General features: G+C 47.1%; 1 protein-coding gene across 1 annotated transcript; it reads right to left on the minus strand.

The window, feature by feature from the left end:
* Positions 1-24,759: 24,759 nt before the first annotated feature.
* On the minus strand, positions 24,760-43,040 carry LOC146817662 (uncharacterized). The gene is made up of 2 exons (XM_085609655.1): positions 41,732-43,040; positions 24,760-24,926 (listed from the first exon to the last, which is right to left on the minus strand). Exons 1-2 carry the CDS (start codon positions 43,038-43,040, stop codon positions 24,760-24,762), a joined length of 1,476 nt encoding a protein of 491 aa, XP_085465781.1.
* Positions 43,041-72,089: the final 29,049 nt, after the last annotated feature.

Raw genomic sequence — 72,089 nt, forward strand, 5'->3', positions numbered from 1 at the left:
AATGTATATGGGCCCCCCTTGCAAATATTATTAGAGATCATGGATGCATTCCCTTTTCGTATGTGGATGATACCCAACTCCTTCTTTCGTTTGACAATAGTTCGGTTGTGACAAAAAAATTCCTTTGCTGAGGGTATGCGATCAATTTCCGACTGGATGATGAAGAAGTTTCTCCAGCTCAATGCTGATAAAACAGAAATACTACTGTTCGGTAAAACACAAATTCTGTGGTCCCTCGACTGGTGGGCGTCAGAATTAGGCCCTGCTCCCACATCTACAATGAAGGCAAAAAACTTGGGAGTTTATCTGGACCACTCCCAAGTGAGAGATCAAGTGGCAACTACCTCAGGCACCTGATTTTATATGCTTAATGTTAAAACTGGCATAGCTTGGCGTGATTATCCCTAACTTTTTGCCTTTGCCTCCTGTGAAGTTAGATGCTGTAGGTACTTGCCACTGCTAATCAGTGTGCACGTACAGATGTTCCCTGTATAAATTGTAGTGGTGATTGGTTGTCTCTGATTGGTATGTTTGCCTTACTAGCAAGATCCCTAAGTGATGTGCACTGTGTGTGCCAGGGCTAGTACTAAAGAAATGCGCAGACAGGGAACATCGGTCTTCATGGAGGGCCTGCGCCCATTATGCTAAATTAGCATGTTGTCCTGAAAAGTGCTACCACTTGTAAGGCCTTACTTTCCCTTTTGCATACACATGGGGCACCCCTGTAGGACATCCTGGGTAACCCCTAGGCAGGGTGCAGTGTATGTAAAAGGCAGGACCTGTGCCCTTGTGGGTGCTAGGCCCTGACAGTGGAAAATAATCCATTTCATTTTCCCTGGTGAAAAGGCATCTTGCCCATAGGACAGAATGGGGGAGGCTGGGTGTAGTATTGTTAGCCTAGTTTCCCAAGAATTGGAAATGGAACAGTGAAGTTTGGTATGTCTAAACTTACAGCGTCATAACGCATCTTTTGGGGTAGATGGTTTTGTCGCTGTGTGTCCAAAAGCCGCTGTTTGAGAAAATGGCCGAGTTTGTGCTTTAGACCTTTTTGTGTGTCTCAGCAGAATATGAATTGCCTGCCTGGATCTGGGAGAGGCGAGAAAGGCTGAGGGAGGTCGTGCCCCAGGGAAGCGGGGAGAAGGAGAGGCTCTGCGAGGTGAAGAGGCCTGGTTTAGAGCCATAAAACAATAGACCTGTCTCCCTCTGAGTGATTAAAGATCCAGCCCCCCAGTATCAAAGGGAGAACCGTGACACTGGGGGGGTGAGATGCAAGACTGATTTGTTGAGGAGTCAGGGACCCCGTAGCACAAGGAAACTTCAAAGACAATGAGGGGTATAACTAGAAGAACTGTAACGCCAAGACTTTGGTTATGTTGATGATGTCGAGAACGGTCTCGGTATCGTTCAGAGAAGTGCTGGGAGCGCTTTGAAGATGCCGTGGACGGGTCGAGTCTCTGGCGGCTTTAACCTGTCTGCGATCGGGAAGAAAACCTCTGCCTCAGGAAGAGTTGCTGAATAGGTTGCAGGAGACACTTGACCCTTGCTTCATGATCTGGGGCTTGTGGGCAGTTTGTAGCTCTTGACCGAGAAGAGACTGAAGGGGCGCTGTAGTGGGTCATGCCCCCCTTCTTCCTGATTAGGACTTTGCTGTGTGCTGTGTTCTGTATCCCAAGGCCCCGAGGTGATCTGGCTCCCTGTTCGGAAACACAGAAACATAAAAATGTCTACGAAGTCTCAAGTGGCGCAGTGGTGGGACCGTGTCGTGGCAGCCTGAGACCTCTGAGGGGTGCCTAAGGTGATCGAGGGCACCCGGAGTGAATCAAGACTCTGACGCGCAGGGTGCGTGTCTTGGTGCGGCTACAAGTGTTGGAGCGCCTGTGGATTGTGGGCATCGTAGAAGAGAGCTGAGATTCAGGACGCGCAGGGGGTGCATGTCGCAGTCAAGGCGCTAGTGAAGACCGCCGGGATATCGTGGGCACTAGGAAGGAGTGAGTCTCTGACACGCGGGTCGGCATGTGGTGGTGCAGCCAGGGCGTTATTGGAGAGCGCCTGGTACCTCGTGTGCACCAGGAGGAGAGGTGAGACTCAGACGCGCAGTGTGCGTGTTGTGGTGCGACTAGGGTGTTAGTGGAGAGCACCTGGGTCATGGTGTGCACCAAGAAAGGAGGAGGGTCATCAGCAGGCAGGGTGCTTGTGGGGGTGCAGTTGCGAGACTTGGATGCGCAGGGTGCGCGTCAAGGTGCCAGCCGAGGCGTAGTGAGGTGCGCCTGGTTATCGGAGGCCAGAGGAGGAGTGAGTCTCGGACACGCTGGGGGTACATGTCGAAGGTGCTACCGGAGGTGCAGGTGAGGAGTACCGGGGAGAGGTGAGCACCGGGGAGCGAAGAAGTCCTAATAGCACTAGAGAGGAGGGCCAAGTGATCGGGCCCTCGAAGGCAATGTGGGGTGGCACCAGGGTTGTGTGGTGGCTTTGTGGAAGGAGTTTGTACTGAACGTTGGCGGCCCAGACCGGCAGCCCCACAGGAGCTGATCTACCGGTCCGAGCACGCCTTGCCTGTGGTGACAAGGTTCTGGAGTGAGGCCAAGCCGCTGCTGCAGGAGAGGAGAGTGGGGTCGCGCCCCCCCAGGTAAAGTGGATCATTGCCTAGGGCGGGGTGCGGGCTCAGAGGGACACTCTCTCAGCCTCTCGCTGCTGGCAGCTGTGTGCACCGGTTGCTTCGGCCTAGATCTTGGTCCGTGCTGGTCCCAGACGGGGCAGTACAGGGGCCAAGGCCCAGAGTGGAACTTGGGTGTCATCATTGATCCCTGTTGGGAAAACCGGTCGCACAACTTCTGAAAACAGTTGTTTAACACTTTGCATATTTGCTGCTAATTAACAATCGAACTATTGACAACGCCTGACACTAGTGGTGCTTAACGAACTTAGGGGTTAGTGTTCACCGCACTACGTTATGCTTCTCTAGCAGGATACAGGATCATAGCGTGGCACACTGCATTGGTTATTTACTGCACTGTACTGAATTGCACTGTGACACATTGCCTTATTCCTTCCTGGCACAGGGCATGCTGGTTGTGATACGCATTGCATTGTCTTCCTATCGCACTGTACGTAATTGCAGCATGACGCATTGCTGTATTTCTTCCTTGAACAGGGCATGCTGGTAGCGATCTGAGTTGCATTATCTTGTGTTGACTCAGTAAATGATCGTGACGCTACGTGTTGCACTGTTTCACTGTGGCATTGTACAGGAACCCATCGTTAAGTAGGGCAGTATTTCTTTTATTTTGCAACGTGTGTGATTCTAGTGATACGACGTACCTAACATGTTGAGAACGGTTAAAAGTCAGCGTAACTGTTGGGTAGAAGTGGTGGTTGGGGATTAGGACTGCCCAACCCATTAAAAGTCAGCGTAACTGTTGGGTAGAAGTGGTGGTTGGGGATTAGGACTGCCCAACCCACCGGAAACAATATTACCCATTGTGTATATGTTGGATTTGTATTGTGTGGTCATTTCGTATATCTTTCTATATAAAGTATACTTGTTCAATACAAACTCGTGTGGAGTCTATTTGTGGTGACATCATTTGGATTGCTGTGGGCGTGGTTGCACAAACTGAACACTCGTGCCTTAGAGATAAGTCTGGCTGCTCGTGTCAAGCTAGTAAGGGGGTGAGCAGGGCTGTCTCGGACGGTGTCCTTTCTTGGCCTTACGTGGAGGCGGGGGGTCCGGGTCGCGCACTTGACAACAACGGTGCGAGCTGGATCTCCGGCTTCTAACACTTAAGCTTCTACAGAGAGTGTTCCACTTCCTCCCCTTATCAGTACGGAAGACCCTGATTCAAGCCCTGGTAGTCAGTCGACTCGACTACTGTAATGCCCTACTGACAGCAGCTAACGACACCGTGCTGAACAGGTTGCAAGTGGTTCAGAACACGGAGCGCGTCTGGCCCTCAATATGCCTCCTAGAACTGCATCTCTTCCATTACTGAGGCGCTTCCACTGGGTCCCCATTCGTAAAAGAATTACGTTTAAAATCTGCTGCTTGGTCTACAAAACAATCAATGATAGAGGTCCCAGGTACCTTGCAGGAAAAACTTGTTCATTACCTACCAAGCAAATCTCTGCGCTCTGGAGAGAAATCTCTGCTGGTTATCCCTCTGTTTAACAAACTACGTGCCGGTGGGAAAACTTTCTTCTACCTGGCCAGTCAATACTGGAACTCGCTCCCTGTCCACTTACGTAAACTTCTGTAAACAGAACTCTTTGACAACTGACTGCCTGTTCCATCCTCTGGACCTCCGTTTACGGGGTGATTCCTACGCTGTATAAATCATTCATTTATTCATTCATTTATCCGTCATTCCTCCGTAAACAAAGGAATATGAAAATGCTTTACACTTTTAAAGTGAATTTCTTATTTGAATCTATAAGTAAATATCAAGAGCTTAGGTAAATATTTCAATTTGAACATGTGCAGAGGATGCAGTCATGCAGCATCGGCCTGGGAGAAACAAATATGAGCTCAGAAAGTCTCCATCTACCACATAACAACAGTTTTTACTGTGAGTCAACAAATGAAAACAATGATTCTAATGGCACTAGGTTAACTTTGGCTGACACTCAAAAATGGGTTATATTGTGGACACTGTATAGTGGGCAGTGCTTGGTTTGTGCCAAGCTCAACCTGCTAAGTCCTGGATGTTTTATGAAGTAGAAGAAAACAAACTTTTGTTGCTCATACCCTCTCCTCCTCTACAAAGGCCCTAGGGGCTCATTAGGATGGCGGTCCATCAATTCGGAAACAGCACCGCCTGACTACAAGTCAGCAGTCACGCAAGATGAATTAGGATGGGACCGCCACCACGGTGGCCGCAATGTAGATATTACGCATATCTCTGCACTACGTGGCAGGCACCGTGGGGTGCCTGCCACATGGTGCAGGGATGGGTGCCCCCCGGGGTCCATGTCAGAGGCCCAGATGGGAAGGAGGGCATGCTATGGGCCCCCAGTGTCCCTTTCCGACTGCCTTTTCATGGCGGTTTCCCCGCCATAAAAGGGCCGGCGGAAAGGAACATTGTAATACCTATGGCAGTGCCTTTGCAGGCACTGCCACCATTGTAGGTATTACTTCACCTCCAACCATGGCGGTAGGTCTCTCTGACCGCCAAAGAACCGCCCTCCATCATAATGTGGCGGGCGGTAAAGCAGTCACCGATGGCAGTGGGAACAACGGAGTGACAGTGGCGGTCCCACCAATATTGTAATGAGGCCCCTAGTTCTTGCTACCCCTAAAATGGCTTCCTCTGGATTCTTGCTGAATCTGGAAGAATGCTTGGGTTACCTAAAGGCCTCTTCGCCTATTCACCCAGATTTCTGTGCTCACAAACTCAAGGTCTCTTGAGGAACCAGAAATCAGAAGCTCCATTCTGAGCACATGGGGTGAACTGATGTGAGTAGCATTCTGCAAAACTAGAGGGAGAACAGTGAACCAACATTTCAAGAACAATTTCGAGACTCATATTATGCAGCAGAGAACTTTTGGGGGATAATTGTTTTACCCTGAGTTGTCTTGTGTGCTGAGTCAGTGTACATGGAGTGTACCAGCGCTGATTGGCCATATGTCACTCATGGCTGATCACGAGAGGCATTAACAGGTCATGCATTATGTAAATGCACATATTCCAAATAGGGTTGCCACCTGGCCAGTATTTTACATGGACATCGATTTGCCAAAGTTGGTAGCGGAAGTGACATTGTACTCTCTTTGGTGCCCCATGGCATACCAAAGAGTGACAATCAGTGAATTCTGATCCTCCTGACATCCTAGAAAGTGGTGACACATGACAGTTGGCTTAATATCATAACAGGAAGTGACGTAAATAAAGTTAAAAATCCTAAATAAGTGCCAGAAAAAAACCAATAAATACAAAATCATTAAAACAAACCAAAAGCTTGCAAATGACGTTCATTAAAGTTATAATTACGTTAACACCCATATTTTAACTAAAGCCGCCAGGATATACTGTGAATGCTGCCATGCTATGCAATTTCCTACCCCTATGGAGCCATCATATTCCAGTCATCAAATACTAAAGCATAGCATCAAATGCCCAAATGCCGCATCCCATTCGTAAGCACCGTTCCACATGTCTAGGCATAGACATAGATACATACCAGGGCACGGTTCCCAAAGCTTCTGCTCATCTCCATGAGATCAGGCATTGCCCAGATAGGTAGATAGATAGATAGATATTTTTATTATTTGTGATTAACAACAATCTTTGCAGATGCAGTCACAACATTAATATTAATAAAAACACAAAATAATACAACGTTAAAATGTTGGCTAACAACAGTAGCCTCAGGACCTCATTATTATGTTAGTCTAGCTTTACAAGCTGAGGTGGAGGCTAAGAAATGTTTAATGTAGGGCACTTTACCTTTGGGGCAAAGACTCTGAGGTGGTATGCCCCTTAAGGGATTCAAAACATGCTCTGTAGCACCATGCTGTACTTAGTCCTCGAGTTCTTCCCTTGAGTATGTTAAGTGGGCTAGAGTGCCTGGATTGACCCTCTAAGGTGCAGAGAGCAGAGGGCTTATGATGGGGGAAAGTGTGAGAGAGAAAGTTAAACTGCAAGGTTAAAACCCTTGAAGAGTGAGTAGGTTATTTAATCTGGTTATCTAGATCTGGGCACCAGTGTGTCCTCCAACTCCTTATCATGGTGGGGTTTTAGTGCGCTTTCCCCAGGCATCGCTTCTGTGACTGTTACAAAAGTAAAGACCAATATATTAAATTTGAGTGGGTATTTTGTCCTTTGTGGTCAGTTTTGCAAGTTATCTTTGCAATTCTTGTACTCAACATTCTGTTCATGTTTGGAAAGGTAAAAGTTGTTGGCAGCTAATTCTGGCCACATCAGTCGGTATGCAGACAGAATATCGAGTTGGAAATGTCGACATACTCAAATATCGAATTGGAAATATCGTGACACAGAAATACCGACAGCAAGAATATCGTGGTCAAGAATAACGTTTTAAGGCAAGAAATATCGTTTTTTTAAAATATCGAAGCCATTAATATCGTTTGCAAGAATATAGTTGTTTAAAATATTGATTTTTTAATTAGTGTTATGCATTTTAGTATGTATTTGATCTATGTCATCTATTTTTTTGTATAAGTATTGTTTTTATTTTTTAATATATGTGTTACATTTTTAGAAGTTATTTTTATTTTTATTACATTTTGCGTTTTTTAGTTCTGTAGCAGGCTGTGGGTTTGTTGGGGAATAGTGTGGGAAGTATTTAATTATCATAAATTTTATAGTATTTTTGATGTATTAATATTTATTTAATTTTGATTTTATAGTGTTAATTGTGGGAAGTAATTTATTATTAATTAATTATTAATTGGTTGTTAATTATTATTAATTGGTTGTTAATTATTATTAATTAATTGGTAATTAATTATGTTAATTTTGTAATTTGTTAGGAGTCGTGGTGGGGTTTATAGGGATAAAGAGTGGGAAGTAATTTAATTATAATAGAATAATTATTTTTTATTTATTAATATTTATTTAAATTTGATTGTATAGTGTTAATGGTGGGAAGTGATTTATTATTAATTAATTATTAATTGGTTGTTAATTGTTATTAATTAATTAATTACGTTTTGCCTTCCTCTTGTATTTTTTCTGACCTTTTTTTTTGCTTTTCTGACTCTGGTCAATACACCACTGCTGATCAGTGCTAAAGTGCACATGCTCTCTCCTGTAAACTTAAAAGATTGGTCTACACCTGTTTGGCATTTTTAATTTACCTGTAAGTCCCTTGTATAATGGTATCTCACTTACCCAGGGCCCGTAAATTAAATGCTACTAGTGGGACTTCAGTGCTGTTTATGCTATCCACAAAAGTAGCCTTTTAATTTAAACCTGACTCAGGCCTTTGCCACTGCAGGGCCTGCGTGCGCAGTTTACTGCCACAGTGACGTGGCATTTAAAGTGTTTGAGGAGTCCGAAACTCCACTTTTACTACATATAGGTCACCCCTAAGTTAGGCCTAGGTAGCCCTATGGGCAGGGTGCTGTGTAGGTAAAAGGTAGAACATGTGCCTTTGTGTTGTGGCATGTCCTGGTAGTGACAAACAGCCTATTTGGTTTCTCATTGCTGTGAGGCTGCCCTCGCATTGGGAATTCCCTGATATGTGTTTCAGTGGTAATTTCTCATAAGAAAGGGGTGCGTGAGCATGTTTGGTATGTTTGGAATGGTAGTGATAAATCCTGCTTATAGGTGAAAGCAGATTTGTTATTACTATTTTAGAAATGCCACCTTTAGAAGCTGGTGTTTCTGTGGTTTTTCTATGGTCCATGGGCAAATGCCATCTAGTTTTTTCAAGCTCACCTGCTACAACCACACTCCTGATCATAAGAGAGACTATTTCCAACTGGGTACCAAAGGCATGGCCCACTGGGCTGGGCCAATCTCCACAATTCCTACTCAGTCCGCAACCTTGCCATCTATATAGAATCCAATCTGTCCTAGCAGACCCAGTCACTAGAGTCATCAGAAACTGTTTTCATCAAACAAAACTAACACTAGATAAACTGTTATGGTCTATGCCAACTACGTTTACTTGGGGATCCAGGTAAACATTTCAACCATCTGCAACTGTTGCAAAAGCAGCAACATACCTCCTCATTGGTTTACGACTCAGAGAACATGCCTTCCACATTATTCAATCCTTCCATTGTTTGCCTGTGACCTCTTCATGTTGAGATCTATCAGTCCTCTCCAGACTTCATGGCTGTGAAATGTCATTTGTATGCTATTTCTCTATACTTGGCCAACATATGCTTTAATCTGCAGTGGCCACCTTTGAAGACATAGCCCTCTCAGTAGTGGCTAGCAGTAGCTGTCAGCCTGGCACCTTACTCCTCGCAAACCCGCAAACACATCTACAGAGCCCCTCAAGGTTCATCGCTCAGCCCCACTCTATTCAATGCATACATGAGTCCTCTGCCAATGTAATCTGCGCACGTGACATTAACATCCTATCCTGTCCAGACTACGCTCCCAAGCAACACATGATAAACTGTCACTCGTGCCCTAGTCACCAGCAAGTTGAACATATGGGAACACCCTCAATGCCAGCATCACCAAGCAACTTACTAGAGGACTACAGACCAGACTCTTCAGCCAGACACATCCCCACCCTTTTACACAGAACTCACATTACACCACACCTCAGGGAACTACACTAGCTTCCAATACACAAATGCACTCAATTCAAACTCCTCACTCACACATTTAAGGCATTCCACAACTTAGGCATCACCTATCTGAACAGTCGCATCTCCTTCCACCAACCATCCAGACACCAATGCTCTGCAGGACTCCTACTTGCCAACATCCCACGCTAAAGCGTGGAACAACCTCCCTCTCCACATCAGAGACTCCTCCTCTCTTCTTGAATACCCCAGGAAGCCAAAGACCTGACTTTTCAATCAATCAACCTCCATAGGTAGGGCTAGGCACACTCACCTACTCAGTGCTAGGATACCCTCACAGGTGATAGTCAGCTTTACAAATACACATAACATAATATACTAAGAGTTAAAATACTTTGCCATAGATTCTGGGCTCAGAGTCAAATTTTGTAAGGTTTCAAAAATAACTCCCATTTTCCCCAGTCCTTCAGAGGCCTTTTTTCATCATTTTGTCCCATTCTTCCTCCCAATTTCTTTCCCCATCGATCAGGTTAGGTGATATTATAGTTTTCTAACCCCAAGAAGCTAATGCAATAGAACACTATGCAAAGAATTTTACCATAACACGATACTGGAGTGTATTTCGTTGTAACAGAACAACAACATTAGTACACTTTTGGATTTACCTGATCGTAGAAAGAGGCTTTGGCATCATTAGTGACTAATAGGAGTTAATATTGGCAGTTTTCACAATACAGATCACCATAATTATTTTAACATGTAAGGAGTGAAATACTCTATTTATTTCAGCAACAGTGCTATCCAGCGCTAGTTGCTGCTGCAGTGGATTGCTTTCAGTTTGATAGAGAGGGTGAGAGGCTGACCTTTAAAATACCAGCATCCTGCCTACCTTCATTTTTAACATGACTACCTCCAAGTTTCAATTAGGCAGATAGGTTAGTTTGTATTATCCGAGTTTTAAATTCCACTAACAAAATGTGGGTAAGAAAGTGGGCCCCAGATTAAGAGGTAGGAAACAGCCCTCAGAGCCTGGTGGGTTTGGGAGGGTGAAAGAGCACAGAGTGATACGGGTGGCTGTGCAGCCGCTGAATCACTACCCTCCCTGGTGCAGGGCTGGAATGAAAAACTCTAGGAACGAGATAAGTGATATTGCCTGAGTTGCTTACCAGTAATCTTCATTACCCTTAGTCCATCTCGTCCTCGTCACAGTCATTAAAAGTGAGGGGATGTCACCTCGCCAGAAAAACAAAGAGCAGGGGGGTCCTTGAAGGCTCGCCTCACCCACCCAACCAGAGTGCCATAAAAGGAGCTGCCACCCCTGGCTCCTCCTGTCTACATCCAAGCCCTTGTCAAAGGACTGACAGGAGAGTGGGTGGGCAGGATGTAATAACTTTACCAAGGATGAGATGGACTAAGGGTAATGAAGAATACTGTAAGTAACCAGGCATTACCCCTATGTTCCTCGTCCTCGTCTCAGACATTACAAAGTGAGGTATACCAAAAAGTCCTTTCATGAACTGGAAGAAAAGAACAGAATGAAACATAGAATGTATACAGCACCCCGGGATTAATGCATACAAATACCAGAAACGAAACAAAATTAGAACAAAGCAATTATAATGCAGAGTTCAAAACAACTGTACCCAAATTCAAATTTAAACTTAAAACATTATTAAGGCGATATTGCTTGACAAATGTGTGTTCTGAGGACCAAGCAGTTTTCCTACAGATTTCCTGGATTGATACTCCCTGGAACTCTACCCAGGAGATGGCCATCCCTCTCTGGGCCTTCCTAAACTTGAAGAGCTCGTGAAACATCCTGCAAAGCCAATAGAATTGTAGACTTAATCCATCTACTAAAAGTCATAGAAGTCGCCTTCTTGCCTTTTTCAGACTGCCCAAAAGTCCCAAACATGGAGTAATCTTTCCTGAACTGCTGAGACCTGGTAACATAAATCAAAATAACTCTTTTAACATTAAAAGTGCATTCAACAATTGTTCTTCCACAGAGGAGGGAGAAGGAAAGAAAGAAGGAAGAATTATTTCATGGGATCTATGAAAACCACGGTTAACCTTTGAAACACAGGTAGGGTTATGTCTTAAAATGTTCTCATCCTCCAAAAATCTAATGAAGAGAGGGTAGCAATTTAAGGCTCCCAGCTCCCCAATCCTTCCAGTCGAGGTGATAGCAACTAGGAAAAGAACCTGATAGGAAAAAAACGTCACATTTACAGCATCTAGAGGCTCAAAAGGATGGAATTGCAGAGCCCGTAAAACAGTAGGAAGATCCCAAGCCAGATAAAGGGTATTTTTCATTAGTCTTACCACCAAAAAGCTAACCGAAGAAGGCTCAGAAAAGTCTCTAAAGGCCTTAATTGCATACCATTCATTGAGCTGTCAGAGCTGAGGGAGAGAGATTTAAGTGAAACCCATCTAGAAGAAAGTGCAAGACATTAGACAAACTACAGGTAGGTGCAGAAAAATCATGAGCAGAATATTATGGGTCAAAAGACTTGCAATGCTTTGAGTAAGGCTTCAAAGTGGAAGGCCAACTATTGTGCTGTAATATCTCCACCAAGTAAGGTGAAAGACCCTTTGCCAGAAGTCCAGACTTCTCAATCTCCAAACAGATAGAGTGAGTTGGAGCCAGAAGCCCAGAGCCAAATTTGTGAGAGGAGACGGTGACTTCGGCAGTACCCAAGAAGGTAGAAGAGCCAGGGACTTCAGAAGTGGAAACCATGACCGCCATGACCAATAAGAGACTGCAAGCAAGAGAAAGGGGATTTTCATTTGTCTTACCACTGAATAGCTCCTAAACAGCCTAGACTGATCAGTAGCCAATAAGGAACTACAAGAATCAGGTGCCCCTCCCTCCTGCTGGAAGTTGGAGAGAACCTTCTGGATCAATGGGAAGGAAGGGAATGTATGTAGGAGACTTCTCGGCCCCTTCATCACCAAAGCAGCCACTCCCCAAGCTCCCTGTTCTGGAAACCTAGAGCAGAACCTGTGAAGATGAGCATTGTCCTAGGTTGCAAAGAGATCCAGAAAGGGTTTCTCAAACCATCTGCCTATCTCTCGAAACGTCAACCTGGAAAATGTCAACCCCTGTGAATTTGGAAACCTCATGCTGAGATTGTCTGCTGCCATGTAGTCGGGGTCCTTGATGTGCACGGGTGACAGATGCAACAGCTTGATCTCTGCCCAGGAGCCTAATTGTGCTGCTATTGCTTTGAGGGATTTTGATGGTGTGCTTCCCTGGTGGTTGATGTAACAAACTGCTACAGTGTTGTCTGCCTTTATTAACACATTGCTCTGAGCGAGATGGTGATTGATAAACTTCAGTGCTCTGAAGATTCCCATTAACTCCCTCCAATTCGATGATCTGAGACTCTCCAGGAAGGACCTCTTGAATGGACAGGACCTGTCCAACAGAGTAGCTCCCCAGCCCAGTTTGCTGTTGTCTGTTACGATGACTAATGGAGGATACAGGTGCACATGCACCCCCTTGGACAGAGTCTTTGATTCCAACCACCAAAGAAGACTGAGCCTGACCACTTGAGACATAGGAATTACCGTGGCCAGGGAATGAATTTTCCATGACTAATGACTGATCAAATGCCACAGAAGAGGATGTAGATGAAACGTCACCCACTGGATTCTATGTACTGTAGCCACCAAGTACCCCTGAATTTCCAACCAAAGCTTTGCCAAATCATGATCCCTGGAGAGAAGATCCCCCACTGCCAACTGCAAAAGGAAAAATCCTTTTCTCTAGCAGAAAAACTCTCCCTAGATACATTCAGAAGCAGGCTCTTATGATAATTTGATCCTTGGGGGACACAACTGGCATTGAGGAAGAATCAGGAAGAGGTCTAAGCTGGATATAACCCCTTTTGTTTTTTTTCCTGAAGAGATTAATCTGTTTTAGACTTGGTACATGCAAGAGCCAATCGTCTAGTTAGGGAAAGACCGGAATCCCCAGAGGATGCAAATGAGCCACCACTGGTACCATCATCTCGGTGAAAATCCTCAGGGATGTCTCTTTGACTTGCCAATGGAGATCCATCACTGCAGACCTCAAGAATTTGTGATGTTGGGTGGCAATAGGCATGTGCAGGTAAGCATACATAAGATCCTGTGGTTGAGCGTGATCAGGGGAATTATCTTCTGTAGGGTTTTTATTTTGAATCAGATATCCTGAATGAAGGAATTGAGATTCTTCAAATCGATGACCAGATGAAAGTCCCCCGAAGACTTCGGAACAAGGAAGTCAATTTAGTAAATCCCTTGAACCCCACTCCTCTCTGGGGGCGAGAACATTTGCACCCTTCTTTTGAAGCAATGAAACTCCCTCCATCAATCCCCTTTTCTTGATTGGATCTTGAGCCAACGGAGTATGAATGATCCTTATAGAGGCTGGAAGGTATAGGAAGTCTATCAGATAACCCTTCTTTACCACTTGAAGCACCCAATCATCTGTTGTCAACAGTAGCCACTGAGACGCGAACTGTTAAAACCTCCCATGACCCTTAATACAAAGACCTGTGTCTCAGCATAGTCAGGAGTGATGCCCTTTAATGTTCTGATCTGGTTTGTTCTTATAAGACTTGAAGGTGGACCTAGCCTGAAACTTAGTCAACTGGTCCGGATGCTGTTGCCTTTGTTAAGGCTGCCAAAACAAGGATCTGAATTTTGAAGTACTTGTCTCCCCTCAGATGAATGGCATTGGAACAAGTAAGAATGTTTTCTTTCCTTAAAGAGACTGTGCAGTCGATCCTCCAGCTCCATACCAAAGAGATGAGAGTCCTCAAACGGCATTTTGAGTGCAACACCTCTTTGTGCTGCATCAGTATTCAATCATTCAAATAAATGTTTCTTCTTGCAGCAACGGATGCACCTGCTGCGAGAGTCACTGATATAACAACATCAAAGGAAATGCCAGGTAGGAGATCAATCTGATGCGCTATGTCTTCCAGCCAGGGGAAGCACTCTACCTTGTTCTGAATGGCAGTGAACAAATCCTTGAAATACGTGATGAGAAATTGTGCTGTGTAGGCCCCATAAATCCCTGCTCTCATTGCCACATGGGAACCAGAAAATACTTCTTGTCTGAATAGTCTCCTAAAATGTTCTCCTCTGCCATTGAGGGACAGCCCACAAGACTCGCTACCACAGAGTTGACGTGGACACTGTATGGTAAAATAGTGTCCATATCCTTGAGGGGATATAATTTCGATATAAATCGGGGCAAAATAATTTTATCAGGATCTTTCCACTCCTGATTGATGACATCCTTTGTGAACTGATAGATAGGCAATCCAGAACTAAATAGCCTTTGGAATTTCCTCACACGTTTCATCCTTATCAACAGGAGGAAACCCCATATTTTCTGTTATATGGGCCAATAAATGGCCAAGTATCTCTTTGGCAATATGCTTTCCCTTGAAACCAGCAGCAATATGGGCTTTATCAGAAGAATCCAAGCCCCCAGACACAGGCAGAGCCTCTGTACCATTCTTTCCTCCTCCTCCCCATGCTTTTTCCTATGTTTGGGGACAGGAGACTGACCAGAAGAGGAAGAAATGTAGTTGGAGAGGGAGAAGCATGCCTCTTCTTTGCCAAATGCTTCCCCATAACGCCCATGGAACAACAGAAAACAATCCAGGAAAACAGAAAGCCACTTACATTGGGCTTTATATGCTGGTTTGACCATGCTTCCCCCCACATGTCCTAACAGAAAGGACGTGCATGCACACACTAGGGCTTCCTCTAATGTGCATTCATGAATTCTGACACACCACGCATGTGCTGGCCAAAGAAGCTCCCTCCCATCACCCAGTGTACCGGAAGGAGTGTGAAGATAAACAAAAGATGGCCATGACCCCGCATTCCCCGCCAAACAAGTAAGGACACATCCTGGGCTGAGGATAGCAGGAGAGACCACCACATCCTCCTCTCTACTGTCGGTTGCTCCCCCGATGGAGGCTTGCCACCTTTCAAACCCAGCAAGAAAGGTGAACCAACCCCCAAAAGCATAGCCCTAACCCTGCTGAACATCTTCATTCTTGTCCAGTCACAGGAACAAAAAACAGGAGGAACCAGGAGTACCAGCCCCCCTTTATGGCACCCAGGCTGGGTAGGTGGGGCTAGCCTTCAAGAATCCTCCTATTCTTTGTTCTGTCGCAAGGCGACACTACCTCACTTTGTAATGAATGGGATGAGGACAAGGGACATGAGGGCAATGTGTTGGTTTGGTGCGAGGGAGAAGAAGAAGTGAAAGTGCAAACAACGGACAGAGTAATCAACAAAGGGACAGAGGAAGTAGGAGAAGAATGATGGAGCAAGAAATCAATAAGATTGGCCTGGTTCACGGGGCCGTGGGGCCAGACATTCAAGAAAATAGTGCAGGGACAGATGTGAGAATTAGAAAAGATACATCTGACGTGATGTCAGTGTCCAAGAGAGAAGGGGGTGGAAAGTGTTTAGGGGGGTGGAAGGGTTAAAAATAAATGTTAGATTATTGTGCAGAGCATATTAGAATGTGTAGCTCAGTCGATAGAGGTGTTACCCAGCTTGCTCCCCAATAAACCAGTCGTTTGCAGATACAACAAACAGATTAGCAAAGCGATTCCCCTCCCCAAAACAAAACTATTTGCGATTGAAATAAACATTAAATGCTGAGAGAGCTATGTTAAGAACTCAGGCAGGAGAGAGTAACTTTTTGGAAGAGCATTCCATCCTGCCTTTTTGTAGCACTCTTACTTTTTAGGTTTGAATCTTTATTTTTTTTTTAAACAAAGGACATAGCAAGATGCATTAAGCAATACATAGTCCCACTTGTGGGCCGAAGGCATTTGCAGTGCTAAATAGTGCATCATAAACGGAACAAGGAACAACAACCCAACCTCCCTCCCCCCAACCCCGGTTACCCTCCCCCCCACTATTTCGACAGCCCCAAGTGAAGAGGAACATATATGGCGCAGGGTATATCAGTGTGTTGGAGGTTGGGCTAGGTCCTGTAACAGCGCGTGAAGTCGGAGCAGTCGCATGTACTTGGGGCAGGTTAACTCATGGAATTCAAAGCATAACAGGGTTATAAAAGGATGCCACAGTTCAGCAAAAGAGGCCCCTTCCCCTTGGAGTGAAAAGGAGATGCGCTCCATGCCTAACACATACCACAGCCTGTGCAACCACCTTGTAGCGTGGGAATTCTGTCTATCCCCAGTGGGACAATATATATAATGTCGCCCCAGAGCTATTACCATCTGTCTACCCTTACGAGACATGAGACTGAATGTGAGCCTGTCGGAGATGCCCAGGATGACATACTCCGGGAATCGTAATATTTTGGTATCGAAGTATTTATCAATCTCGTCTAAAATCTGTTCCCAGTATAATGTAAGAGTGGGACATTCCCATAGAAGGTGGAGCTGTGTGCCCTCGGCCCTGCATCCCCTCCAGCATCCCAGGGAGCGGCTGGGGTCGCTCCTATGAGGTCTGGGGGGAGTGAGATACCAATACATTGTTATCTTAGTAGCAGACTCTATACTGGAGATATTGCGCGCCGAATGTTGAGCCCTATCATAGATATCGCCCCATTTTTTTGGAGATAGTGTCCCCCCCAGTTCCTTCTCCCATCTCTTCTGACCCGCAGATTTGGTCCGCTGATCGGGGGGGGGTGTGTAATTTGTGATAGAGCTCCGTAAAAAGCCATTTGTTTGACTGTTTAGAGAGCAGCCACCTCACATAAGCGGCGAGCCTTCCCTCTGCTCCCTGGCATGTCTGGGGCTGCATTAACCAGTGGCGTATCTGCTGGTAATGATATCGCTCGGTTTCGGGCATTGCAAAATCAGATTGAAAGTCTTCGAAAGACAGGGGGCTCTCGGAGTCAAAGAAGTGACCTATTGATCTGTGTCCCTCCCCATCCCATTGACTAAAAGCTACCATGTTGAGGCCCGGGGTGAAGTCAGGTTTATTGGTTATGGGGGTGAGTGGTGATGGGAAGGTGGAAAGGCCAATACGTATAGCAGTTGCTTCCCAAGCTTTTAGGGTATCCCATACGATTGGCCCTCCTTATAGTCCTGGGGGCCTGAAAGCTCTGGGGAGGAAAGGAATCTTCCACAAGGACTGGCCAGCCAGTGCCCGCTGCATGAAAAGCCAATGTTTCTCGGATTCCTTTTGAGACCACTCTAGCAAGGGTCTTATCTGAGTAGCCTTATAGTAGCGGTCTAGATTAGGGATCCCTAGGCCCCCCTCCCAAGGGGGTCTGAAACTCATGTCTTTGCTCATCCTTGGTTTCTTGTCCACCCAGACAAAGGAAAAGAACTCATTTTGAAGCTGTTTTAGCAAGCCTGGGGGGGGGGGGGGGGTTCTGCGGGCATTGTCTGAAAGAGGTATAGGATTTTAAGGAGTAGACTCATCTTAAGGGCTGCCACCCGGCCCAATTAGAGAGGCCAAATGAATGCCAGCGGTGCAAGTCCCGTCGGATCTGTGCCAACAGATGGGTGTAATTTAAAGAAACTGTTTCTGGAGTGGATACCGTCAGTTTGATGCCTAGGTAATATATAACTTTCTGATCCCACCGGATAGGGCAAGCTTGGGACTCCCTAGCGTGGCAATTACATTGTATATAAGCTGATGGTATGCCGCTCTCCTCCAAAGAGAACCCCTATAATCTGTTGGTTATCCCACACCCTCTGTGCTAATGGCTCCATGTATAGGGTGAACAACAGTGGGGAGAGCGGACAGCCCTGCCGCGCTCCTCTTGTTATTGAGAATTGGTCCGACGTAAAGCCAATAACCCAGACAGTGGCTGAGGGATGGCTATAGCTGCTAAACACCCACCTTCGGAAGCGGCTCCCTACCCCAAACTGCTCCAGGGTGGCCTCCAGGAAGGGCCAGTGCACCCTGTTAGATGCCTTTTCGCCGTCAACAGATAGCACCACTCGCTCCACTGACTGGCAATGTGCCTTGTCCAGAAGGTGGAGCAGCGCACTCTTCCTTTTTAACTACTATGTACTGTATTTTTTCATTTTCCCCTTGGGAATGTTTTTGGGTCCTTGACAACACAGAATTCATCTTCATTCTGCAGAGGGAGAAGAGCCACAAACACTTACAGTGCTACGCTGTGCCCGCATGTCTGTGCATCGGGTCTTCTTTGACTTACAACTACAACTCTTCAAAGCTATGTACTACAAGCCATATGAAGGCGTTGCTGCTACTTGGTGGTGGGTTTATGAAGTCTGACTTTGCTTTCTCTTTGCCTAACTCTCCCACATGCATTGTGACTGGCTGGGGGATAAAAGATTCCCACCCCTTGACATTCCCTGTCATCTGCAGCAAATAGGAAGCTACTGAGGGCCAGGAGAGGATCAAAGGGTGGAAACCATAGACAGCAAACTGGACTCATTGCAAGGGACATTTACACAGTTTCCAGTTTTGCCTTGTGGTCCCCAAGTCAGAGGTAGCAAGTATGGAAACATGGGCCCCAAAGGAGAACATTGTTGACCCTTTGGGATCCCTAAATTAACTCCGTTGAATTTTACAGGACTGGATAGTATTTTCTTGTCATGCATGGTAAAAAACAGAATGGGAACATCATCAAAAGCCAGTATGTGTTCCCCATGAGATGTCAATTTAAAAAAAATCTGACAAAGAAGAAATGCCTTCAAAAATATTTTATAAAAATATTCAAGATAACTGTTACAAAATGATCATTAAAACAAGCACAGGGGGTATATACTTGATCAAAGGAAATACAAAGGTTTTTGCACAAATTCCTGTTCAAGTACCAGCAGGGGTGGCTGGCTACCTTTGAAAGGTGTAGGGAGAACAAAGTGCCCCACCGCTTCCAAAAAAACAAAAAAAAAATCCCCTCCTTCCAAAAGCCCATAATAAAACACTCCCTCCCTCCAAAACCCACAAATAAAACACTCCCTCCAAAAGCCCATAATAAAACAACCCCTCCCGCCCCCCCCAAATAAAACTACACTGACATTTTAAATAAATAACAAATGGTACTTACCTACTGCCACACGTCCTCCTCGGTGAAACTGCAGTCTGCCATGGAGCTCAACTAACCAATCGAGACGCTGCTCTCATGCTGTTAACCATCATGAGAGTAGCGCCTGGGTTGGATGGATTAGGTTGGCCGAACACTCCTTCAAGCCCTGGTGGCCTGAGGTTGCTCTCCTCCTAGCTGTTGGATTGGGGAGCTGCAAAGTAAGCGTGTCAGGCTGGCCGTCGTAAAACAGTTGGCCAAACTGAAATGCGCACCATGGAGAGTCCAGCCAACCACTGCTCCTGTTCTCTGCTGCCAAACAACAGCAGAGGACATGGCCCATAGCACCATCATGGCAAAAGGTACCCCCCCTTAGCATGAATGCCCACACATAAATACACACCACACAAGTTTATACTTGGGGATAAAACTGCTGCAGGTTTATTACATACAACGCTATGTAATCTGGTGGGTTAGCTTACGGGTGACTTTGGTGCAGGAAACCAGGGTTCGAGCCTCGAGGTCGCGTCCACATCCTGTGATTCTGGGCAAATCACTTAATCTCCCCGTGCCTGAATGGTGAATGTAAATACGGTGCTCATGTAAAGCGCTCCAATACCTTCGGGTCGAGTTCGCGCTGTATAAATATGCAAAAAAAAAAAGAAACCTTCTCGCCACCTGCCCGCCTGATGAGCCTAGCAGCACCGTGGCGAACCACTTTGTACTGCACCTTCTGGTGATCCCCTTCCCGGATCACCTGACCCATGGTCCATTATACTCACGTCCCTTTCAGGGCGGAGCGTAGCTAGGCAAGCCCCCGGTTGCACAGGCCCTCAACCGCCTGAAGGACTAACGAGGCGCCAACATAGATTTCATGAACCTCCCATGAGGCTCCTGGGGTTTGGCTCTGGCACCCCTATGTGCCGCGCAGAGGTACCATTCTGTACCGATTTGCTTCCAGATCACTCTGTAACTCCGCCACAGCCCTGGAGGCGGCCAACCATCGCCGCCAGGGCCCCCCACCAACCGCTCTTGTCTTTACCTGCAACCCTTCTGTGCTAGCGCCTCCTGCAAGTCTAACAAGAACAAGTCCATCCCCACTGGAGTGAGGTGTACCCCGTCTGTCTCAAAGTATCTCTTGACCCTCTCCTGAATCATTTCGTGTCTGATGAATCCCAGGGCCCTCTGCTGAGTGAACTTGCGCATGGAGCTGTTCACCCGTCTCCTGGACCGCTTCACCGCCTCGCCAGACTTCGCCCCCTGCCAGACTCTCCGTGGCACAATCTCTGACCACCAGAGCTCGCACTTACCCAAGCACTTGCCAAGTTCCCCCAATTCAGTTTTCTTGGCATGCAGGAGCAAAGTCCTCCCAGAGGTAGTAAGGTCATTGTCCCCCAGGTGGATCACCATAAAATTGGGCAGGTCACCCAGCGCTGCTAGCGAGTGCTCCAGTCTGTTCATGATGCTGCTCCATCTCATCCCTGGAAAACCCAACCACTCAAACAAAGGACACGTTTCAACTCAACATGTTTATTTTTCACAGACAATATGCCATTGCACTTCAAACTAAAAAACACATCAAACCATGTGGCACACAACACTGCACACTACAGCACTATTTACACTAAACAGGCGCCTTCAAGGGCGGATATAGCGTTTGTAACACTGGGACTCCCAGTGTCCCTTTTTTTTCACACGTTCAGGTTCCATGCCTGATGTAAATGCAGTGGTGGCTGCCCCAATCCTGAAAGAGTGGCTTCAATATTTTCTATCTGCCTGGAGGAGGCCGGCCCTGGACAAACAAGCCCCCATTACACGCTCAACCTGGAATTTGGATAGAGGAACCAGGTCGGGGTGCATCAATAAGTAACCAGGTGCTACTGGGTGAAGTGATACGTACTCCTGGACCTTGGAAACCGGGCAGTATCTGGGGTCTCCCAACGGCATTAACTCAACCTCCACCCCCTTCCCTTTCTGGTCTGTTTTCGACCTCCTGAGGTGGATAGTCAACTTACCCTCCAACTCAATATCCAATATGCCCAAAGCGTCTCCTGACCTATCTGTTTTGGACCGGGCCACTAACTCACTGATACGGAATGCTCCATAAAACGCCAAGCAGAAAGCGGCGGAAAAGAGGGAAGCCTCATAGGGCGAGTGTGTAACTCCTCCTAGGACGTTTAAATAGCCTGCAGGATAGGGAAGTTGATGGGGGACCTGCTGTCTGGAACCCGGGGCTCGTCTCTGGCCGACCCTTTCAGTGCCGCCCTAATGACAAAGGACTTGGCTGGGTCCTGGCCTCCCCTCAGCTTAACATCGTGGCTGACAGCCGCTAAATGCCCACAAACCCATGAGTGGCTCTTCCCTTGTTTTTTAGCCCATACCACAAACGCCTGTACCTTGACCTCCATGGGTTGCCCGGACAGTCCCAAGGCATCTGCCACTTTGTTGAAGGAGGTCATATGGGCCAGGTATCGTTTCCTAGTACCTGGGGTCAAGGCCCGTTCCCCCAGGGCTCTCAACTGTTGTTCCACTCCAAGATCCTCCAGAGGGTTGCCGAGAAGGGGGTCATCTCCGCTCTCGCCTGCGGCCAAGCCTCCTGGAAACGGAGCCACTGAAAACGAGAGAGAGCGTCAGCTGCCACATTCTTGACCCCCTCGATGTGTCTAGCTCTACACTCAAAGTTGCAGCGCAAGCTCCCTCTGGCTAGTTCCCTGAGCAAGCAGAGCGGGCACTTGGCTGCCTGCCCGTTGATGGCCTGCACCACCGCCATGTTGTCCGACCAGAATAGGACCTTTCTATCTGACAGGATCTCGGGCCACAGGTGGAGTGCAATGACAATGGGGAACAGCTCCAAAACTGTGATCTTGGCGGTGATGCCGTGCTTGCGCCAGGCCATTCCTATGCACACCACTGCTCGCCCAGGATTGCCCCAAAGCCCTCCCTCCCAGATGCATCCGTGAAAAGGCTGAGCTCGGGACTGTCCGCCCAGGGAGCCCTCCATATGACCGTCCCATTGAAGTGAGACAGGAACTCCCCCCACATGACCAGGTCCTTCTTCAAGCCTGCAGCCAACTTAACCAGGTGGTGTTTCTTAGACACATTTGCTGTGGCCCTGGCTAATCTCCTGGCAAACACTCTCGACACCGGGATGACTCTGGCTGCAAAGTTGAGCTTGCCCAAGAGGCTTTGGATGACACGGAAAGGAGCCTTGTCTTTCCCCAGCAGTGACTGGATGTCCTGTCGCAAAGCCTGCACCTTCTCTGCAGGGAGTCTAGACACGCCTATCACCGTGTCCAGCTCGATGGCCAAAAAGGTGAGAACCTGCGCAGGACCCTCCGTCTTACCAGGTGCTAACGGCACCCCAAGGTGTCGGGCCAAGTCCGGAACGCATTGTAGCCCCCTGCTGCACTCCTGCGTTCCAGCACCCCCGATGAACAAGAAATCGTCAAAGTAGTGGGTCACCCCTTCTACGTTAAATCTCCCTGAGAGTGCCCACTGCAGGAATGAACTGAAGGCCTCAAAGTAGGCACACGACACCGCACACCCCATTGGCATGCACTTGTCGTAGAAGAATTCCCCTTGCCACTTGAACCCAAGAAGGTGCTGACTCTCTGGGTGGACTGGGAGTAGGCAGAAAGCGGACTTGATGTCAGCCTTGGCCAACCACGCTCCCCTGCCCGCCCTCCTGACCATGTCAACTGCCATGTTGAGCTAACAGTATGAGACCAAGCAAGAACCCTCCTCGAGCCAGTGGTTCACCGAATCCCCATCCGGGTACGACAGGTGTTGGATCAACCTGAAAGCCCCTGGCTCCTTCTTAGGAACCACTCCCAAGGGAGAGACCAACAAGTTCGGGAGAGGGGGTTGCAGAAAGGGGCCCGCCACCCTCTCCAGGGCCGCTTCCTTCTTAATCTTTGCCCCTACGACTTCGGGATGGTCCCTGGAGGACCTAAGGTTCTCAGAATCCCTGTTAACCAGGGGCCCCTGATAGGGAATTCTGAACCCTTCCAAAAACCTGTGGGCTAGAGACATTCTATCCTTAGCATTAGGGTAATCCCTTAATAGAGGTAGCAGGCTGGAGAAGACAATGGGGGGCGGGCCTTTGTCCCGGCGGTCCCCGGTAGGGGCACCCCGGGGGGGCATGCCAGGCTGTCCAGGGAGGAAGGGGGGGAAGGACCTGACCAAGGAAGGCCAGGCCGGAGGCCTACTTGTCTTGTTGGGCCAGCACTGAGGCGTGCTCGTGCTTGTTGCAAGAGGTGGCCGAGTGTGAGGAGCCGCACTTGCTGCAGGTGTGGGAGAATCGACAGGCCTTGCCCCAGGAGCATGCCCCTGCATTAAACAGCCTGCACGTCCCACTGAAGACTCTTCTGGGTCCCTGCTTCTGCCCCCCCGAAAGGGCTGCTCAAACTGACCCTTCCTGTCCTGACTCTGGCCCTTGCTTGTCTCCCCCTTCTTCATGTTAGTGCTAGACTTATCGCCGGCCTCCACCCTGCCCTTGCCCATGTGCTGTACCCAAAGACGCACCTCCAACTGGTCCCACCCCAATTCCGGGCATATGGCCATCTTATTCCTGAACTCACAGTCGTACTTGTACCAGCCCATCCCTGCCTGGAAGTGAACCTTCTTGTCCTCTTCCTTGCCACCCATTCTCCTGGTGTCCACCCCTCCTGCCCCGTGCATCAGCAGCGTAAAAATGTCAATGAACTCCCTCCTCCATATTCCTTCTTTAGCCGCAAGTGGCACCTCCCACGCTAAGGAGCACTGGCCTGACATCAGGGGGCCAATGTGACTAGTGGCACAGGAGCAGGGAGCGAGGGGGCATTGCAGCGGAGGGGTTGGGAGTGCCTGCTGCTGGGGACGCGGGCGGCGGGGTCGCGGCGGAGGCAGAAATCACGGGAGGTGAGCCTGTGGCTGTGGACGTGGGTCTGGCTCTGCCTGTTGCTGGCAGCCTAGATCGGGTGTGGTCCCCCCTGACGCTTCGGCTCCTGTATGAGTGCTGTGTGTACTCAACTGCCCCGGGCTCTGGCACTGTGACCCCCTGCTGCAGGCTGCCATGTGGCAATTCTGCTCATTAACTGGCCCCCCGCTTCCCTCCAAATGTGCGTGACCGATGTGCCACCCAGTGCCTGCGCAGGTGGTGCTCTTCTAGCTACCCCCATGCCACTGTTCGCTATGTTGACAACGCTGGGGTTGCTAGCACCCAGGAGGCCAGCTCTGACCTCCGCCATGAAGTTCGATAACGTGTCCGTGAGCTTACCCAGGTCGTCACGTGTGGCAAAGTTCGGCGACGGCGTTGCATTGACCAGGGGTGCCACCGGTCCGACTGCGGGGGGCAGTGGTGCATCGCCCACCGGCAAGGCCACAATCCGCGCATTGCCCGTGGTCCGCCTCTTGGCTTGCAGCGGGTCTGCTTGGAAGTCCTTACCTGTGGGCCTGCGAACCCTCTTAGATCTGGTGGGACCGTTTACCTCGGCGGGTTCCTGACCCGTGCATGGGGCAGGCATGGCAATACCGGAGTTGTCCGGACTATGCGCCATCAATAGCTCAGTGGCCCAGGCCACTCCTTTAGCCTGACCATCTCTATAACAGCCGACAACTGCGCATCTTGGGAGGTTCCTGGCTTGGAATCCTCCACCTGGGACATCTGCGAGAAAAGCGGAGGGGATCCCTGGTTATTCATCCGGCTGTTCGGCGACAGTCCACCTGGAAAAGAAATCGAACTGTAAGCCATAGACCTAGCAGGTGGTGCCGGTTCGACATTCCTGTCCTGGCCCTCGACGCTCGGTCCCCATCCCTCGACCCCTTACTTGCTTCCTGTTAGTTGCTATGCTCTTATCCTGACGATGCTGGTGTTGTCGTTGGGCTTTGGGGAGGATCTTGATGAACCCTGCGTGCAGATGATGGAGAAAATGATTAACCATTAGACACCCATCATCTACCGGGCGCTGGCATGGCTCCAATTCCCTACCTGCCCATCCTGTCACCCTTCCCCCCTTCACTGGTGAGGCTCTTGCATCCCACCCCACCTTGCACCCTCGGCTGTGCTCCCCCGAGTGCGTTACCTCTGAAAACGCCTCTAGCAAGAGGGCTTGTGCTGCACCCTGCACATCGGCGAGCGTCCGAAAGCGCGAGTCGTGGCTGAAAAACAAAACAGCACGGCATAAGGTAAAAGGTTAAACAGATTCCACATCATGACGTGCGGTTTGGTGACAACTGGCCAGGTGTACATGCCAAACACTAGACCTGCTGTGTGGACACACATAGCCTGCGCCGCACTGGGTGACATCTAAAACGCCCTTTGCGCTACCTTGCCCCTCGCGGCTTTCACCTTTAACTGCTTGTGCGTTTCCTAGTGAATCCTTAGGAAGGGGGGAGCAAAGCCTTCAGTCCTTGCCTGCATAGACAAACAAATTAACATTAGTACATTCGCACCAAACCTGTGCTGTCGCATTCGGTTCGTTAAGGCCACATCATCAGCAAGGTGCACTGTAATTCCCCCTTAACAACCTCAAAGCATTTCCCGAATACTCCCGCGCGTTGGTGTATGAACTTAATTGTCTGGTGTGTCTGGCTGGGGCTCCCAAGGTGGCGCGAATCCGTCATATTCTCACCTGAAGGGGTCTAGGACGGACCTATTCGGACCCGAACACCCATGCGAACATTGGTTGCAAAAGCCCACTCTGGTGGTTACGATGTGTAAGGCTCCACCGGGTGAAGCCGAGGTCCGACATGGCGCCTCGGGGAGAGGGATGAGCCTGCCGAAGGATGAGCCTGGAGGCGGTCGAGCCCGCTCACTACAACTGTGCCCCCCCAGACAGTGACCGATAAGAGAGGGTACGCGTGTGAACCCAGGCCATGCTGCGAATATCAATCCACCGCGAGGTGTGACCGACCCCACCCCAGACCCAGCGGAGCGAGACGTCTGACCCGGCTGGTGTCGCACTGGACTTGGCATGCGAGCTAGCAAAGCCGCAGCTGTGGCAGCAGGTATGACTCGCCGCATGCAGGGCCCGCTTGGTGAAAAGGGTGACGCAGACTTGTAATATCGGTGCAATCCGAGCGATATCGCTAAAGTTTTCCTAAGGGTTGCCTGTTTTTTAAATGTATTTATTTATTTTAAATATTCCTATGGCGCGAAATCGGCCCGAAGGTATTGGAGCGCTATACACGAGCCCCGTATTTACATTACACATTCAGGAATGGGGAGAGTAGGTCATCTGTTCCGAATCACAGGATGTGAGTGCGACCCTGAGGCTCTGACCCTGATTTCCCGCACCAAAGTCGGCAGTGTATAGCGCTCCAAAGGTATTGGAGCGCTATACACGAGCTCCGTATCCACAATACACATTCAGGCCTGGGGAGATTAGGTCATCTGTCCCGAATCACAGGATGTGAGCGCGACCCCGAGGCTCTGACCTTGGTTTCCCTCACTAAAGTCGGCAGTGCATAGCACCCCAAAGGTATTGGAGCCCTATACACGAGCCCCGTATTCACATTACACATTCAGGCCTGGGGAGATTAGGTCATCTGTCCCGAATCACAGGATGTGATTAAATGATTAGGTAAAGATACTGAAGAATACAAACTTAAACGTGTGATACAATCGGATCGAGCGATGTTTTACTGTCTCGGGCCACAGTACACTGACACATGCCCTCCCGGTGCTAATCTGACAGGGTGGGTTGCAGGTCACAGCAGAACTGAGCGCCAGAAGCAGCTGAGCATCGGCGTTGGCGTGTTCAGCATGGGAGAGGGAGGGTACGTGGGCACAGAGACACCGGCAATTGGACGCTTGTCCTTGAGCGTGCGGTACGCAACCATTAACCCTTTCAGCCCCAGGGACTCTCCTCCCCACTGGAGAAGATGCGGAATGGCGTGCGACATCTCGCCCGGGCCCGCTGCCCGCCCGCTACCCTGGGCTATATGAGCGAAGAGGCCCTGCGTGAGCGGGATGCGGGACCTGAAGCGACCGCCGCCACCAACCAGGCCCCCGCGGGCGAACGGGTCGTGCACAATCCACACACACAAAAGGCAAGTGCGAGGGAAGGGTGGTATAGAGTGCATGCAACATGGCAAGTCAGGTTCTAGCGGACAGCTTGGTGGTATGCGGCAGCCGCAGCGTGGCGTGTAGGGACCCTCGCCGAAGGCGGCAGCCGATGGTGCTGCCCTCGGGTCCCCCCACCCGAAGCACGGCCCAGGGGCACCACAGCAACAGGGCCCCGCCGCATGAGACCGACGGCGTGCCAGGCTTTGTCCCCCGCACCCACCCCTGAGCTGCCGCACACTTCCCCCCGTCGCAGGTGGCCCGCAACCTCTGCTGGGCTGCCCCACCCAGGATACAACCCCGCATGGGGCGATCAGGCGTTATGGGGGGGCATTGACTCACCGTGACAAGTAAACTCGAGCAGCTCCCAACTGCGATGACAGAGACCGTGTGAGACGAGACAGTGTGTCCAGAATCGTGGTGTCTGCGGCGCGTCCGGTGCACAAGAGGCAGAAAAGATGGTGGGGGGACTTATATAGCCCTCACCCTGCCCAGCGCATCGGACATGACGCGGCACGCCTGCGACCCTCGTGGGGACTCCTCCCCAAGCCAAACCCCCCCGGGAAAAGGGGGGGAGAAAGGTGGGGGGGGAAGCCAGATGCCACTATAGGGCCGCCCTCCTGAGTGGCCCCCTGTGGTGGCCTCGGGCAGTCGCACATGTCTCTTGGTTTGGGAGCATTGCAGCATGCACATTGGGAAAATAAAATGGCACTGAAATCATTTATTCCATTGTCATTTTATTTTTCTTGTGGAGCGGAGGTGGGCAACATTCCCCTGCCCTTGTGAAGAAACCACAGCGGAGTACCAGATGCTGGCCTGTCCAGAAGGGACATGAAGGGAGCAATGGCGATGCCTGTCTCCCCCCCGGTTCACTTCGTGGAATGGAGCTGCCAGGGCAGAGTAGAAGATAGGCTAGGGATAGGCAAAGCGGTGGCTGTTAGCGAAAGCTATGTAAGTGAGGGAAGCTCAGGAGGTCAGCCTCTTGGCTGACTCCTTCACCAGTGGCAGGAAGAGCCGAAAGTGAGCCACCCACCCTCCATACTTTGAGGGTAGGTGTGAATTTTTGCAAACTACGACTCAGTAGGGCAAGCTTTGTGCATTTCTGGGGGTATCCAGTAGTTTGGGGACAGATGGTCAGTCAAATGCAGGTGTATCCCCTCCTCGGTGGGAGGAGGGAAGCACAGAGGAGTGGAAGATGGTGTGTGAGGATTTGGAAAAGGACAAGGAGGTTTCATTGGAGGATGTTTGGTAGGATAAGAGAGAGAGAGAGAGACTGGGGGAATGCAAGGATGACAGTGAATGGAAGATGAAAGAACGAGGTCAAGAGATGGGGACTTTGGGGGCACAGTTGGTACACCTTAAGAACAGTGGCATAACACAAAATGAAGGGGCCCCCTTCAAATTATGATGAGGGCCCCCTCGTCTCCCAGATCGCACAGATATTCATTGGTCTTAGGTTCAATGGGGTCCCCCTGAACTCTTGGGGCCCCTTTTATGCTCAGGAAAGCATTAGTGACAATCCCGAGTTTTTACCTATTTCTTAGTCGATGCCATTGAAGGCATGCTGCAGGGAATGCAATGGTATGGCTTTGAGAGGTGAGAGGCCCCCTCCAAAACAAGGAACCCTGGGGCCCCCTGCATTGTGGGCACCAAGGGGGCCTCCATTACGCCTGTACTTGAGAATTGTGTGGGGGGAAAGGAGTTTGTCAGAAATTCGATATGTTTGCAAAGTTTTATGTTATGTTAAAGTTGTTTTCAAGTTGATAAGCAGTGACATAAACTTGTCCTAATAAAGTGGCCTTTTATGCTTCCTGATAGGTAATGTGTGTGATTATTGCTCGTTTTAAAGCATGAACAAACGGCGGTATTTTCTCTGAGAATGATTGCAACCCGACACTGAGTAACTCGGATAAATAGAAAAGGTGGGGCCGGCATCGGACCCGCCGATAATATGGCGGTCCTGCCGGCCCGACGACCCAAAGGAGGCGGGCCTGTCGCGCATAGCAGTGACATGACAGGCACGCCACCTTTCCCATTGGCGGGCCAGGTCGTGACCCGGAAGTGAAAGAATCACTTCCGGGTCACGCAAGTCGCCAGCCCCCACCCCTCTGAAGGGCGAGTACTTGCCCAATAAAAGACAGGAGAGCAGAGGAATCTTCCTCTTTGCCCTCCGCGCTCCCCAGCCTTGCCATGCGACCTCGCTAGGAGGTCGTAATTTTAATATTTGTTTTTCTTTTTGAGGTCGAGCTGAAGTGTGTCAGGAGCAGCGACGAAGGAAATCGTGCCGTTTGCGGGGAGGCGAAGAGCTTTCGTATAGCTTCGAAGAGCGTGGTTTCATGGACGGTTGGGACATCAGCGCGTTGGAGGCGTGTGTCGGCTGCGGAGGGAAGAAGAAAGGAGTGGAGTGTTATCTGGCAGGGAACAAGTGCAGCTCGGTTGGCGGTACACAAGGCCAGGTAAGCGTGCGCGGTGGCGGTTAGCGCTCACCCGCACGTTTGACAACCCTGGGATTTTTTGAACGAGCACTCGGCTGCCCCCAGTGCGTACAGCGCGTGTAGCGTGCTTTAATAGAGCGACGCTGGCCCAAAGGTGAAGCGCTTGTGCATTTTATTTACCGGGACGATTGCGCTCACCCGCACGTTTGACAACCCGGGATTTTGTGAGGAGCACCCGGCTGCCCCCAGCGCGTTAATAGAGCCACGCTGGCCCAAAGGTGAAGCGCTTGTGCAGTTTATTTACCGGGACGATTAGGGTTGAATCGCGGGCTGATCATACAGTTCTGCAGAGTTTAAAGTTTAGAAACTGTGTGCATATCGGAGGTTTCCTGCAAGATTATTAGGAATTAAATGAAAAAATTGCTTGCATGTCAAGAGCGTTAAGGCCCGTTTTTTAAAGGCACTTGTGGTAAAAGGGGATAAATTGGTGGCCTGAGGGTAAAGATCGATTTGCCATTTTAATGTTAATGTTCGTGTGTGCATGCCCCAATGTTTCAGCACTGTTAGCCCATGTTTGGTAGTGAATTCACTGGAGGACACACAGGATTGTTGTTTAAGTAGTTGAATTGCGCAACATTTAAGTAGTGTGAAGTGGGTACATACCGATTTGTTTTTTTCTTAGGAAATGTTTTAAATGACTGCGGGTAGCAGAGTTAACTGAGACAGTTCATTTTACCAGATAGGCATATGGTCAGCTAAGGACATTTGGGATTGTAGCAGCTACTGATTATTGAATCCAGGGACAGGGCTATATGCACGGGTGGTTCCCTATCAGGGTCAGAGTGCTGCACAGTATTATATCAGATTTGTATTCTGTCGCGTTGCGTAAATTTAGACAATAAGGTACAAAGGACTAGCATTGTAGACGCAGTGCTAGTACAGGGAAGGGACGATGTCAGGTAACATGAAGCGGGGTGACAAGCGCTCTCGCATTGAATGTATGATGGAAACGATGATGAGAAAGATGGCTACCATGGACAAGAGATTGAAAAAGGTAGATAAATTGGGACAAAATTTGGCAGACCTCAAGGAGAGGGTTGAGGGTCAGGAGGGGACGTTAGAAAGGCCTAAGCGCACCATAGTACCCCCAAAGCCCAGAGGTGAATTGGAGCCGATGCCCAAGCGAGTTAAGCCCAGAAAGAATGGGACTAAGGTTAAAACCACGGTGCCGGTGTCAGAACCCAAAGATGGGGAGGTTCCTGGGCCGTCAGGGGTGGTCCCGCTGGGGGGAGTCCCTTTGAGTGCCCTGGTTGGGAAAAGCAGGGGTTTTGTTGCCAACAGTTGGGGGGAAGGGCATGCAGGGAGACCCTGAGGCAGAAGCAAAGAGGTTGATTTCCCAGTTTGTGGCAACACCAGTAGGGCCACTAGGAACAGGGCAGGCGCCTCCTTCGCTTCCTTGCCCCATCAATGGGGTTGCACCAGGGGACGTCAACAAAGTAGTACCGGTGGTCAGCCAGGCGAAAGAGAAGCTGACAGAACCTGCTGGAGTGACCGCAGCAGGTAAGCAGGAGACACTGCCAATGCTGGGAGTGGGAGAATCTCGTACCGGGAGGGAGAATGTGGCTAGGCATGTGTCACGCAAGTTGAAGGAACTCATTTGGTCAGGGTGCTATGTTAGCTATGTTAGCATGTTTTCTCTGCTAGTAGATGAAAGGGAGAGAGAGGAAGCTAAGAAACAGAAAGACTGGATATTCCCCAGAGAATGGGCAAGCGAGTTGTTACGATTTAGAGTAGAAGAGAACTTAAACAATTGGATCAGAGGTTTTTCAGTATTCATGGCAGTAATGGCGGAACGTTTCCGTAATATACAGGCAGAGATGACATGTTACCAGAATCGGATTACCATGGCTCACGACAAATATGGGGGATGGGGTTGGAAACAGTATGACATAAACTTCAGGAGGGCGAAGGCATCTGACCCTGCGCTATCTTGGAACATGGTCGACACGATCTCTTGGTTGGATCAGTTTGGCGCGCCACAGACCAATTTTCAGTTTAACACAACGCAGGCGAACAGGGGACAGACAACTCCAGCATTTAAGCCTTATCAGCCCTTTCGGCCTGTACAGAACACAGGCCCTGCCCATGGCTCGGGTGGTGGAGGGGGGCAGAAGGGGACATGTTGGGATTTTAACAGAAGAACATGCACTAGGGCGCCAGGCACATGTTAGTTTAAACATGCCTGCTCTAACTGTGCTAACCCTTCCCACCCAAATCCAAGTGTCTTAAAAAATCTAGGGATAAAGGCAAGAGAAAGCAGGATTGATGGCAGGGTGCACCAAGTCCCACATTCCCCCATTGACATCACAGCTATGAGCCCGTGGCTAAATAGATACCCCTGTCATGATACTGCTAGGACACTGCAAGAAGGTTTCACATATGGGTTTAGGATTCCTGCCCCAGGTTATGTCTGGATGCCTGAATGCAAAAATCAATTGTCAATAAGGAACAACCCAGGAGTGGCGGCAAAGAAAATTGCTAAAGAGTTACGCCTGGGCAGAATAGTGGGCCCGTTTGATCGCATTCCGGTGCATTATTTTGTTTGTTCACCACTGGGTGTTGTCCCCAAAAAAGAGGTGGGTGAGTTCCGGTTGATCCATAACCTATCTGCACCTAGAGGCAACTCACTAAATGATGCCATCAGTGAGGAAAGTTGTAGTGTGAAATACGCTTCATTTGATCAAGCTGTGGAAATGCTTAGGGAGCTGGGCCCTGGCGCTTTGCTGGCAAAGTCTGATATTGAATCAGCCTTCCGTTTTTACCGGTTCACCCATCGGACTTTCACCTGCTAGGCTTCAAGTTTCAAGACAAATTCTACATGGATATGTGTATGCCCATGGGTTGCTCGGTCTCCTGCGCCTATGTGGAAAAGTTCAGTTCATTTTTGGAATGGGTTTTTAGACGTGTGACCGGGCACCAGTCTGTCATACACTATCTAGATGACTTTCTTATCCTGGGGTCGGCGGGCTCTCAGAGGTGTGCATGGGCACTGCAGGAATTCTGCACACTCATGTGGGCTTTTGGGGTTCCCCTGGTGCCGGGAAAGACAGTTGGGCCAACGACAAAGATAGAATTCTTAGGTATTGAGCTAGATTCTGTTCAAGGGTGTTTCCGCTTGCCGGAAGATAAGATTAAGAAATTCAAGATAACCTTACAGCAATGCTTAGCTAAGGATAAGGTTACCGTGCATCAGTTGCAGCAAACGGTAGGACAGTTGAACTTTGCCCTTAGAGTGATCCCAATGGCACGCCCATTCTCTCGCTCTATCGCCCAAGCCATGACTGGGATTCAAGAAAAACATCATCATACCCGGCTGTCGGCTGAGGTCAAGCAGGACATGCAGATTTGGATGGCATTCCTGCAGGACTTTCCACGGCAGGGTGGTCTTACCCAGTCCACCCACTACCTCTGCAGAGTTGGGTTTATGGACTGACGCAGCGGGTAGTGTGGGATTCGGCGCCATACTTGGCAATAAGTGGGTGGCGCACAGGTGGCCAGACGCATGGGTGCAGAATGGTCTAACAGCTAACATTGGCTTCTTAGAATTGTTCCCTATCTGGGTCGCCTTAACGGTATGGCCGGACAGGCTGCGTAACCAATCAGTGGTATTTTGGTCTGACAACATGACTGTGATGGAGTGCATCAATCAGCAGGCCGCGAGATGTAAGATGATCTTCCGCCTGCTAAAAGAGATTGTCCTTTTGTGAATGAAGGAGAATATACTGTTTAAGGCTAAACATGTCCCAGGTGTGTTGAATAATGCTGTTGATGCACTCTCTCTCTTCAAGATGCAGGTCTTCAGAACACACCTCCCTTCTGCAGAAGCGAACCCAACACCCTTCCCAGAAGTACTTTGGCTGATTGGTGCCCCCAACTACCGAACCTCGTGGCAGCTAGCCTAGCTCCCAGGACCAAGAAAGCCTATGAGGGGGCGTTTTGGGCATATTGCACTTTCTTGGGGAAGGATTGGACGGAAGATTGGCACACCCCACGCTACTTAGGCGTATTACATGATGAGGGACGCTCAATGCCGGCAGCCAGGCGACACGTGGCAGCGATATCTTTCTTTGCCCAAGCTAGGGACAAAGGGGATCCCACTGATACTTTACAGTCAGGAAGGCTTTAAAAGGTTGGTAGCGCACCCACGGGACAACACCCGATTCAAGGCATCCGATATGAATGGAACTACTAGCCGCCCTACAGGGGACGCTGGACTCCGTCTGCACGACAAAAGGGGAAGCTTTATTTTTCAGGGCGGCCTTTTCACTAGCATTCTATGGCGCATTTCGCGTTGGGGAATTGGTCGCCCAGAATAAGCAGGATGCACAGGGTGGTTTACAGTTGGACCATGTAAAAATTAATGGCGATGCCCTATTAATATCGATTAAAAAGTCCAAAACTGACCAAGAGGCCCACGGTGAGGGGTTAGTTTTGCATAGAGCGCATGGCAATCCATGCTGCCCGGTAGCACAATTGGAAGCATTTTAGGGGCAGAGATCTCCTATAAGGTGTGGGACTCTATTAATCCATGCAGACGGTACACCTCTCACCCGGTTTCAGTTTATGAGGGTCATGGACATGGCAATTAAGCAGATAGGTTTAGATCCTGTGCGCTTTGGAACTCATTCGTTTAGAATAGGGGCTGCGACCGAGGCAACGGCGAGGGGGTTACACAGCAGCAATGTCAAGAGAATTGGGAGGTGGTCCTCCAATTGTTACAAACGTTATGTGCAGCTGCACATGTTGTAAGTGGGCCGTTTGCCTTTACTGATGCGTGTCTTTCTTCTTAATCTCTACAGTTTCTCGAACCTGTCACGCATGGGGGAAACTGGCCTCGGAACATCCACGAACACAGGAAGGAAATGCAACTCTGCCAGCATCAGGAACACAGGTGGTTTGGATTATTGGCTATTCCTATGTGACACGTTTAAAGGCATTTTTCTGTTCAGTGAACTACATACACAGGGCAGAGCAGGCTGGTTTAGAAGTTTTATTCCATGGGAGGGTGGGCCTGTGTTTGAGTCAATGCAGGGGTTTTATAGGGGATTTGCTGAGGAAAAGGGGTCCCTGTCAGGATATCATTATCCTACACCTGGGAGGGAATGATCTGGTGAATCTGGGTAGAAGAGGGCTGGTGGAATCCATAATCACAGAGGTGGGTTGGTTAGCGAAAGCATGCCAGGGATGCTCCATCGCCTGGTCGCAGATGGTACCTAGATGTCAATGGAGAGGGGGGGAGTCTGTAAGGGCACTGAACCACTTGGTAAGACGTATCAACAACAAGATAGAGAGGTTGTTTAGGTCTCCTCAATTGCAGACTATCGCCCACGGGTGTATCAGGGGGGACCCGTGCTTCTTAAAAGACGGTGTCCATTTATCAACGGTTGGGAATGCAATACTCTCAGAGAATCTGCTGGCGTGGTTGGTGGGCTTGAAAAGCAGGGCATGACTTTCTAGTAAGCCTGAGGGTAGTGGGGGGCCAGATAGTCGGGCAACTATGCTGGCCTGTGGCGGTAAGGTCATGATTGGTGAGCAGTCAATTTAAGGTCCGTAGGGGGCGGTGCCATTCTTGAATGGGGTCGCCCAAGGGGGAGGGACAAGTTGTCCCTCCTAGAACTCCCCAGGGGCAGTTACAGCCGTTGTGGCTGTATGGGTGTGGGGGAGGGGGGAGTTACGCTTTTCCTAGGCTGGTTGGCCACCCCGCTCGTGCACAATGGCGCCAGTAAAGGGTGCAGAACTGCAAGCGCCCCCGATGGAGATAGTATACAGAGCGTACGGGGGTAACTGGGGGGGAGTACCCTCACGGTGAAAGGGCCCTCTGCGCATGCGCTTTCAGGTGGGAGGGAGGGGTTTAATTAATTGATAAGAATCTGACACCAGTTATTGACCTTGCCGTAGGCTCAAACATGGATACGCAAAAAATGATTTCCATTTTGATTATGAATGATGTTATGCTTAGATTCGGATAGGAATAACTTGTTTTAGAGTAATGTTAAGGATAGCCATCTGATATCTGTGCATATCAAATGTAATCAAATGTCGATTTTATGATTCTCTGCGTAAATTTTGGGAAAAATTGTTAATATTCATTGTTTGATTAATTTTGTTAATAAATACGGCCGGGGTTATCTATGACCCCCTTTTCCAACTAAACTCTTGTTCTTGATATTCTGTGGGTCTGAACAAGGGAGGAGGGGGTATAGGTAGTACCAGGCCATATAGAAAAGGTGGGGCCAGCATCGGACCCGCCGATAATATGGCGATCCTGCCGGCCCGATGACCCAAAGGAGGCGGGCCTGTCGCGCACAGCAGTGATGCGACAGACGCGCCACCTCTCCCATTGGCGGGCCAGGTCGTGAACCAGAAGTTAAAGAATCACTTCCGTTTCACGCAAGACGCCAGCACCCACCCCTCTGAGGGGCGAGTACTTGCCCAATAAAAGGCTGGGGAGCAGAGGAATCTTCCTCTTTGCCCTCCGCGCTCCCTAGCCTTGCCGTGTGACCTCGCTAGGAGGTCGTAACTTTAATATTTGCCCACCCACCATCCCCTAGAGCAAAGGTTGTGTTGTGTACAATTGTCTTCTCTTATTATTTCATGTTGTGATGTGTAAATAAATTGTTTCTTTTTTCCCATTTGAAGGTAAAATTGTCGTATTTTAGTGCGATTCTGTGGTCAGGCGGTAAGGTCATGATTGGTGAGCAGTAAATTTAAGGTCCGTAGGGGGCGGCGCCATTCTTGAATGGGGTCGCCCGGGGGGAGGAACAAGTCGTCCCTCCTAGAACTCTCCAGGGGCAGTTACAGCCGTTGTGGCTGTATGGGTGCGGGGGAGGGGGGAGTTACGCTTTTCCTAGGCTGGTTGGCCACCCCGCAAGTGCACAATGGCGCCAGTAAAGGGCGTAGAACTGCAAGGGCCCCCGATGGAGATAGTATACAGAGCGTATGGGGGTAACTGGGGGGGAAGTACCCTCACGGTGAAAGGGCCCTCTGCGCATGTGCACACAGGCGGGAGGGCGGGGTTTAATTAATTGATAAGGATCTGACACCAGTTATTGACCTTGCCGTAGGCTCAAACATGGATACTCAGAAAATGATTGCCATTATGATTATGAATGATGTTATGCCTAGATTCGGATAGGAATAACTTGTATTAGACTTATGGTAAGAATAGCCATCTGATATCTGTACATATCAAATGTAATCAAATGTCAATTATATGATTATCTGCGTACATTTTTGTAAAAATTGTTAATATTCATTGTTTGATTAATTTTGTTAATAAATACGGCCGGGGGTTATCTATGACCCCCTTTTCCAACTAAACTTTTGTTCTTGATATTCTGTGGGTCTGAACAAGGGAGGAGGGGGTATAGGTGGTATCAGGCCATATGACGCCTCACACTTGCCTACGTGGACTCATCATTTCATTAAGAATAAACTGCCGTTACATCACAATTTGTATAAAATATAACAGGATTTTATTTGAATGAAATGGAAAACAAATGTCACGAGAGGGCATACATTACATAGTTTGTCCACAAGCCAAGGCAGTGCACAAGTATACCACTGGAGCTAATCGTGAGCTTTGTAAATCGTAATATTAGCACTGAATAAAAATGCTGCTGACATTGCCTTATTTGTCATCGGGTCGAGTAATCCCGCACTTTTTAAACACCTTCCTTGTTAAGGCAGCTGCACGCTTCGCATATGAAACATTTGAAGCGTGAATGAATTGTTTCAATTCCTTTCCATTTGTGAATTTTCGTGCCAGTTTACACATGTGGCCAGTGGCCAGTAGGGGGCAATATTACACTGGGGTTCTGATCCGGAGCAGCCTTCACGCGCCTCTAGTCACGCAACCACCATCCGTGGAAAGAAGAGCCCTTTGAAAGAAGTCAAAGTCCGTTAAGTTGATGAATCAGACTTGTCAGTCAGACCAGGGAGTTACAGGTGATATGAGTACAAAGGCAACCCCACTCAGTATTTTGCAAGAACGCCCCACTCAGATATTTGCACGAACGCATTCAAGATAGGAGAATAATATGATAAGATTAGTTGGTATAAGCCCCAATCGATGTTTGAAATTTTCAAGTACTGAAGTAACTTTTGAAATATGTAAAATGAGGGCCTTAGGCCAAAAATACAAAATGGACGTGCATTTTAAATGCCAGTAAGGTGGAACATATACCATGCGAAGGCTTCCTCTGACTACTGGTCAACCTGCAGTATTTGTACTCACACCTGGTGGCTGTGTGCCCCCCTATGGGTCAGGGCAGGTGGTCTTTATCAGCAGAGACAAGCGTGACATCCTCCGGTCTTGTCCATGGAGGGTCTGCTCACCACCATGGCCGTTAAATCGTAAACAAATAGACATACAGGTAGGCAGATAGGAGATTTAACAATAACATGACTAAACAGCAGCATGTTTTGCAAGCACCCAAAATCGGATTTTGCGACTGTGGAAAATGTAGATTTTCCTAATAATTTATGACGGAAAGTCTTAATTTTATTAAAGACACGGAGGCGAGTATTATGCTTTTCTTGCTTTATTCCAATAGCAGCAAGATAAAACTACTATTCCCAGAAGGCTTGGAGAAACAACTACCAGCCAATGGGAAACAAAGAAGCAAATACTGACCAATCACATCTTAGATAATAGTATAAGGTCTATCGTGACTGCGAACAGCCCTCTTTTCTTATGCGAGCAATCATAGAGTATGGAAAAATAAAGGAGAAACAGAGAACAAAATGCATAAAGTCAAAGTCTTTTGACTGCGAACAGCCCTCTTTTCTTATGCGAGCAATCATAGAGTATGGAAAAATAAAGGAGAAACAGAGAACAAAATGCATAAAGTCAAAGTCCACGTAAAAAGTTCTTTTCCGAAGACCACCAGAGGAGAGTCGGAGAGAAGATCCAGTCCAAGGACAGAAGGAGACGTATCAGAAGGAAAGATCTTGGTAGGATCCATGATGACCTCAGGATGATGCCGGTGGCAGCGCTGGAGTTCCTGTGGGGAGGGAGAACACCAGTTAGAAGTGTTGTGGCGGGATAATACTCGCCTCCGTGTCTTTAATAAAATTAAGACTTTCCGTCATAAATTATTAGGAAAATCTACATTTTATGGCAAGACCGGAGGCTCCTATTATGCTTGTTTAAAGCATATCAACCACCAGAGAAGAAGCAGTAAGACCAGGTTTGCAATAAAATGTACGGAACACTGTATCATTAGACCAATCTGCTGACTTCAGGATGTCCTCCAGACGGGAGCCAGCCCAAAAGGCTTTAGAAGCCATGGCTCCTCTAGTGGAATGAGCTCCGAAAACGGAGACGTCAATACCGGCCAGGGACATGACCCAACGAACCCAACGGGCCAAGGTAGCAGCAGAAACAGGATGAAAGGGTTTACGAAAAGAAATAAGGAGTTGGGAGCTGGAGGAAGTCCTGAGAGCAGAGGTCTTACTTTCATAAACTTTTAAACATTGACCTACACACAATTTGGGATTGGAGGGAAAATAGGGATAGAACACAGACTGTAAATTGGTCTTGGTACGTTTATGAATATGAAACATTACACCAGTAGGAGTAAACTGTCTAGAAGAAACATCTAAGGCTTTCACATCAGATACGCGTTTAATGGAAATTAAACATAATAACATAGTAAGTTTAGCTGAAATCATTTTTAATGAAAGAGCAGAGTTATCAGGCCAGGTAGAAAACAACTGCAAAACCAAATTGACATCCCATAAACTAGAATACTTAGCCAAAGGCGGTTTTGAAAAACGAATTCCTCTTAATAGTCTGCATACCAAGGGATGCGCCCCCGCAGGTTTTCCATCAATGTGGGTATGATTGAGTGAAATGGCAGATCTATATAGGTTGATGGTACGATAGGATTTACCCGAGCTAGCCTCAGAGGCTAAGAAGTTAACCATAAAATTTAAAGAGGCTGAAACGGGATCGACAGATTTCTGCAGACACCAGCTTGACCAAAGAGACCAGGCGGACTTGTAAGCCTTGGAGGTGCCAGGGGCCCATGCTCGACTAATAAAGACTGAAGCTTCCTGTGAAATGACGAAATCAGAAGGGGAAGGCTGGAAATTTTCCAGGCGGACAACGTCAGAGACTGGTTGACCATTAAAGGATGGGGATTGCCCTGAGGATCCGAGAGAAGATTGGGGAAAGGAGAGAGAAGGACGGGAAAGTCTACCGCCAATTCCAGGAGAGACGGGAACCAAATCTGGGACTGCCAAAAGGGAGCTACTATTACCAGAGATGTCATCTGGCGACGCACCTGCGATAAGACCCTGTTGATCAACAGAAAAGGAGGAAAGGCATAATTGAGGTGAAGGGACCAATCTTGGAGGAAGGCATCGGTCGCCAGAGCCAAAGGATCTGGACGCCAACTGAAGAAATGAGGCAACTGGGAATTGAGACGGGAAGCAAAGAGGTCTATTGAGAAAGGACCCCACAACTGAGAGAGGGAGAGAAACACGGAGGGAAGAAGCTTCCAGTCGCTGGAATCCCGGAGGAAGCGAGAATGCCAATCGGCCACAGCGTTGAGATCTCCTGGGAGGTATTCCGCGGAGAGCAATAGTCTGTTGGAAAGGCAAAACTCCCAAAGGCTTTTTGCTAGATCTGCCAGAGCCTTTGATTTTGTGCCACCGAGATGGTTTATATAACGAACCGCAGAAACATTGTCCATGCGTAGAAGGATGGTACAACTTACTCTGTCTTTTGCTAGACTCTGGATTGCAAAGGAACCTGCAAGCATCTCTAAACAGTTGATGTGCAATTTGGACTCCTCTTTTGACCATGTACCGCCAGTCGATATTGGTCCACAACGGGCGCCCCAACCCGTCAGACTTGCATCGGATTCTTATACAAGATCTGGGGCGGAAGCGAAGATGGTTCGGCCGTTCCAGGCCTCCAAATGGTTTAACCACCATTGCAGTTCCAGGTGAGATTCGAGATCTAATTCTATTTGATCGGAATAAGCGAGACCTTGCCGAAGATGCCTGATCTTTAGGCGCTGAAGAGCGCGATAATGGAGGGGACCTGGGAAGATAGCCTGAATGGAGGCCGATAAAAGGCCGACTATTCTCGCCAGAGTTCTGAGAGAAATGAGTGGACGGCGCAGAGCCTGGGAAATCTCCGTTTGAATCGTGGAGATCTTGGATTGAGGAAGAAACAGGGAAGCCAGGGGGGAGTCTACACGGAAGCCCAGAAACTCCATGCTCTGAGTCGGGATGAGAGAAGATTTTTCTAGATTGAGGAGAAAACCTAATTCGAGAAGAAGAGAACGTGTAGTGTTGAGATCGTTCAATAATGCCGATTTGTCTAGATTCATGAGGAGAATGTCGTCGAGATAAATGATGAGTCTGATCCCCAGAGATCGTAGATAAGCTACGACAGGTCTCATTACCTTTGTGAAGCACCAGGGTGCTGAAGAAAGTCCGAAGGGCAGAGATTGAAAACGATAAGTGACGTTTTGCCATTGAAATTGGAGGAACTTTGTGTGCGATTCGTGAATAGGAATAGAAAGATAAGCGTCTTGGAGATCTATGCGGACCATCCAATCGTTTAGACGCAAAGTGTCTCGTAAGTGAAGGATCGTCTCCATTTTGAAGTGACGATAAACCACGAACTGATTGAAGAATCTGAGATTGATCACCGGTCTCATCTTCTTGTTCTTCTTTTGAACGAGAAAAAGCGTGCTGAGGAAGCCTGAGGGATCGAAGGGGGAAACTAGAATAGCTCTTTTGGAGAGAAGTGCCTGTATTTCCGAGGTGACTAGCAGGGACATTTCGGTTGAGAACACTAGAGGAGAAGGAAGAACATGTTGAAAAGGAGGAGCGTAAAGCTCGATACGATAACCTTGGACGGTGTCGAGAACCCATGGATCTGCAGTGAGAGACTGCCATCTGTGCAGGAAAAGGGCTAAACGACCCCCCACAGGAATAACTGCACTCACCTTGTTGGGAATTGTTGTTGTTGTGGCGGAAGCCACGTTGGCCCCTGCCCCTGTAACCTCGACCTCTTTGGGGGTAAAACTGGGGCTTGAAATCCTGCTGGTTGGAGTTGAAGGCACCACGGGAGCCTTGGGACTGGAAACCACGGCCGGTAGAGCGGCTCCTGCCTCTTCCGGCCCTGCCAAAAACCCGAGAAGGAAAGACCTTCTTGATGGATTGCTGCGCCTTGTCCAAGGAGGCAAAGGTGGTGACGAACCGATTTAAGTCTTTTACTAACGAATCTCCAAAGAGAAGACCATCAGCCTTGACACCAGGATCAAGGGGGGCAAGGTTGGCAAGCTTGGGATCTAACTTTATTAAGAGACCTTTGCGGCGCTCATGAGTCAAGGCCGCATTAGTATTGCCCAGGAGACAAAAAGCGCGTTGGACCCACAGCGAAATCTCCTCTGGATTAAGGTCCGTGCCATCCAGGCGAGCTGTTTCAGCTAAATCAAATATGCGGGCCAGTGGCCCCACCAAATCAAGCAGTTTGTCTTGGCAGGAGGACCAAGCTTTGTCCACGCCTTTGCGCGGATCCTTGCCAAACTTCGAGAAGAAAGTGAGGAGAGGTTGATCAATGGCAGGGGTAGAAGTTATGTGAGAAGGGAGAGAGGGCTTGGGACACTCGGACTTTAATTTAGCCCGGACAGTTTTGTCTAAAGGGAGACGAAGTCTGGAGGTTATATACTCTCCGACATGGTCAATAGGGAACCATTCGGTAGAATTAGGATGCCTGATAGAAGCAGGGTCAAAAAGAGGGGTACCTTCAGGATCCAGCACCGTCTCCGACGCAAAAGCGTCCAGTTTTAATTTCTTAGGAGGGGATGAAGGATTTACAATATCAAAAATATCATCAAGGTCAGTGGCGTCACCCATATCATCATCTGTGTCGTAAATTGTTGAAATGACCAATTTCTGTGGTACCTCCGGGTTGTTGGACTTAGCCTTACGTTTACCAGCTACACTTTTTAACCCCTCCTTAATAGGAGGCCTGGGAGGAACCACGTCCTCTGTCATATGTGAGGAAGACTCACCAACCACTTTTGACGCCAAAGAAGAAACCTTGGAGTGTACCACTGTAAGTTTTCTGCTATCCCCCCCAGATTGGGCCATTGCTTTGGTCATGACACTTAAGAGAGAGTTCTCCATAGTCTTAGAAAACCGCTTCATAGAAGCTTCGACAGCAGTCTCCACTGAGGAATTAATAAAAGAGCTCAAATCCTCTTTGAACTCGTCCCCTTCATTGTCATGAGGCTCATTAGAAACCTGCATTGTGAGCAAAAACTGGGAGCCTGCTCAAAACCTGACAAGAAAGGGTTAATGTGAGGAAATAAGGAGTGGGCGTATGAAAAAGAAGAAACCCCTCCCCTTAGGGGGCGTGTGAAATATGCCCGAGGGAATGAAAAACGAAGCGTGGAGAGGAGCCGGTAACAGCGCGTCGAGCTGAGGAGCCGTTCTGGAGCGCTGCGCCACAGTTGAGGCGGGGACCGGTGAGAGAGGCGCGCGAGGGGCAGGCAAAGCGTGCAGGGCGCGGGGGGAAACAAAAACTGAAAGATTTATACGCGCGTGAGAGCGCGAAGAAACGGGAGCAACGAAGTTGCGCTACAAAGGCCAGTAATACAGTTAAACAGAACAATACCAAAAAGTACTTCAAATTAATGTATATAACAGAAAAAGGTACTTATCTTGACTGCGAGCAGCAAGAAAAGAGGGCTGTTCGCAGTCACGATAGACCTTATACTATTATCTAAGATGTGATTGGTCAGTATTTGCTTCTTTGTTTCCCATTGGCTGGTAGTTGTTTCTCCAAGCCTTCTGGGAATAGTAGTTTTATCTTGCTGCTATTGGAATAAAGCAAGAAAAGAAAAGCATAATAGGAGCCTCCGGTCTTGCCATAAAATTGTTTTCCTATGTCTCAATTCCCATTAAGGAGTCAGTACATTTTAACAACTCCTAAATTAGAACTGCACGTCCCTTCTGAATTCCAAAATCTGTACCCTATGTATCAATGGTTTGCAGCTGTAATTCAATTCGCAAACCATTGAATAGTTCCAGGCCGTCAAGCTGGGCTTTAACTCATTCATAAAAGAGAAGGAGTCCTCTTTAAGCCCACATCTCTCTTCAGAATTGGGGAAATGGTATCTGTGGAAAAAGGCAGGAGACCAGTGGACCACTGCTAACTCTCAGAGAAACTTTTAAAAGAAGAAGTTGTTTTCTTTTTAAAGCTGCACAGTTTCTTGTAAGGAAATTAGACTTCTTTAAAAAAAAGTTTCTTTATTTAAATGCAGTCACAGACGTGGTGATCTGCTGACCCTTGCAGGCCACCATACCTGTGTTTGTATCCAATTTCAATTTCAAAATACTTTATTCGGTTATAAAATAAAACCATAAAAGTTGACCATTCCATATAAAAATATAAAATCATACATTTCATGACAAAAAAGGCCGTTTTAACCAACCAATAAAAACAGAGAAATATATATACATCATGATCAATATTAAAAAAAAGAAAGAGATGGGGAAAAGAGGACAACCAATAATGGGCACACGACTTCATAGATGGTAATTTCTGAGATGCCAACTAATATTAGGGGTTTGTTAGTTCTCCATACAATTTCTTGATCTCAATGAGGATTTCAAAAAGCCTATCACAAATGGAATACATTCTGGTTTCAACAATTGTAGATAAAACAGAGCTGGGCGGACCTGGATAAAATTCAACTTTTTTAAAAGGGTTATTAAAAATAATCTGCGAGGTACTTCATAGAAGTTACAAAAAAACATAAAGTGCAGCAAATCCTGAGGCGACACTCCGTCGCAGCCACAGGATGCTAACACCTGGCCTCTACAGCTCTGTTTTGGTACAGCAAGTAAAAAGTGAAAATAATCCAAACGGAACCTGATCAATAAAAACCGCTCGTGGGTCGACAGGGGCCACAAAAGATACGGCTCAATAGATGGAGTAGTTTTAAGCATCACAAATTTGCGGACGCTGGGTTTACACAATTCTACCCCATCTCTGCCAAGCTTTTTCAGGGAAAAAAAAGTCTACTTTACAAATTCCACATCCACTGCGGTGATAAATTCAAGCTTTAAAAAAAGATCCGGTCTCCCCAGCTCCTCAAAACTACCCTTTATATATTTTAACCAAGGAATGCGCAACATGTGGTCAAGGCTCAAAACTTCTTTCAGAATCTGGTGATTAAGAACTAAGTCTTTGTTTAACCAGCAGTTGAGCCAAAACAGCAAAGGGCGCATGGCCAAAATATCGCAAATAAACGGCAACCCTGTTTCTTCGTGTACCATCAGGTTTGGTGTTCCTCTAGGCACCCCAAGAAGTTGTTTTAAGAAGGTGTTCTCCACCACCTGTAAAACATCTGTTGCTGCATAGCCCCATAATTCACTCCCATAGCTGGCGATAGCGACACTTTTGGCCTGGTATATTTTCAACATTGCCGCGATAGGGCGCTTACCCATCTTTGCGGCAAAGTTGAAAAAAGCTGTGTTTACCCTTATAACCTCCCCCTTCTTTCTGTGGATAAGGGCCCCCGAGTCCAAGTGATCGTCTAATAAAACACCCAGGTATGAGAATGTCGTGGTCAAAGGCACTTTCTCACCACCCACTTTGAAGGGGTACTGCTTCATTGGTCGTGTCCCGACCTGCATAATATAAGATTTAGAGTTGTTAATATCTAGGTCACGATCGGCCCTGAAGCTCCGAAAGGCATCGAGCAGGGTCTGGAGGCCCCTTGCCATCCTGGCAATGAGGACCGCGTCGTCTGCATATAGCAGGACAGGCAATCCTCGTCGCCCCACATAAGGGAAATCAGCCCCTGTTTCTACCAAGGTCTTATCCAGGTAGTTAATATATAAATTGAATAGAAATGGGGCCAGAATACATCCCAGTCGTACTCCCCTTTCAATTTTAAAGTCCCTAGAAACCCGAAGATCCTGGGCAAATCTGATGTTAGCCTTAGTATCCCTATGCAGGTCCCTCAGGAAGTCAACCAAGCCGTCCTCCACCCCCATGGCCCTCATGGATTGCCACAGTTTCCCCCGGTTGACACAGTCAAAGGCGGAGGAAAGATCCATGAAGGCCATGTAGAACGTACCTTGGCGTGCAACCGTATACTTCCCCAGGATCATACATAGGTTAAGGCATTGGGCTAGAGTAGAATGCCCTGGTCGGAAACCATATTATATATCAGAGACAATCTTATTCTCTTCCGCCCAAGAGGCTAATCTGTTCAATAAAACCCCCGCCCACAACCTTGACCACGGAATCAATAAGGGAGATTGGTCTATAACACAAAGTGCTATTTCGATCGCCCTTCTTAAAAACCGGTACAATCGTTGAGGTGCCCCAGGACTCCGGACATCCGGCCCTGGCCGCCGCGTTAAGCACAGCGACCAGTACCGGAGCCCAAAAAAGTGGGTTTGATTTAAAAAGATCCGGAGAGATGCCATCCGGACCTGGAGCCTTGTTACATGACAGCCCTGAAATGCCTTTCTCCACCTCTTTCTGTGCAAATCTTACTGAGACACTAGTATGAACTCTGGTTTGGGCTTGTTGTTGATCTTTAGCACTTTTAAAAATTGATCTAAAATGAGACACCCATTCATCTTCTGTTATAATAGTGTCTACTTCTCCGGCCCCAGTCTTCTCAAATAAGGGTCGATTAATAATACCCCAGAACCTAGAGCTGCTCCCTAATGTGCTTGGCTCCAGTAATTCTCGCAATGTTGCTTCTTTTAGTTCACCCTTACGGGTGGCCAGTGCCCGTTTATACTTGAGATGGAGGGCACGAATCAGAGTTCGGTCTCTCGGAGTAGCTTTTAAGGCTTCCTTTAAATCTCTAGCAGCTTTGGAACATAAAAGATCAAACCATCTGGGGTCACAAGACATCATCCTATGAGAGGGGGCACTTAACAATGCCCCTATCTTACAAGTAATACCCTCAAAAGCCTTGAGACCACCCCCAGGAAGGGAGCCAGGAGACACACAGGATGATATTTCAGCTGCGCATAACACTTGTACCTTGCCATAAAATAGGTCCGGGGTTACCTGGGACCATTTTAGGTGGCGTCTTCCATCCATAGGTCTCAGCGTGCTTGGCACTGTAACCCTGGCATGAGTTGTCAGCAAACCTCCTCCCAGGTACACACAGATGAGGTTATGATCACTAAATACACTATCCACAATTGTAAACCCCCGGAGGTTAGACTAAAGCCCAGTTGAGATCAAAATATAATCTATAAAAGAACCATCACTTCGTCCTTTAAAAGACGGGACGGGCTGTTTACTAAGGGGGGCAGAAAGAGACATTGATGGAATCAGGTCGAATTCTTTAAGCATATTATTAAGTGCGTCCCCCTGAACCGAATGCTCAAAGTGAAAGCCCCACATCCTAGCACAACCCAACTCTCTCATACAAGTGGTTTTGGGATCACCACAAGGGTGGACGTTAAAGTCCCCCGCCACCATAAGTCTGTGTGCAACAGAGCCACAGGACTGCCTAATTTTGCAGCTCAACTGGGTAATCTTACACTCCCCCTGTGCATTCACTGCGTTATAAAAATTAATGATACCCATGCTATAATTTCCTCTCCTTAGGACGATAGCTTGAAGGTCTCTATAGGCAGTGGGGAGTTGCTGAATCCTACAGTTCATGGCCAACGCTATAAATATAACCAGACCACCCCTTGCTCTGCCACAAGCTGACGGGGACGCAGGGACAAAAAAAGCTTTATATCCCTCCAATAATAGGTTACAGTTCACCAGCCAAGTCTCCTGGAAACAAATCACAGAGAATTGCCTGACGAACTGCACCCATGAGGGATCCTTAAATTTGCCCACCATACCTGCAAAGACAGGACATTAGAGGCGTCTAATTTGGTAATCGCCCCTTGGAGTAAAACTGGTGACGACACCTGATGCTGAGGGCTAGGAGTCCCAGGCAGCTCCGTGCTACTGGACACAACACTACAAATGAAAGGACAGGGGGACTCCTGTTGTTCGAGTAAGCCTCCTATGGGCTCTAAGATCTTGTGCAGTTAATCGCACTCATCCAACCTTGAAAGAGCTGAGAATCTATTCGATGACTCTGGCCAAGGGGTAGGGTAATGCCTAGCCAAACGGGGCATCCCCCCAGAAGATTGAAAATGGCTACCCCCTGAAGCCTCCAGAGGTCTTTGAATCCACCCATTACTTGGCATACATAGATTGTGGCGCCTTATATGGTCATCCTTGTAGACAAAACCCCAGAGGCAGAATCTGGATACCAGAATCCTTGGGAGTCAGTTCAAGATAAACATCCCGAAAGATTTTCTCCACAAGGAATGAACTATTAAAGTTCACATTAATGCAATCACCCCCTCCGGATTTCCTCGAGCTACCTATCCAGCCCACACGGCGAACCATAATGATATTACGTGCCACCATTGGGCCCACAGAGGTATTGCTCGATAGCCAATGAGTAACCTTATTCTTAAGTTGAGTGATGTACTCCTGCGAGCCTTGTGTAAATGGAGGGACATTCCCCAAAATTACTACCAATGGTGCGGATTGGGGTGGAAGATTGATAACAGCTAAATTCTGAGGGACATTGGTTGAGTATCCCTGCGACTTTGCCAAGCTTTTTCTGCTCTATAAATAGCTTGGCCCTGGTGATTTGTCGGTAAAACCCCATTAGATACCTGCCTAGCACATGTACCATCAGCCAGCCCCCTAAGCTCTCTTGGAGACACATTTTCACCACAGAACTGGGCTCCGCTAGAGGATCGAGAATCAGCGGCTACCCCAGACAAGGGCAAAGTACTTGGCACAGTGTTAACCATAGGCAAGTCCGGGGCCACAGGTGGAAGATAATGGGTGGGTTCTAAAGACTTATGTTATTCAACTAGGTTTTGCTCTATACGGTTTAACTTGGCCACAATAGGGCTCAACTTATCCTCCAACATGCAACACATAGTGGATTTAAAGGCTTCCAACGTGGCCATGTTGATTATATTAGATGCTGGCAACACGGGTATCTTATTTTTAGGGGCAGGCTTGGAGGACACATTGGGTTTAGTTTTTTTGGCTTGACTCCCCATTGGCTTACATTTTCTTTTCAAGCTACCACTAGACCTTTGAGCCACCCTAGAAGGTTGCAAGGCGTCAACGTTGCTGGGAACTTCTAATGATGTATGAATAATATTACCACCCGTCCCGCCATTCCCTGACAAAAGGGAAGAGGCACCACTCTTCCTCGTCCCGATAACCACAACAGGACACAGGGTCCTAGGAGGCACCTCCCAGGAAGATTCTGATAAAGAGGACAGGGCTTTGTTGACCTGAGAATCACTACACAACCCAGGGGATAAAAGTGTACTCGGTGCTTCACTGACAGATTCCCTTAGCGGATTATTTGGCCCACCCAGGAGAGAGAAAAGACCATTAGAGGGAGATCTAGAGAGATGCCTGTTCACTAGTTCAATTTCCCCGTCAATAACTGAAGCAGCTCTCGTCAGGAAGGTATCCATAGTTATAACAGTAGCCCTGGATGCAGCTTTTGTCCCTTCTTGGCTCACTTGAGCCTTCCGCCTCCCCATGGCTCCAAACCAAGGAGATCCCCCAAAACTTGCAGTCGATAGACAAAAAAACCAACTACCACCCTCGCTCAAATTTGCCACAACGGAAGAAAAGTAGAGCCTCAGTAGAATCCCCAGTGAATACTACTTCTCCCACATAAAGGAGCTATACCTAGAAACTTCTAATAATACACCCGCTAGAAAAAAAAAGTCACTGACCAGAATGCAAATATTGGTCCACATCAATTGAAATTAGAACCAAGTGGGATGGCCCAGCCTGGCCTCTTCCGGCCCCTGATGGGCCCAGACGGGCCCGCCCTTGGTCCGGGCTTCGTCCTGCGCGCGTCCCGCACCGTGGGTGGAGAGGCAGTGCTTGAAGCGCGGTGGCCACGCCTCCCCCTCACTCGCGGCAGCTGTGGAATTCCTGGGGCACCCTGGGGGCTGTAGTCGTTACCTCGGGTGTTGGAGCGTCGGGCGTCGGATTTGCGGTGAGATTGACAGGGCAGCACAGCGTCCTTCAGCCCACCTCCTTTGGCAGATGCACAGGATGACCCAGACTACGATGATGGCAACAGCAGCAGAAAGGTTTTCCCGTGCCGCTGGGGGAGAGACAGCGCTTTAAGCGCGATGGCCACGCTTCCCCCTCACTCGTGGCAGCTGTGGAATGCCTGGTGCACCCTGGGGGCTGTAGTCCTTACCCCGGGTGTTGGGGCGTCGTGCGTCGGATTTCCGGCGAGATTGACAGGGCAGCTCAGCGTCCTTCTGCCCACCTCCTTTGGCAGATGCACAGGATGACCCAGACTATGATGATGGCAGCAGCAGCAGAAAGGTTTGTATCCAGTTGGGGAGGTGGTGTAATTTGCGAACTCCCGCCTGTCAACCGGGTCCGAAGGTGAGGCGTCCTCGGAAATGATGGAGCCCTGTGAGGACAGCCCCGCCATGAGGGAATCCACCTTCACTGAAGGAGGGAAATCCTTGGCAAAGTCCCGGATGGAGTAACGCTTAGCCAGGTACCGAGGGAAGGCCTGTTTATCTACCTCCAGCCATTCACCCTCGATCACCTTCTTGACGGAAGAATGAAGAGGGAGGGACAGGGGCTCCTTGCGTTGATATTGTAAGAAGAAGTCCTCCGAGAGCTCCTCCTCCGCTGGAGCCAGAAAAGCCAAGTTTTGTTTGATGTGCTGGAGTACATCACGGAGTTCCTGACCTTGGACATAGCGTCCCCGGAGGTCCTACTCCACCCCCTCAGCATCAGACACCGATCCAGACACAGATCCATGCAAGGACGTTTTGGGGAAGAGGGAGCCTCCTCCCCCTTGCGTTGAGCAAAGGCAGCAGACACCGCAGCCTGTATCATGTCCTGGATGGACTGCAAAGTTAATGCTTCAGCCGGGACCTGCAAGCTCGAGCCAGCCCCCACCGGGGCCCCCGTCTCCTGCTCCATGACTCAAGAGCGGCACAATACACGAAAACAGCAAGGGCAGAGCAAAAATCACTGAACGCCCAACAGCCCAGGCTCTGAAAGAAGTAGCCCGCTGGAGCTGAAAGAAAACAGCTGAGCCAGGAACAGCGGGACCGGCAGCACCTGTAAATGTGCAACCGCGCGGAAAGCCGGACGAGCCCGACCCCCTCGGAGGCAGGGCTAGGAACGCTTGGGCGAGCAGCACCACGCCACCTAAAGACTCGTAGAGAAGACCCGCAGGGGGTGGCCGAGAACGCCACGGGCGGAGAAGAATGGTGCCGGGGGCTGCACCCGCCCCGGCCACCAGCAGGTAAGCCCAGGATCTCCGAGAAGCTCGGGAACATGAAAGAAAGCCCCGCAGTCGCCCGCCCCGCACGGCCGCTAGACGGGCTCGAACACTCTCAAACTGAGGGCGACAGCCGCACAGAGGCTCCCGCAGGAATCCCAAATACACAGAGGGCGCGGCTGTGGATTTAGAAGGGACAGCCGGCCCCCTAGCCCAAAAAACACCCAAGACCCCGCACTCGCAAGGACGCCACAGTGCAAGGGAGAACAGCTTGCCCCAAGTCCAGCACTAAAACAAACACGGAAGAAGGAGCCCCAACGGGAGGATCTGGGCACAGACAACAACACAATACCATGTCTACACGGCCAGGGGACAAAAGGGTTGGGAGGCAGAGCCACGACCCACCCCGGCCGCCCCCACTGTAGACCCCTTGGCCCGCTAAGGCGCAGCCTAACCGGCTCAAGAAGAACCGGGGGAAGGAAGGGGGGGTAAGGACCTAGGTCCTAGGGTTCGCTAGAGCAGGACCACCAATCAAAGACCCACATACCTGCTACAGCAGGAACCACTTACCTGACAGCGCATAAGGAGAAGTAAATGAGCGAAGGACCAAAAAAACAGGCTAATGGGTTGGGCCAGACCGCCTATTATAGAGGTCAAGGGTGATATGGGTTGGCCAAATTGGGAAGGGATGGGAGGCATAGGAGGCTAACTTTCTGCTTTGGAGGGTTCTGGTGTGGAGCTAAAGCTCACGTCGTGATTCATGTGGCGAGGAAGACTAACGAGGAGGTAATGAATATTAATTAGGTGGGTCAAGTTGTGACTCACTTCAATTCAAATTTACAAACTGACCTATCAGGGCAAAGGTAGGTTCACAAAATTCAAAACTGCCCACAAAAATACAGCTCACAAATTGCAAGCAGTGTTTGCGGTTATTATAGTGGTACAACTGACTCGCTATGTCTTATCAAAGAGGGATCTTTGAAAGATAAAGATAGATAACTCGCATTCTCCAAAAATACTTGCCCAAGAAAGGTAATCACCAAGGATTCTTTTGATGTGCAAAGTGGAATGGGTTGTACTGCACCGCCTGGCTCCAGCTTCTGCTCTAGCATACCAGGCATAGAAATGCAGCACCCCCTCGGCAAGGTGTGGAGCATGGTATAATAAAGGGAAACCGTAAGCATCAGCCATGTTCCAGTCCAGATAGTTACTGTGCCATGTCTCCTCATTCTGCATGCTCCTTCTTCTGACTCCATAAGCCCACCAGCTGTCCCCAAATGAGTACACAACAGGGCTTAAGCTTCAAAATGTGCACAGGCACCAAATAAGCCATCAAACGAACTGAAGAAAATGCATTTTCCCATACCCACAAGCAAAACACACTCACCGCCATGGGAGCCCAGTTCAACAAATTATTGTTGAGTCTCAGGTCATATGAACGGTTCATTATGCAAAATTCTAAACGTGTACCAAGGAATGCCTGACTTACATATCTGATCGTCCATGGAAAAGATCCACTAATTTCAGGCCCCCCTGACTTCTCCTCACAGATTGACTCCAGAGCCACAAATAAGCCACTTAGAGTTCCAACCAGCTCATCATATTTGTTTTTATTAGCGCCCTGATTTTACATTGCATAAAAAACAAAATTAATTAGATATTATTCTGAATGGAAATGTGAAAATGACATTTAAGTTATATTCCATATTGAAAACACATGCTTATTCTTCACCTATTAGGAGAGAGTTGGCCTTCCACATGATTCAAAATGACAATTTAAAGCAAACGTTGAGATTGCTGGTCAGTTTTTAAACACGATAAACACACGCTCTGCATCCTTTGTCGCAATACGTTGGTGCTGGCAAATAAGAGATTGCCTTCAGGATTGCTCGCAAAACCAACCAGTTGGAAGTGGTCTATCCTCGCACGAAACCCCAAGTCAAAAATAGAATACTGAATATGAGTCTTCCTCCTGGGATGCATTTGCACCAGCACGCATAGCATGCCTTCCTTGGCAGCTCTCCCTGAGGTACTGAAACAAGTACAGATTGGCACAGCACCAACTCTGCACTTAGGAATGAAGTTATAATGGGGAGTTTTTCTACAGTTTGCTCAATCATCCTGACCAACATTAAGGAAGAAGATTTGTTTCTGGCCATACGCTAGTGACTGGAAGTCGTGAACTGTGAATGGGAACTACCAAAAAAATAGAGGAAGTTCACACCTTTGTGGGTCATGATAATTTGGGTACGCAAGCTGTTAAGCCACATTTAAAGCCTACAAGTGACATTGAGGGTTCTGTTAATGAGAAATTTGCAACAATAGGTAGGAAGAAGCAGAGGAAGAGAGAACTAAGACAGACTGGATCTCCTGTATGTCGTGACTCTGGTTGGGGTGGTTATAATTTAAGAAATTGCAATAAAATAAAAAATAAAAAACAGAATAGTATTGTTATTCTAATATTTGCTCTCCACTTTCTTTTCTGTTGGTAAATGAGCCGAGAGGGAGTCGATCTGCGTACTGAAGATAGAAAGAGTATAGCAAGAAAGGTGAAACAGGACAAGCGGCTGAAGTCAGCGTGAAGAGGGAAGAGAAAGGTTTGGACTGTAAGACACTAGTTGACACGAAGAACTTAGTAGGACTTTCTAAGAAACATGCAGATATAGCTGCAGCTTCTCACTCAAAAAAAGATTTGGGCGAGAGCGCTTCTAGACAGCGCAGCGTAACAATAGTGCATCAGAGTCTCCAGAGGTTTCTGGTGACAAGTCTAACTGATGAATTTATGCGAGTTGACACTCCAGATAAGCATTTAAATCTACCAAATATGGTTTATAATGTAGTGATACAGATCTAAGTGGATTATCCAACATTACACTCAAGACATGAAACTATCTCCCTCAACACATCCTCCTTACCTTTTGAGTTCTGCATGAAGCCGAAGACCTGTCTGGTCGTATATGCACCTTGGGGAACACAAAGCTACACACCTGCCAAAGTGCCTGGATACCTCACAGGTGAATATACAAATCAATATAACAAAACATATACAACAAATTGTTAAAGTTGTCTTCTGGCCGCATTTATCTGAGGATTATGACATTATACTAGCTGAAGATGACTGGCCTCTAGTTTGTATTATGGAAGTGCACAGGGTGGAGAAAGTAATAAGATTAGCTTTTTCTCCCATAGTACCTAAAGACATCAGGCAAATTTACTCCAGTGAATGGACTATCAGACAGACTCTAGCCTCATACAGAAACCAAGCATGGTGAAATAAAGACGCTAGTCTCCAGGTTATTCTCTTACGCACTGGACGTCAAGTGCAAGCTCAATACCCTTTAAAGCCATGGTATAAAAGCAATATTAGATCAAGGGCAATATCAGGGCATAATAACGCCTTGTCTTTCACCAATGAACATGCCCCTTTGTCCTGCCTCCGAGCCAGATAGATACTATAGGATAGGTTTAGACTATAGGAATTTAAACTCACATATGAGAACATATGCAGTGCAAAACGAGGTTAGTACGGGTTTAATGATGAACCTGTATCAGAATAAATACGAAACAAACCTGGATATCTCCAATGGGTATTTTAGTCTGAACATAACACCTGAAAGCGAGTATCTAACCGCCTTTCGACAGAGTGCAGTTCTCATTTTGACACTTGCCTGTGGGCTATAAGAACCGTCCTGGCTTATTTTTAGAACATCATGGAAATCTTACAACCAGATCCAGAGGTATTATCATACATTGATGATATCTATCTCACTAATGATGACTTACATGTACACCTAACTAAGGTGGACAAAATTGTACCAATATGATCATCACACATTTACAAGATTGACTTTAAAACATCGAATATTGCCTAACTTAAGGTGACCTTCCTTGGGCACGAGTGGTCCAATGAGGCAAGGGACTGGCTTCTGATTGCCTTCAGAAGTGTGTTACCTTGCAGCCTCCCGACACAATGAAGAAGCTGCAGTCCCTGCTGGGATTTCTTAACTTTGGGCATACTTACTTCCCTCACTATGCTCAGCAAGCCAAAATCTTGTATGCCCTGATTTCTCCCACGTTTTCCGCTAAACAGTGGATACATAAATACACTGATATCTTGTATGCTCTACAAGCAGACATGCTAGAGACAAAATATTTACAAACTAGAACCAGTAAGACCCACCTAGTGCTCCAAGTCATGCCAAGCCAATCAGGTTATACCTATATTATCTACAATGAGGGACAGCTGGTACCTACAGCATACAAGTTTCACTTTTATCGCCACTTTAAGCACTTTTTGCTTAAATTGAAAAAGTTCTTACAGTTAAGCAGACAGCTATTTTGAAGGAAAGGACTTTAGCATTGCTAAATCAAGCATTCCTAATGCTTGTGCTCTACACCCAAGATGGGTAAAGTGGTCCTCTTTCTTAAGTGCAGTGGATGAAAGTTTCAGTATGATCCCACTCTTTGTACATAAGCTTTCCTCCAATATGAACAGAATTTGCTCCAATTCCAAAAGCTATACCCATTGAGTCTTGGCAAAGTGAGTGTGTTCTATACAGATGGCTCTGCTAAACCAGTGGTATGAACAAGTTATAAGTACTCTGCAGTCTGCACAGCTGTGCAAGATTTAATGAAAGATGGTGAATTCCATCCACAGCTCACTCACACTAAGATCTTAGGTGATAGCACTGCGCAACATGCAGTACTTCATGCCGTGGTACCTGCATTACAGAAGTGTTATCTGCTCACCTATCTGCCCAAGGTGCATAGTTGGTCGCCTGACTTTACGGTAGCTCATGCTGCATTCTTCTACAAAGCAGCATATCCTGTCAAGAACACCTTCACTAAAGGGGTTCCAGCCTCTTCAAACTCTTGTCGACTGCAGCCTACTGCCTTGTCCCACTAGAGATTTTTGACTTTAAAAAAAAACCTACGTTCGAATGCAGAAATCTTCACCATGACTTCATCCAGCGGCTCCCCGACAATGACGCCTCCTCCTCTGACCCCGGCTACAGCCATGCCCCGGTAATCTTTACCTTCTCAGAATTTTTTTCCAGAATTCCTTCTAAGTCTGCAGGTAAGCCCTGACTGGGCCCACTCCACTCTCTGTATCCAACCTGCGCTCCATCCAGAATGTCCATGATTGGTGCTTTGATCCTTTAGGAACTAGATTTGAATAAAAACGTTACAAATTAATAACTCTGGTTCTACTGATTGGATTTTTGTTGTTTTGGTGTGAAGTAATTTATAAACCCCTTCAGCGCTGCGCGGATTCCCCCGCGGTGCTGAAGGGTTCGAGCGCGGGCGGGGCCGTGACGGAACGGTTCCGTCATGAGCACAGCTCAACCGATGCTCATGACGGAATCGTTCCGTCATGAGCATGGAAGGGGTTAAAATGCACTCTTTTTTCTAAATTGGTTTGGGACTTTTGTGGTGTTGTGTTTTCACTTTATTACTGTTTGTGTGCTTCATAAATAGTTTACAGATTTCCTCTAAGTTAATCCTGACAGTTTTTTTGTGTTGAGCCACTAAGGGTTAAGCACAGGTTAATTTAGTGACTTTTGTGGTTCACCCTGACAGGGATTGTGGATTTTGCTTGAACAGGGGTCAACCCACAACCCACAACCCAATTTCTCACAAGAAGACTGACCAGTCAGTTCCCAGATTAATAGTGTCTGATTCAACCCTCTGTGTGCAAAGGTACAATGTTGACTTGTAATATTGGCGCTTTAATGGAATCAAGGATTAAAAGGGAAAATCTATTAGGAATAAACATCTCTGGGAATAGGTAGTTGTCTTACAAGATACGCTTTCATTGGTCCATGTGATGCACATTTTGGGCCACCAGCGTGATGAAATTTCAGGCCAAACTAAACTGTGCAGCTAACTCAGCTGCTAAGGTTGCAATTCAGACTGTTATAGTAGCAGTCCTAACCCGATCTCAAATGGAGATTGATGCAGATCTTTTAACATACATATATGCAACCAAGCAAAGTAGAAGGCCTCTTGCGGGCTTTCCTCCTAAATATTTCTACACCCTTAATTCAGACAACACTCCTGTGGTCACTCTACCAAGAGTGGGAGACAGGATAATTCCTAATAAACTGTCTAGATGAAACTTAATCAGGGAAGCACATGAGGAATTGTCACCTGCCCATGCTGGAGTTAACCTCTAAGGTAGCCTTGTTTATATAAATAAACTAGAGATTATGTTAAGCAATGTGAGATTTGTCAACAGATCAAATCATCTAATGTTAAAAGACCCTTGCCAACTCTCATCACAGTCTCAAACTGTCAGAGGTTCCGAGTGATTTGATTTATTTGGGCCATATCGGCCCAATAAATTCTGCTAACCGATATAAGTATATATTGGAAGCTATTGATTCATGTTCTTGATTCCTATGAATGTGGCCACAGGGAAATGTAAGTGCTTCAGGAGTCATAAAGGATTTGCAGAGTCTGGTAGCAATTGGTGCAGTTCATTAATTTCACTCAGATAATGGTCCTGCATTCGCCTCCAAGGCTTACAAGGATGCTGTATCTGCTCTGGGAGTTTGTCTGCAATTTAGCAGTCCATTGTGAGTTGAGTCCTATAGATTAGCTGAGCGTGCTAACTTAAGAGCACGATTAAACAAACCTTGAGTGCTAAGGTACTACGTTCAGGTCTTAGTTGATACTATAATCTGTATGGAGTCCAGAGAGCATTAAATAACTTGCCAAGACGAATATTGGGGAGGCGCACTTCTTATGATGTGCTCTTCGGAGTTCTTATGTACTTATTTGACCTAGATAAGCCTGGAAGGATGGTGGATGAAGAAAGGTTTGACCTGGAAAAACATTTGAATGTCTTACAGAGTATTCAATAGGTCAGAGAGAAGCTGTCTAATGTGAACCATTCTAAAGTGAACCATTCTGAAGCTCCCACCAGGAAGAAAATACTGTAACTACTGCTGACAGGTGGGTTCCTAAAGTAGAATATCTAGTTTGTGAGATCCACGATAAACAAGCTTTTGAACTATCTTACAGACCACCTGGGCTAAAGGACAAACAAACTGTCATCCTGCCTCCTTTGTCTGGTTCTGGAGGGAACATCCTCTCCCCTCTTAGGGGAGAGGATGTAGCCTTACGGCTAGCACGGTCGACCTCGAAGCTGGGGAACTGGGTTCGAGTCTCGGCAACGACGCTCAACATCCTGTGATTCTGGGCAAATCACTTAATCTGCCTAACAAAAATGAATGTGTCCTTCTGTAATGAAACTGGCGCTATGTAAAGTGCTATGATACCTGATGTCTTGGGTCTAGTTCGTGCTATATAAAACTTAAAAAAAACAAGAAAAAAAACAGACAGGTGTCCATCAACCATGTGAAGAAGCACCTTGTGGCTGAAACTCTACACCCGACCATCATAGACACCAAGAAGCTTTCAGAGTAGAACCTCTCAGCCTCTCCCTACTCTGCATGAATTACTCCTTGAAGAGAGCAGTAACATCACTAGCTTGTGTTCCCAGGTGGGGGTAGTTGAACGCACTGCCTCTCCAACTTTACACAGTGCAATCGGTTACACAGGGGAATCTGATACTCCCATCACTACAGGTGCAAATATTCAACACAACTCCATGGTATACTATGAACTTGCACTTGAGTCAACATCATTTAAGATTATGTCTTTTGGAGAAACAACTATTCATGAGAATGACTCTGCATTTTGAACAAAAGATTTTTCACCATGCTCCAAAATCACTCTATGCAATAGATTTCTTCTTACATATCATGGGTTCCGTGACAAATACTTGATTCCACCTTTTTCCCATATTTGGATCACTCTAGGAGTGTTTCTTTTAATCATTTGGCTATCAATGATGATCATCATTCTACTGCTACTGATTGGACACTGCATCCCTGAAAGAACAATTGCACAACTGGTGGTTCGTGAACCGTCAAATTAATCTTTTGTCACACAGAGTTCAAAGAGATCTCTATGCTACAAACATCACAGCTTATCCTGTGCCTGGTGGTGGCATAGCTTGGAAAAGATTCCTTATTAGATCATGGGTCCTACTGAGACATTGCAATTACCATATGTTTTATACTTTTCGTGTGAACAACCTGAATTTTTCTGGTTCTATTTCAGATGACCTGGATACAGAGACTGTAAGCCAACAATGTCTGATTAACAGACACATGCCACCTTAAACAATGAAGATCCTTATTTAAATGTGGTAATTTATAAAGAAATGTATTGTCATCATTATTATACACATTATTACAGACATAGACCAATGCTACTTGTTGCAGGTTGAAACCTGACCAACTTTATGTGATTATGGTTTCAAAAACAATACAATGTTGTGTAAGAACCTTGTGCCCATCACCTCAAAATGTAATAGCTATCTTAGGGAGGTTTACAATGACACAATATAGGAGCACTGTGAAGCTCCACGTCTTGATAGTCACTCACATTTCTTGAAGAAATTTCCATTTTTTCAAAGCAGGAACAGGTCACATCCCTCAGCTTTCTATTTTTCAAAAAGTCCAGAACATCTTCAGAAAACTTTAATCCCAACTAACAAGCGGATTTTTTCAAAAAAATCTGGTCAGAATTTAGCTATACATGGATATAAGTATTGGAAAAAAAATATTGATAAGAAGAGCATTTGGGAACAACATTTTGGCAAATGGCAAAGAAGCCTTATTTCGATCATGCATTATACCTAAGAAATGATTTGTCTGAACAAACAATCCAGCAGACTATCTGTCTGGAATTTGAAACCACGAAAGACTTTAAAAAGATGTGTATAACAAAAGGTAATTTTGCTTTGTTCAATAATTGGTAATCACAAATGAACCTTTCAGATTCTGAAGTAAATGAAATGTTCCAGAATGGAACCTACAATTCCACTCTGCTCCTGTCTGAGGCTTTATGATTATAATACCTTTATGCATTGTTTTCTTTACAACACCCCTGGTTCTAAAGCTATTCTCCCTGATCTGTGATATATCACACATACACCTGTAGTAGTTACCACATATAGGGCATCATTTGGATGCCGGATGGTCGGACCGCTGCCTGCCATCATGGCCATCCGGGGACCGTCCAAAAGGAAGGCAGCGGTCCAGCCACACAATTTCGACAGGACCGCCGTGATGGTGGTGAAACAGAGCTCTTTTACATTGTGGCTTGTGTTGTGGCCCAGGAAAAGGCTCTCAACCCAAGCTACAGTGTAAAATAGCACTTTGTGCACATCCATGCACAAGGGCAGGCGTGCCTGGCACACGGTGCATAGATGTGTGTGGTGGCAATACCTGTGCCCCCAGGGCCACTTTACAGTGGCCTACAAGGGACGGGGCCCTGCTTGGGGCCCCCAAAGTCCATTTCCAACAGCCCGCCCACCATGAAAAGGCTGTCGGAAAGGGACATCGTAATCCCTACGGCGGTGCCTGCACAGGCACTACCGCCATGCAAGGGATACGATTCTGACTGCACCCCGACGGGATCTTAGATCCTCTCTGAGGCGGTGGTCTTTTCCCCTGATCTCAGTCGTCCACCCACCTACATTGTAAAGTGGTAGTCAGACCGATGGCCTGTCTGTTGGGCGGACTGCAACCGAAGGCCTGTCAGTGGTGGTTCGCCCCACATTGTAATCGGGGCCATAGTGTAACAACGATGGCCAGCTGTGGAAGAACATTTATCCTCAATCAAAGAAAACCTGGATTTTCCTGATTTACTTCTAAGTCTACACCCCACTAGAAATAAATGATTAATAGCTACAGGAATACATTCCATTTATAATTATATAGATAGATCAAGAAAAGCTACAAACAGTTTTTAAAGTTATTGACAATGGCATGCATACGCTTTCTAAGAGAGTTTATTCATTAAACAACAGCGCACCCTCAGCCTTAGATCATCTCAAAGTAGACTTGGGTCTATTACAACATGGCCAGACTCAGTTAAGAGCGATTATACAACTAAATTGGGCTTTACAAACACTCAGATCTGGTTTTGTGCCTTGGCAACTTCTGAACAAAACAGTCTTATTTTAACCTTATAATTTGACAATAACACAGAAAACAACGGCTAAAAAAGAATCCACATATACTCTGTTACGTATGGAACAAACGGAAGAAACACAATTTTCAGTTAGTGACAATCCACCCGTTACATGGCTCATAAACATAATTATTTCTGTACTGTTTACAACTTTTAAATTTAATTATTGCCAGAAATATAAATATTTAGGCTGGTATGAAAACAGGCACATTTCACATCTGCTCCATTGCACTGATGGAAATTTCCTTTTTCTTTTTCTTTTCCATTGATGGAAATGTCCTTTTCCTTCCATATGACCCTGTGTTTATTAGCATCTCCAGCTGCAGAAATCCTCTAGGTCGCTCTCTTCTGTGTGATACAATTTACTTGCATGGAATGTGTAGTAATTTGATGCCAGGGTTAAGTTGTATTTTACTACTTCATCCATCCCCACACACCATGAACTACTGCACAATGGTTCTTATTTAATGTTAACCAATCCTACTTGTTGCAGGTTGAAACCTGGCCAACTTAATGTGATTATGGTTTCTAAAACAATACAGTGTTGTGTAATAACCTTGTGCCCATCACCTCAAAATGTAATCAGAAATGTCCCCTGGCCTAGAATTGATATGAAAGGCATTTGTTTTGACAAAATTAGCACATTGGTTGCTGTGTTACCACAAAAAAGAAGTCCCTTTGACTTCTGCTGCAGAAACTTACAACTTACAAACAGGCAGAATTGCTTTGGAGAGTCAGAGTATGTTACAGACCCAATACCCAAATCACTTTGCTGATATCGTACATACTATCCTTAATTCCTCTACAACTGGTATTGTACATCTTTTTGAGGACATTAGATCTGGTCTGGTGACTGGATTTTAAGGAGTTTTCGGACTTATACACTTGGTTTTTCTTTCTTTATTCCCAAGTATTTTTGGAGGATTTCCAACGATTCTACAACCAATCAGCTGTGGTATTGTCATCTTTCTCCTGTTCGGACAAGAAATCATTGACATGGAGTACTCTTATACAGCTGAACAAAGATGCAGAGAAACTATATCGCACAGTCTGGGCTTTTCAAACTTAGTGAAACCTGGATGCTGTCTTTTTGTAAAATAGGTGCTATCAAGTGAAACCTGTTTTCTGTAGTGTGAACCATTCTGGATCTAGAGCAACCTCTAGTGGCTTTCCTAGACATGGAAATGCTCCTGATCACTGATGGTATTTGAGCTTCCAAATGAAGTATTCTCACCATCACTGAGTACTTTAGACTTGCAACCGCTTGCTGGTCATTCTAATGTGCGCGCTAATGACAACAAGCATGCATTGACTTGTTTTCTCCACGACCACATGTATGATGCATGTGAATCTGATGACATTAACATGTTCTCAGATAGGGATTGAAAGCAAGGTGGGATTTGACCAGAAACCTGCAACCTATCCCAGAGACTGTGCTGTGAAGAGGGAAATTTCCATTAACAATTTTTTCTTATTTTTGTCTTTTTTCCTTTTAAAAACGCAATATTTTTAATCTATTTAATCACCAACGCACATCCTTCTTAACAGACATAATGTATATATTATAATGTCTTTTATAATGTATTTTCCTATAGTATAATGCTTATATCTCATTGATTGAAGCATGCATGGGTTATAAATGCTTCGCTTATCGCATTATTTCCCACTGTTTCAGATATAGAGTTTTATATCTTACTGGTCTGAGAGCATGGATTTCCCTATAATTTAGATAAATCCCTAAACATCTTTTTGCACATATGACATCACAATTTAGATGTACAAGCCTGGGATGACATAAAAGCAATAAGGCCCGACTCCATGTTGAGCAGGTCTAGACTCAATTTTCTATATTTTTGCAGAATCATTGACATGCCTGCCTTGACAATCATATATGCCATCTCTCCTTATCTAGCCTATAAAAGTATCAAGTCACCCAGGCAATGACATCGATAAGAACACTTGATGCAACATCAGTCCAGGACAAGTGCCTTGTTTTTTCTATTTCAAGGTCAGAGAAGAACAAGAACCAAAACAGTGTAGCCTGAATTGACATGTTTTAACCTTATTTGTTTATATGAATGTGTCTTAGATTAGCATCTTGATGCACATAAATTATGTCAGACATTCCTGAAGTTATGTCAGAAATTACCATCTCAGATGTGATACAATATAAAAGGAGTGCCACTTGACCACTTAGTTGGAGAGGCCATTCACTTAAGATTATCGGGCAAGATACTTCCTGAGATTATCTTGACTTCCAGAGATGCTGCCACTTCTCACTTTATGCTGATACTAAACCAAGTCTGTGAGGAGAGGAGCTGATGCGAAGTGTGTTTTTCTTTTGCAGGGAACACGGGCTTCCTGACTTTTGACAACTAAAAGTGCTTGCTGTGAACAGGTAGGCAATGTGCTAATTCTCTCTAGGAAACTCTAGGTGTAAGTTATACTACCCCATGCACTCCTAGTGTAGGGCATAGACGTAGGTTTTAAGGTCTAAGGTTTTTGGATGACATTTTAACTATGGTAGAAATGTTCATTTTATTATTGTTGATCGCAACATTAATTTGTGCTGTTAATATGATATTCTGTGTGGTTAGTTTACAGGTGGTAAACAAGAGGGTGAGACTGTTGAAATAAAACCGTCTTTTGTAAAAGTATCTTTTTCTTAGTTCAGTTTGTGTGTGTGGTATTAGAGAGAATTAAATAGGTTTGTTTCTAATCACCATGGTGTCCCTGGATCCCTGTTTAGGGACTGTTAGTAACCCAGAAGCATTGACTCCACTTAAACTATGTAGTTGGTGGGGCTCTGTGGGGCTATGTTAATCTGTCTTTCACATTCAAGCACTAGTGCATTGAACTAAGTTCACTCGAGCCACCCGTGGATGTGAAAACAAACCTTGTAGAGCTAAGTTAAAGTCTTAATTCATGCAACACCTAGAGGCTATTAGATTGGTGTGGCACTGCCATTCCTGGTGGCACAGGCTTATATAGTATGGAACCAGAGAAGGGCTTGACTTTGCACTGCTCTCAGGCACACCTAATACATATGTGAGAAATCTTTAGAAATGTAAGGCAGAACTATGTGTTGCCTCCTCTACATCTGTGCTCCAGACATATACTCTATGACTAACTAGTGGAATTCTACATATTTCAGCCTCTGAGTACCATAATACAAGGTGCTAGAAATGGGAGTCTCTAGTTGGCAGAGGTAGGTACCTTTGTCTAAGTAGGGACCCTTCTTCCTAGTCAGGGTAAGGGGGATACACTTCTAAAATAACCCTTGCTCACCCCTTAGTAGCTTGGCATGAGCAGACAGGCTTATCTCAGCGACAGTGTGTAAAGCATTTGTGAACAGATACAGTAATACAGTGAAAACACTACAAATGGACACCACACCAGTTTAGAAAAATAAGTAATCTTTATCTAATCCAAACAAGACCAAAATGACAAAAATCCACAATACAGTAATAGAAATTTGACTTTCAAATTGTAGAAATAGTTAAGCTCAAAGCAAATCGCAGATGCAACAATTTTCACACAAAGTACCTTGGATGTGGCACGCACACAAACAAAAAGGGTCACAGGGAGGGTGATGAGTTGATTCCTTACACTCAGGGAAGGTGATGCGTTGGTTCCTTGCTCTGGGGGAGGTGATGCGTCGGTTCCTTACGGCTGCGCAGGGGAGGTGATGCGTCGGTTCCTTACCAGAGAGGAGATGATGCGTCCATTTCTTACTGCGTGGGGAGGTGATGCATCGATTTCTTACTGCATCCCCCAACGATGCAACAGATCTGGTGCCTCGCTGTGATGCGAGGATCAGGGACAATGCGTGGTTTCTTGCAGTCGCACCGCAGGGCTTGCGTGGGAATCAGTGCGGTGTTCTTGGACTTCGGAGACCGTTGTACTCGATGCGGCGTGAGGCAATTTCTCAAGCAGTGGGCAAGCGCTGCGTCGGTTTCTTCGGCGATGTGTCGGAAACAGGCACAGATGCGTCACGCTTGTCGTTTTTGTGTTGCTTTTCCAGCTCCCAAAAAGCCAGAACAACCTCCAGAGGCCCAGAACAGGCACCTCGTAGCAGGTCAGAACTCCCAGCAAATGAGTTTAGGGGAGCTGGGGGTGAAGTCTTTGTGTCCCTGAGACTTCAGAACAGGAGGCAAGCTCTTCTTCAAGCCCTTGGAGATCTTCCTCAAGCAGGGGACACAGCAAACAGCAAAGTCCTTTTCCCTTTCCTCGGCAGAAAGTAGCCACTGCAGGCTAACCCCAGACAGCAAACAGCACAGGGGCAGTCCTCCTCTTCAGTTTCTCCAGCTCTTCTACTTGGCAAAGGTTACTCTTGATTTCCCAGAAATGATCTAAAAGTCTGGCAGCAGGGCCCCTCTTTTTATAAAGCAAAATCCTTTGTTCTCTGGTGGCAGAGAAGTCCTATGCTCAGTCAAAACCAGTTCTGTCCTCTCTTGTGCAGCTTCCTGGCAGGAGGTGGAGACAACATTGTGGAAGGCAGACCAGGCCCATTCAGGTTAAAGGAAATCTCCTCCCCCTACTCTAAATGCAGCCCAGGTGTATTCAGCCCAGCCCTGACTCATCCAGACTCTCTGGAGCCACTGCACTTCCCCAGCCCCTGTCACTCCAAAGCCAGACAGTCAATACACATCTTAGCAGAGGCACACTGGATGGCTAAGCAAGAAAATACCTACTTTCTAAAAGTGGTATTTTCAAACACAGAATGCAAAAATCACCCTCATTAAAAGATGCATTTTAACATTCTGAGTTCAGGCATACTAAACTTTATTTTCCCATCTTGTTCCCAGGGGTAGTTGTGTTTATAAGATGTTATAAGCAAACTCCCAATTCCATCCTATGGGAACAGGTAGCCTTGCAATAGTGAAAAAACAAAAGTTGCAGTATTTCACTATCAGGACATGCTACACACACCAGGGCATGTCCTACATTTCGCATACACCGCACCCTGCCCACAGGGGTACCTTGGGCCTACCTTAGGGGTGACTAACATATAAGAAACAGGAAGGTTAGGGCCTGGCAAGTGGGTGCACTTGCCAGATCGACATGGCAGTACCAGACTGCACACAGGCTCTGCAATGGCAGGCCTGAGTTACATTTACAGGCTGCTTCTGTGGGTGGCACAACCAGTGCTGCAGCCCACTAGCAGCATGTGATTTACAGGCCCTGGGCATACACAGTGCGCTGGACTAGGGACTGACTAGTAAATCAAATATGCCAATCATGGATTTACCAATCCATAACAACAATTTACAAAGGGAGCACTTGCACTTTGGCACTGAACAGCAATAGAAAAGTGCCTAAAGCATCTAGACCAGCAAAACAAATTTCAACACATAGCAAAGACACAGGAGACAAAGGCAAAAATACAGGGGAAACCAATGCCAATGGTGCCAGGTCTAACACAAGGTTGCTTGTAGTTTATAGTTTCTTTTGTCCCAAAAGAGGGGCACAGATCTCATATAACTTTAATGAGGCTCATTTTGCAAGATCCAAGGTGACTACACTTCACTATTTAAAAAACAGCTAGCTATAATGGCAGATACAACTCCTAATTTGCATGAATCAGTGAGAGACCAAGATTTGTTGTGGGAATGGACGTTCCTCGTAATCTGCATGGATGATCCTTCCCTGCCAGGTTTTCTTTTGTTCTGTGTTTTGCCCTATTTGTCTTCTTTTATGCAGAATTTGTGGAAAACCTGATCCTGCAACGTCTCATACAGCAGATCTTGTGGTCCTCAGGGACATCCTTGATGGGCTCAGAGATTGGAAATCTCTCAATTGCTCGCCTCCACCCTATGTAGTTTCAAGCGAGTGTTCCTCGCAACATCTTTGTGCAGGCCCTGACTAGTGTATTATATTTAGGGCAAAATAGCTGTACCTTACGGTGAACTGATTTGGGGAGAATGGAGCCTCTGAATATTTATCTTTTCAGTAATGTAAGCAATTGGTTTGTTAGTTGAGAGGGGTGAGAGCCATACCCGAGTATTAAACCCAATCCTTGTCCGGGTGAACCAAAAAACTCACTAATAAACCTGTGCTAAACCATCTGGTAGCTTGGCACAAAAGTAGTCAGACCTAACTTAGAAGCAATGTGTAAAGTATTTATGCAGCACCCAAACAGTAACAAAGTGAAAACACAACACAAGTAAAATGCAGTAAACAGCAACAGAATTATGAATTTTTAATCTTTCACATGAAAATAGCACCAAAAAGCACAAAGAGCTGAACCAGATCAAAGTCTCAAGTTCAGGCCGATCATGATGGAGCGCTGGTTGGATACAGGGACCAGGTTTGTCTTAGAGAAAAGTTAATCTTCTTAAAGTCCAAGTCAATGCAAGGATCCTCAGTCGAAGCTTTGCTTTGGTGGGAGCCATGGAGAGATTGTTGTCAGGGAGAGGAGCAGGTCATCGCAGGAGCTTCTCGCTGGTGGCAGATGTGGGTTGTCGCTGTTTGGAGCAAAGAGCAGATAGGTGTCGAACACACTGTTGGTGGGAGATACAGTGATTGTTGCTGATATGGACTGTCATACCTGATGCAAAGAGCAGGTGGTCCCTGGAGCTTGGCTTCAGTGGGCAATGCAGATGGTCTATGTTTATGCAAGGGGCCCGCATGCAGTCATAAAGAGCCTTAAACTACTGGATTCTCTCCTGACATTCTGTTCTGAAGTAGGAGGAGTGCACTCTGATGCCAGGGCAGGGTCCAGAAAGTAGGGGGCACCTCATGGGGATCAGGTTTCAATCCAGCCAAGGCCAGCATTTAGGGCTAAGGCAGGTCTAGATGGTGCTGGGCAGTTGCAGTGAAGGCATCAGGAAGATTGTTGTGTCCCTCTAGCTCAAACAGGAGATCAACCAACTGGACTTTGGGGTCAATTCTGGGGATACTGGGTTCAAGGCAAGCAGGTCCAGCCTGCCTTCTTCAGATAACAAGCCAGTACTTCTTCTGAATCTTCCACAGGTCCAGGAGTGTTCTGATGAGAGGATCTGAAGGTTCCAATGCCAATGCCAGCCTTTGTATGTGGGCAATCTATGGCCTACACCCAAACTGGTTCTGGTCAATTCTTCCCCTTCCCCTGGGTTTAGTTCCAAACTGTCTAGGGTGACTAAGACAAGGGCAGGCCTGGTGCCAAGTTCCTTTGTGTGTGCTGCAGGCAGAGTCCTTTGGAGTGTAATCAGGGCAGGGCAATACTCCTCCCAAGCCATTCTGTCAAGAAGACCCACTCCCTCGACAAACGGGCCCATTTTGTCCTCATGTCTGGAAGGAATACACAACACACTTCAGGAGAGACATTCACAGTAATGTGACCATGGACACTGGCAGAAAGGCACATTTTGGTTCGAGAGAAAAATTCCAACTTTGTAAAAGAGGCATTTTTCAAAATAGAATCAAATCCTACTCTACCGTTAATGAGGATTTTAAATTACAAATCAAATGAGTAAGAAGAAGTATTCCTCTATCCACTCCCAAACTGAAGTTATCGATTAATATGTGTAATAAGCTAACTGTGTCTATGGGAGACAAAGCCTTACAGCAATGAAAAATGACTTTAGGAGTTTTTCATTGTTGGGACATGTAAACCTTAAGTACACATGTCTTACTTTTTAAATACTTTGCACCCTGTCTTATTAGCCATTAGGGCCTACCTTAGGGGTGACTTATAAGTATTAAAAAGGAAGGTTTAGGCCATGCAAAAGGTTTCTTTTGCCAGGTCGAAATGTGAATTTAAAACTGCACTACGCATGTTTTAGGCATGTTTTACAATACTACTTTAGTGGGCGGCACAATGAGTGTAACATTGGAGTTACAGGCCCTATGGTACCATATTCTAGGGACTGGCAAGTAAATGTAATACTCTACAGAGGTGTATCCCATTTTTACCATGTTTTCAATGAAGAGCACAAGCACATTACCACGGATTAGCAGGAGCAAAGTGCACAGAGTTCTAAAAGCCAACAAGAACGTGTTCAGCAAAAAAATGCAAAAATCTGGGGTGACCCTATAGAAAGGATCCGGACCAACAAGTATTCATTGTAAACATTCAGAAACATTATGTAACTTGGGTTTAGTCATAACTATTGCAAACAGTGGAATGCATGCACCCTAGAAGATAGCTTGTAAATGCTTCCTGTGAACCTGTCATAGGTTGTCATCAGCTGTTTGCAATCATCATTGAGTATGAAATCATGAGTACAAAATGTAGAATGGATGCTCGCCACAAAAGAATAACAAGTCCAGCGCCACTTCCACTCTTTCTTCCTTTAATGATGCCTTTGTCCCCTGGTGTTGCCTGAGGGGAACACACAAGGGGGCATATTAGCTGCCATTTATCGCCGCGTTAGTGGCACTTTCGTGCCGCTAACGCTGTTTTTTTTTAATGCCCTATTATCAAGCAGTCGCTAACAGGTGTTAGCAACAGCTTTCTGGTGAAAGCAGCCTTTTGTTTAGCACCTTGTATGCCAGCGATAGTTATTGTTAATGACATGCAAAGTAGGCGTTTCTTCTCAAAATTTCTGGACAACTGTCACTAACACCACATCGCACTATTAGCAATGATGGCCCGGACCCGCGAAGTGATAAAAATTGTCGCGCTAAGTCCTGTTAGCTGCAGGAAGTTAAGACCAGAAAAAAGCTGGTCCAAAAATGGTGATAATGGGAGGTATATAAGGGAGACTAGCTCAGAGCCCCATCTGAAGACCCACTGACACCATGGAGGTATTAATCATTGAGCTTGGAGCACCACAAAGGCAACAACCGCCACTGCCACTGACAACTCCCCCAGGACCACCACCAAGGCAGCACCAAAGAAGACAGCGGGCCCTGCGCAGACTTCTCAGCCTCGCAGACCTAACATAGGATGTCATTGCCCACTACAGGCTCAAAAGGACATCCATCCAACACATCCTGAACCTGATAGCCCACATGCTGACGCCACCAACACAGCGGAGAACTAACATCCCTCCGCAGACAAAGCTGTTGGCTGTGCTGCACATGTTGGCCTCTGGGACCTTTCAACCAACAATGGCCACAGTCAGAGGGGTTTCACAGGCAGCCTTTTCAATCTTCCTCCCGACTGTCTTGGATGGCATACTCAGCCAGATACCCCAGCACCTTCACTTCCCCAACACTGTGCTGGAACAGATTGAGACCAAGCAAGGCTTTCACGCCATAGCTGGATTCCCGCTGGTGTTGGGGGCAATTGACTGCACACATTTCCTATTTGTGCCCCCTGCGGACAGCACACACATATACCGCAACAGAAAGAACACACATTCTATGAATATGCAGGCAATAGTGACCACTGGGGACTGTACACCAATGTCAAAGCCGAGTTCCCAGGGAGTGTGCATGATTCCTACATCTTACGACAGTCCATCATAAACCAGCGCTTCCAGGATGGCACATATGGAAATGTGGTTCTTGTTGGTAAGTACTAACTGAACACACCACACGCCTCAACTCCACATTCATGCAACTCACAATTCTGAGAATGTACATGTTACAATCTCACATACAACATGTCAATCAACACGCCCACTTACCAGACACAACAACACAAGTACCTGTGGGAACTGGGGATACTGGGGATAGCTATGTAGACAAATCATCCCCAAAGGCCTAGCCCCTCTGCCACTCATTTGCAAAGGCTGGGAGAGGTGGGAACCAAGTATGTGCGACGGAAGGACTCGACCCATAAGGAAAGTATGTACACAAGGCCCAGTGTGTCGGTGTTGTGCTGGACAGTCGGGACTAAGCTGAGTGCAGACCTGCCCATGTGAGCATATAGTGTGGTTACGCTGTCCAGCCTGATGGCAATGACTGTGTGGTTGACTGTCTTACCTAACAATGGGGAATCCATGTGAAGGTTGCATGGAGGATGCAGAGGCAGTTGAAGAAGCTGTTGATCATCCATGTTGTAACTTCCAGCAATCCTTCCTGGAAGACCAGTTTGGTGTGTGGACGTATTGTTGAGGGAGATTATGAGCTTGGTGTCCTTGTAGGTGGTGATGTTTAATGGTATCCTCAATGTTGCACCAGTTCTTTTCCATGTGTCAGCAGATGCAGATGCACCTGACAGCTTTGAGGTTGTTGGTGACCGAGGTGGCATTTATTGCACGTTGTATGTTGTAGTTGCATAGTGGGGCAAGTGTGTATGCGCAGTTGGAGATACATGTCTGGAAATCGCGGCCTAGTGCTATTGGTGTCGACTGCAGTGTTGTGGGTGTTTCTGTTGATGGTGGTGTGTAGCATCTCCTTGGTGACTCAGCTCCACTAACTTTGTGTGGTTCCGGATGTGGTTTAGGGTGGCTTGGGGTTGACCGACGAGGAAGTGTATGGTCACTACATGTGCGTTTAGTGGGGTTGATGAAGTACACTTGCGAAGAAGGGGTCAAAGGTGTGCCCTGCCTTGTGGCTCAGAGCGGTGAAGATTTGGGACAGTCTGATGTCAGCTAACATTTCCCAGAGTGTAATGGATTTTGAGTAGTCGTGGTATGTGAGTTGGAGGCTCCGCTCAGGAATGAGTACGTAGTCCAGGGAGTGGACGGCATGGCGTCTGATGATGTTGATTTTGTGGGTGAAGCGTTCCTGCTCTCAGTGGGCCCTACAGGCGAGAGGGCTGCTGAGTGTTGCTTTGTGGCAGGTCTGGACATGAAACTGCATGTTTTGTGTGGTGGGGCAGGTTTGGAGGCAGCGGGAGCAGCAGAACTGAACGTGAGCCGTGTCTGGTGTGGCCTATTAGCAGTTAAACATTCTCATGGTTTTGACTGCGAGGAGGGCGGATGAGTGCTATCGCTAGACGGTAGGAGAGCCAGGGTGCCTGCTGGTGTTCATGTTAGGCCTGCGGATATGCGCAGGTGGCCTTAAAATTGTTGCACAGTAGGAGTGCCAGTGATGCAACCGCACAGTGCACACAATCAAATCGGCTCGGGGGAGG

Source organism: Triturus cristatus, chromosome 6 (genome assembly GCF_964204655.1).
Source record: "Triturus cristatus chromosome 6, aTriCri1.1, whole genome shotgun sequence".
NCBI lineage: Eukaryota > Metazoa > Chordata > Amphibia > Caudata > Salamandridae > Triturus > Triturus cristatus.

Bases quoted from the DNA above. Each gene is read 5' to 3' on its own strand.
- LOC146817662 (XM_085609655.1), bottom strand. From the start codon at position 43,040: ATGCAGGTTTCTAATGAGCCTCATGACAATGAAGGGGACGAGTTCAAA. The intron at 24,927-41,731 runs GTGAGTGCAGTT...TTTCTTTTCCAG, and splicing joins CAACAACAATTCCCAACAAG to GTGGACTGTCGCCGAACAGC.